A 54,652-nucleotide genomic window follows, 5' to 3' on the forward strand; every position below is an offset into this window, starting at 1 on the left:
GTGGTGTCAAGTCTGGTTTTGTTTCAGGGTCCTCCATTTTAATTCTCTTTGGATACTATTTTTTTCACATTACATATTTAAATTCAGTTTTGCTAAGTAATTTGATATATTAGGTGCAATAAATATAGAGTTTACATAAAGTATTGAGATTAGATCCCATAATTACCGATTAGTTCGCTTGGAAAAAAAGAGAAAGAAAAAAAAAAAAAAAAAAAAAAAAAAAAAAAAAAAAAAAAAAAAAAAAAAAAAAAAAAAAAAAAAAAAAAAAAAAAGGAAAAAAAAAAACGCAAAATAAAAAAATAAAAAAAAAAAAAAAAAAAAGGTTCCCCCTCCCCTCGCCCCCTTTCCCCCCCCCCTTTCCCCCCCCCCCCCCCCCCCCCCCCCCCCCCCCCCCCCCCCCCCCCCCCCCCTTTTACCCCCCCCCCCATTCGCACCCCCCCTGTCCTCCGCCCCCCCCCCGTGTGCCCCACTGGGTTACGGGAAAATATCAGGATTCGGATCAAGATTAGTAGAAATTCTAGTGTTTTTCGGATAATCTCGACCAACTTAGTAGAATCCAAGTGAAAACAGGTCGAGGTTTGAGTTATTAGTTGGCAGATGGAAATGCATGATTGATAACGAGTGGGAAAGTAGTAGTTGTCGGTGTCATAATTGAAATGTCGACAGAATATTGTGCAGAAGTCATACTTTCGATCCCATCCAATGTTATAACTAAGACAGGCCCAGTCCAAGGCCAAACATGAACAACTCCTTCAGATGAAAAATAAATAAATGTTTATTTTACATAATATCGGTTCAGTGTGAATGAAAATACAATTAATGATTATATATCTTTTTTTCATCTGATGTTTGCATCGAGTACTTAAAATTAGAGATATCTAATTATATATATCTATATATATTATCATCATCCTTAATCTTATATTCATATTTCTTCACATATCTCCCGATTCAACGTTTTCCTTTGAGTACGTGAAAAATAAATAAACCCATAATCCTTTGGGATTTTGTAGCGTATGTCTTTAGCAGGGACGAAGCCATCCGCGACTAGCAATTTTTTTTTAAAAAAATATTTTTATTTTTTTTGAGTATTTTTTTTATCCTCTCGACAATTAAGTAATATGACATGAATATGAATTTTAGTGAAATTATATCCACAAGATAATTTGAGGATGACCCCATAGTTTGGCAGAAGGACCAAAGGGTCGTCGAATTTTAGCTCAAATATCACTTTCAACTCCAGCTCGAACTTGTCCTTAGTCTTCAATAGTTCACGATTCCTATGTGCTGTCATCAAAACCCTATCCTTATTTGGGTACGTAATTGATGCAAAGTAATTATCATTATGTAGATATCATGAAAATGATTTCTGCATGGTGGCATGTGAATTATATTTGATCTAGACATATTTCACCTTCACGTTCTTGATAAGTCATTATATATATATATATATATATATATATATATATATATATATATAATATATATATATATATATATTATATATAATATATATATATATATATATATATATTATATTTTTTTTTTTTTTTTTCTGCATGGTGGCATGTGAATTAATATTTGATCTAGACATATTTCACCTTCACGTTCTTGATAAGTCATTATATATATATATTATATATATATATATATATATATATATATTATATATATAATATATATATATATATATATCATGAAGTTTAACTTGAAGATTCCACCACCATCCTTTCCATCAAACTTAACCGATTTGAGTGTTTTTTTTTTACCTAATCTCGGGTGCTTTAAAGTCTTTCAATGAAAGGGAATCTCTGGTTTTATCCAATCATTTTGGGCATAAAAGGAATTCTTGTAGCTTTTCTCCAAACTATCTTCTTGCCTTGTGGATTACTCCTCTCCCAGTGAAGTATAGTGAATGGGATTATCCAATGTTCTAAAAAGTAAGCTTGACCCTCGACGTAAACGCCTCACTTTGGATAAAGCGGGAAAAAATAGTCAAACTATAGTTGACCGAATTATCTGACAATGATTTGATAAATATTTAGTAATTTTTAATGTAATCTATCTGTAAAAACAAATAAAGAATGTAATTTTGAGATTTTTATGTTTTTATAAATATGAGAATTAATGTGTAAGACTTAAATTTATCATATTTATGTATTATTTTATCAATTTATTGGTTTGAGATAATTATAATTATACTAAAGAAAAAACGCTTTTTTACGTTTAATTTCGTGTTAATCTCACTTAAGTTTCAAAAATAGCTCGACATCTACGGCATTACGCTTTTAGAAACTTGTATTATCCAATCAAGTACTAATGATTTGTGATGTTTTTCGAGACTGCAGAAAAAATTATAATATTTTTTAAACCAAATATAAATATATAAAATAATATTTGATTATTGCATGGATCCATGACATTGCATCGTGAAATATAAATATATATTATCTCTGTCTTGGAAATTCAAGGAAGATAAGGGTGGTGCCCAAGTGGCAAGAAAGTTGGAGACGGTGGATGACGTGGGATGCGGACGACCAAGATTTTATGTGGTGGAGTAGTGAGGGAGTCTACACCACTTATTTTGAGTGGCTGAATCTGATCCACTCCCCACATTAACTTCGGGTCAAAACCATTGCTCCCATCACAAAGCTTGTTTATTTTCTTCCATTGTTTTCAAGACATTTCCTCGATTGTCTTGTAAAATTTAAGTAATTTCCATTTATATCCTCTGTTGATGTTGAAACATAGAAAATTTAAGCATCCGACAGCGAGTGATATACATCATTCTGTGTCAAAACTCTGTATATAATATGTTGTTCACTCATCGTATTTATCTGTGGAATCATCAATGAGATAACACTCATTTATTAGATTTACAATTTGGATATGTTTCGTCACATTCAATAGATGATATATATTTCATTGATAAACATGAAGATGAACACGATATATGTGTGTGCGCGTACGTATGTGTGTGTCTGTGATATAGATCACTTCAAGATCTAATTGTATTTTTCCCGACATAAAACACATACAACACTCTTAGGATGAAAATACTTTGAAGTTTGAACCAAGAGTGAGTATCATGTGAGACCGTCTCACGGATCATAATCTGTGAGACGGGTCAACCCTAGCTATGTTCACAATAAAAAGTAATATTCTTAACATAAAAAGTAATACTTCTCATGGGTGACCCAATTAAAATATCCGTCTCACAAATACGACCCGTAAGACCATCTCGCACAAGTTTTTGTCTCGAACCAAATGATACAAACGTATATCAAAGTCGGGCGCACATCAAATATGAATCCCGGATTGTTCACGTTGATTATGAGGATGAAGACAGATGGGTTTTTGGATCTTTTTATTTGCCGTGGAGATTTTTCAATAAATCCAAAATTTAAGGTAGCTTTACGTAATTATGCAAATAATTTAAATTTTTTTGATGAAATAATTTTCATACAAAATAATGACATGAACGATGAGTATGATTATAACAAGTTTAAGTGGTTCAATTATGTTGATATTTCGATTATCCAATCAAAAAATCAACTTATAATCTTTTTAAATGTTTTTTAATAATCTAGTCGATACTTTTTTCTTTTTTTTGACAGCTGATGTAGAACCCGATTTCAGTACACGTATAACCCATGCATTTATTTAATTATTAAGCATTTAATTAATTTTAAAGAAGTTTAGTCATGCATATTATTTAAATGCATTAATTTAATTTAATTACGTTTATGCAATGCACGTTAAAATATATTTTTCGAGTTTCATGTTTCAGGCGATTATTCGAGGCGGGATTGAGGAAAAGACCCGGGGACGATTTTTGGCAATTTTAAAAGTGGTATTTTATTTTTAGTTGAGTTTGGGGGTATTTTAAATAATTTAGTGAGTTTTAGTATTTTGAGCCTAAACATTTAATTAGTGATTTTTTTAAACTTTTAAAGTCTAGTATGGTGTGTGAAATTTTAACTAAAGAGCTTTATTTAAAAGTTAAGTGTGAGTTAGTGTTTTGGATTAGTAGACTATTATTTTAATTAAACAAAAGTTAGTCTCCTAATATTTTAAAACACACGCTACACACACAAATTACACACTTTTACACACACCTGTAGCGCACAAAACACACACACAAGTCTCAATTCAAGTTTCATTATTTTGAGAGAAAGAAAACCTAGGGTTCTTAGCCTAGAGCAGCCGCCCCCTTCCCCCTCAAATTCCAGCAGATTTCGGTCAATATTATTGCAAGAAAACGGTGCCACGTTCGTCCCGGATCAAGCCCCTCTCTATCTCCGCTTCGGTGACGCCGTTTCGGTAACGTTTGATATCATAAGGCACGTATATTCTGTTCTTGCTGTATCGATCAAGTCATATTATGTGTTGCGTTGATTTTTATGCGTAAAAGTTATGTATCATGTTAGTAGTTTGAGCGGATTATAGATCGGATCAATTTCGAGGGTAAAATTTTAGATCTAAAACTCGTTTTTGCTGTCTTTTCAAATACTGCGAATTTTCTGTTCATATTTTGGGAAAACTTTCAACGGCAAAAACGTAGAACTTTTCGATACCTTCGATTTGATATAAAGTACGAGATTTTTGGACGAAAAATGAGAGAGTTATGATATTTTTCGTGTGACTGCTCAAACTGTAATTTTAAGAAAAGTTTGGTATCATTGTATTTTTGAAGTTTTATGTTGCAGGCTTCGTTGGAAATCGACGGGCGATCGTTGCTGCGTATAAGTATGTTAGTATTGAGGTTTGTTGTATTTTTCATGGTTTTCGTTGGACGTCGTTAGGCGTTTGAATCGGTTTAAAGTCGTAGGAAATCGATTGATGTCAATTGCATAATTGGTGTTGCATTGTGTTGTATAGTGGGCGTCGTATTTTTGAGGTGTTTGTATAAGTTTGATGCAATGTTATAGTGTCCTAAGAAGGGTCTTAAAGTGTTGAACCATTATATTCAAGTGTCAACTTGGGTGTGTAGACAGTGTATAAGATTTCTCGCAGGTTTCGACGTACAGTGGCCACACGGACCCGGACACGGACCTGAGCACGGGGTCCGTGCCGTTACTTTTCACTTAGTGCGTCTAGGCAGTACGTACACGGACCCCCACCCGGACCCTCTCACGGGGTCCGTGTCTTCATGTTTCAGTCGATGCCTTCTTCCAGAGCCTACACGGACCCCCATCCGGACCCAAGCACGGGGTCCGTCCCCCTTCTTGTTCACGGCACGTATGATACAGTAGGTAGACGGACCAGTACACGGACCCGGGCTAGGGGTCCGTGTACACACTGTTTGGGGAGAATATTATTTTTGGTTCCAAGGTTTGATGTCATGGGTTAGTGCAAGGATTGTTAAGGTCATGTCATGGGAGATTATAGAAGGTCCTAAGATATGATGGAGCTCGAGAGTAAGCATCATTTCTCTACGTTTAAGTTATGCAAGTTAAGATTGAAATTCATGTTAGTATGTCGCAGCGACGGCCCCAGTCGAAGTCCAACGAATCCCACAGCGCCAAGTAAGTATGTATGACGTGCAAGAAAGTATTTTAAGCTTTGAGGTATGCTAATTGTCTTGTGACCAACGAAAGTTAAGGATTGGAAAGCGTTAAATCATGAACGGGGACCAATCCGCCCGTTAAATTATGAACGGGTTAGATCGTGGTTGTGAAGCGTTAAATTATGAACGTGGATCAACTGGCCTGTTAAATCATGAACAGGGATCTTATGTATGCGACAGTGGATACGTCCCTGTCAGCCCAGTACTGTGGTGAGTCTGATCAGGCGTTTATCATGTTAAGGGTCACTTGCTTTGAAACATCCTCCACGTAAAATTATGCAGTTAAGTATGTTGAAGTATGAAAGCATGTTTAAGAAAAGTTTATGTTCATGGCACGTCGTAGTATGTATGTTCAAGTTCAAGCTTATTTCAAGTTGAAGTTTATGCAAGTCCAATTTAAAGTTATGTATGTCCTATTTTAAAGAAGCATGCGATTTTATTATGTAGTACTCGTTACTTCCAGTTTATACGTGTTGAGTCTTTAGACTCACTAGACTTGATCGATGCAGGTGAGTACGATGCGCAGGAGACATGAGGTGGCGACCAAGGGGCAGGCTTGGGCTGAGTGGCAGGCTAAACCCGAGGACCGCGAGCTTATGTTTATGCAAACTTTTAAACTACTCTGATGTTTTGTTTTTTTTTTATGTGAGACGTTTTGAGACAGCATTCTTTTAGCAAACGTTTATTGGATGATGGAATATTTTAACGATATTTATGTGAATGTTGGGTGACGTCCGTACAAACGTTTTATTTGAATAAAATTTTTAATTTTCCGCAAATTCCAAGTAGTTAAGTACGGTTCGTTACAGCTGAAATCTTATAATTTATTAAGATGAAGATAGGTCCGCAATTACAAGTTTAATCAACCACAAGGAAAAGATCCATGCTCCCAAACAAAATGAGAGGAGAATGAAAAAGCAAAAGCAGCAACTGAGTGAGCCACCCGGTTAGCTGATCTCCTAACATGAATAAGACGAGGACTCTCGAGAGCTTCCATAAGAATGCTAATATCCGCAGCAATTGAGCCCGCATAACTAAGATCCTCTTCTGGCCTTGTGACTGCTTGCACTGCGAGAAGAGAGTCCGAGGTGATATAATGAATCTAGTCGATACTTTTTCGTTCGTGGATGTGATAAGTAAATAATATAATAAGAAAATAAAAAATAAGTATAACTAATAAAGTGTGATAAATTATATGATGTTTAAACAATCATATCAAAAATTATTGTGGATAATAACAACACACTCAAATCTTTTAAACCATAAGTCGAATATTTCAAATTCTCTTTTTTTTTCGTTATCGCCAATCATTTTCAGATTGTCCTTTATATTTAATGTACATTAAATTTACTTAGTGGTCATCCACAGCCAAACGAATTGATGATAGATTGCTTTACTGGTTGTCTGGATAATTTTATAATATAAACTTTTTTAGAAAAATAAAGTAATTTTTTTAAAACAAAAATATACGTAAAATCGCTTCTCCACCTGGTGGGCAGTTGGTTCTGCGTTCAACTCTCACCCACTATGATACAAAGTCGAAATTTATTTAATTATTATTTATATCATATGGTACCAATTTATTGAGGGAACCTACAAAAAAAAATAAAAAAATTGAAATATACATTCCAATTATTTTCATTTATTCATTACTTGTTTGTTTCTTGTAAGTAATCGATTAGTTCATTAAAAAACCAAATTAATCCTCGAAACTCTCATACGGGCAGTGGCGGCCACATGCTCATGTAAATCCGGGTGACCTAATTTTTTTTTAAATTTATGTGTAAATTTTGTATAATTTTGGAATAATATGATATTATATCGGGTAGATCAATTTAAAATAGTAAAAGATTCTAGAGTATAAAATTATAGCCCGAGCATAGCCATATTTCTGAATCCGTCAATGCACATGGGAATCGAAGAAAAATTTAAATAAAAACACATTTCAATGGGTCGAATTGATACTTATGACATCGTCGATAAACTTTCATAATTAATCTTTGGAGGGAAATTTTAGATGAATTTTCTTGTCCCCGATCAAGTTGGTCATACTCTTTCACTTTCATATATCTAATATTAATGAATTTAATCCACATAAATAAATAAATTTAACATTATTATATTAATAATTAAATAAAAATAAGTTAGAAGCTATAAAAAATATATTTTTTGTCATCGAATATAATTGTAAAATAAAAATATAAAAATTTAGTTTTATATTATATTTTCCTCGTCATCTATTTTATTGACTGCAAGTAGAATACAATTGATGTGCGTAGACTGATTTACCTCGGAACAGAGGACGTCATTTACCTTGAAGTTTATGCAAAGACTTTGGAAGATAAAAGAAAAACTCATATAAAATCGTTTTACATGTCAATTTTATGATACATATTTCTTATCGATTTAATACGACTCATAAAAATATATTGCTTTTATGTCAGAAACAATACTTTTGACTTCAAATATGAATTAGATCAATTCATAAACAGATATAAATATATAAGTAGGTCTCTTGTGAGACGGTCGCACGAATCTTTATTTATGTGACGGGTCAACCCTAAAGATATTCACAATAAAAAATAATACTCTTAGCATAAAAATTAATAATTTTCATTAATGACCCAAATAAGATATCTATTTCACAAAATACGACTCGTGAGACTGTCTCACACTTATATTACTCAAAAAAAGTTTTTCAAATAGGGGCTTATCTTATTTGCTCGATTTTTTTTATTTGAACAAGGATTTTGATTCTCTTCAACGAGAAGAAGAAATTTTTCTGCAAATTTGATAGATGATTGTTTGGACGATTGACGGAAATTTCAATTAAAAAATTCTTCACTCAAATATGTAAATTTAACAAATGTACGTTGATTGGATGGATACTACACTGCATGGCTATACGAAAATATGTCAAATTCACACCATATTGCAAAATAATAAAGCTATCAAATATATAAATCGAAATTTTAATATGATGATACGCAGAAAAAAAAACTCTACTTTAAAAATGCTTATATTTATAGAAAATATTTAAATCAAAATAAATTTTTTATTACATAATTGCGTGGAATTAATAATGTGAGGACATGGCATGCAACGAAATAGATGTTTGCAAAACTCGAAATCTGAAAATCCATCTAAATAAATAATTGGAAGATTATAAAATTTAAAATAAACTTTTTTGGAATAAAAGAAAACAAAGTTTATTGTGACAAAACATCAAAAATAAAGTTTATTAAAATCACGGAAAATAATTGAAAAAACACATCACAGAGGGCGAGCGAGGGTAGAACAGTGATTGGAATCTTTATCACTCGAAAACTACGTAAAAAGTTACGGATTCAAGCCTGTATATATTCACCAGCAAGGCCGCTACAATTATCAAAAGCTGTCCCCAAAGAAGCCAAAAAGCTTTATATATAAATGGCCAAATTGGTGTGTGATTGGAAAACGATACTTGAAGATAAAATTAAATTCTTTATATATAAACAGTAAGCTCTTTTCATCATCCGAAATTCTTGAATTTCCCTCACATGGCTACTCCCATCAAAAGCAATAATAGAGTTTCGCTTGCTATGGAGAGAACTGGGCAGTGGTAATCATACATACAAAGATTCCTTATTCGAAACTTTTAGGATTCTTTTGTGTAGTGTGTTCTTTTGGGTACTTTTGCTGTTGTTCTTATTTTTCTTTTCTGTTCTGAATAAAGGGTGTTATCTCAAGAAATCCCTACAGATGTTGTTGTTGAGGTTGGGGAAGCCAAACTTTCTCTTCACAAGGTACGAAAATTTCGTTATTTTTTACAAGTTTTTTTGTCATTTTATGATCTGTAATGGCTTCTGTTTCTTGGAAACTTTGTTTGTGTGAAAGATCTTCGATCTCATAGTTTAATATACAAGTTAAAGTTTTGCTTCTTTTAGTGTATGATATCGCATAAAAAGTTAAGCGGCGGATTTATTTGTATTTGCAATATCAATATGTTAGCTGAAGTGGTAGCTTTATGGAATCATTCAACGATCTTGAGACAACCCAGATTTTGTAATGAAATGGAAACTATCAGTTTCAGATCTTTAAGTCACTTTTCAAGAACAAGACTTTCTATGGATATTCTAGGCCGGATATCCATTCAAGATGAAAGTTTTAACAACGGTATCGAGTTCTTTTAAAATATGAAACAACTGTTCATCCCAACTCATACGAGCTCGATAGCGAAAATGGCTTTCAATTGTAAGTATGTTAGAGCAGATCAGGTCACGGGTTTATAATATGCATATGATATTCTATCAAGTTCGCTTGGAGATCATATATATGAATCTCTACGAATGTGATCCCATTAATGTATCAATAATTTTGTTTTGAGTAGTGTATAAATCTACTTCTGAGCCTATGCTTGGAAAAAAATGGTTTTTAACAAAATCTGGCTTCCAAATGTGACCATGATGAAATTAATATAGTTCTTCGGCTGTGGCAGTTCATGCTTGTAGCTAAGAGCAATCACATAAGGAAGATGATTATCGAATCTAAAGAAGCAGATCTAACAAGAATAAACCTCTCTGACATACCGGGGGGACCTGAAATATTCGAGAAAACAGCGAAATTTTGCTACGGTGTGAACTTTGAGATCACCGTGCACAACGTGGCAGCCTTGCGATGTGCAGCTGAATATCTTCAAATGACGGATAAGTATTGTGACGGTAATCTTGCTGGCCGGACTGAGGATTTCTTGTCCCAAGTGGCGCTAACGAGCTTGTCTGGTGCTCTTGTGGTGTTAAAATCCTGTCAAAATCTTCTACCCATGGCTGAGGACCTCAAAATTGTTCAAAGATGTGTTGAAATCGCCAGTGCCAAGGTATTTTATAGACAATTATGAGTGTTACAAATGTGATTTTATGACATGTATTATCAATAATAGGAGGTTGCTTGATCTGCTCGTGGAAAGTTTGTTTGTAAAGTTATTAGATCCGGTATGCTAGTTGACTAAAATGTGGTCTGATTTTTGTTTTATAGGCTTGCGTTGAGGCAAATTTTCCTAGCCGTTCGCCCCCAAACTGGTGGACCGAGGAGCTGACAATTCTAGACATAAGCTTCTTTCAAAAGATCATAGCATCAATGAAGTCTAGAGGAGCGAAGGGACTTACTTTAGCCAGTGCTATAATCACGTATGCTGAGAGATCACTCAGCGATCTTGTTCGCGACCACTCTGGCAATGGTGTGAAATCATCCGATCCTGGAGACTCTGATACTAAAACCCGCCAACGAGAACTCCTTGAATCTATAGTCGCCATCTTGCCCTCGGATAAATCTGCATTCCCCTTAAATTTCTTGTGCTGTCTCTTGAGAACTGCCATTTTCTTGAAAGCTGCTAATAGCTGCAAAAACGAGCTAGAAAAGAGGATATCGGCTATCTTAGAGCACGTGACGGTGGATGATCTTTTAATCGTGTCATTTACATATGATGGCGAGAGGCTTTTCGATCTTGAGAGCGTGAGGAAGATCATATCAGGATTCGTGGAGAAAGAGAAGAGTGTTGCGGTTTTTAATGCTGGCGATCTTCGAGAAGTTTGTTCAACAGCTATGCAGAGAGTTGCCAAGACTGTTGATGCTTATCTTGGGGAGATTGCTACGTATGGTGAACTGAGCATTTCCAAATTTAACGCGATAGCGAATTTAGTGCCTAAGTCAGCAAGAAAGGTGGATGATGATCTTTACCGGGCTGTTGATATTTACTTGAAGGTCGGTACAATTTGATGCTTAGATTGGCTTGTCCAACATTTTGAAAAACTCAAGGGTTTTATCCTATATTTTTTTCAGTGTAATTAACCAGTAGCATAATCCTAGGTAAGGATTTATCCATCTGCTCTTTGTTGATTGTTGCTAGTGGTGATTTTAGGCTCATCCAAATCTAGATGAAATCGAGCGCGAAAAAGTTTGCAGTGTGATGGATCCACTCAGACTATCCTATGAAGCGCGAGTCCACGCATCACAAAACAAACGCTTGCCCGTCCAGATAGTACTACATGCACTCTACTATGATCAACTCAAGTTAAGAAGTGGTGCAGATGATCATAAGATGCCTGATGCAGCAACCACGCGAAATCAAATACAAGCAGATGTATCACTTGCCAAAGAGAACGAAGCATTGAGAACCGAGTTGCTCAAGATGAAAATGTACATCGCGGATATGCAAAAACCATCTACAGGGACGACGTCATCTAAAGTGAGTGCCAAGAAGCCTACATTTTTCTCATCCGTGTCGAAGACGCTTGGAAAGTTGATCTCATTCAAGAATGGATCAAAGGATACTTTGAACATAGAAGATGGAACAGTTGATTTCACCAAGCCTAGAAGGAGGAGGTTCTCTATTTCTTAGGTCTGGGAATGCTACGGATTGTTGTGCTTGCGTGTTGAAATTATAATTTGAAGTGTTTGTTTGCTTATGTGCATGAGACATCAATGTAAAAACTATCTGTTCTTTCAAACTGGCCTTCCTTCTGGAATGTGGATCACCTCTTTTTATTCTTAAAATCTTTATATATTTTCTCTCTTTTCTTCATTTGGTGAATAAAATTTCATTTGAGAAAAGAGTGCCATGCATGCTTAAATTCTTGATCACATTATATGATAACGATCAGAAATCAAGAACTACTTGTTAACCAAAATATATGGAAGATACAGAAGGTATACTAAACCAGTGAGTTAGTATTGTGAACAAAACAGAAATAAAGCAAACCGAGGCTGTATGAAATACAGTGTTCTTAAAACAGATTCGTCCCTTCCGGAATGTGCTTCGAGGATGAACTTAGACGTCTGTTTCCCAGGATACAACGGAACAACCAGCAGTACCCTAGCACGAGGTACCACTACGGCGAACTGAAATGTACCTGAACTTTATCACGAGGACAGAGTAACGACAGAGGAACAGCAGCCGTTGGAAGAAGCAGCAGCAGCCGAGACAACGAAGCAGAGCAAAGTTTCGAAAAATATCAGAATATAGGAGAATGTGTTGGGTCTAATTTTTGAAGGACTATGTTGCCTCTATATATAGGCACAATCCGACTCCATATGAACAGCCACTGTTGGTCATCCGAAAGGCCAAAGGTCAGCTGATCAACCGAAAGGCCAAGCCAGCTGGAGCACCAACAGTTACGCAGGTCATATGAAGAGTCGGGTATACGGAAGGTCATTCATAACTGAAATTTCGAAAAAAAAATATAGCAAAAGCCTCATTCCCTTTGACATTTTCGCAACTAACTCTCTGTTTAACCCTTTGGTTAGCGGATCCACTATATTATTCTTTGACTTTACATAGTCAATAGAGATAATTCCGGTTGAGAGTAGTTGTCTAATGGTATCATGTCTACGACGTATATGCCTAGACTTACCATTATACATATATTTTGGTTAACACTACTGAACCTAAGAGACTCGAGTGAGTGCAAACTCCTAGAAATCAAAGAAAAACTAGGGGAGATTCAAGGAAAAGAGAGCCGAAGGAATAAAGGAAGCATCTAATTATGTACAATATTTATAGATATTGTGTTTTCAATGTTAGATATGCTATTAAAATGTAAGACAAGACTAATATTGAGTTTTATGTATAGTTTTATATAAATTTTAAACTTTGTTCGAAAAATGAAAACATCTAGCATGAGCTTTTCGTTTCATGTTATGTTTGATTTCAACGATGGATTCAATGCTACGTCGGTTGTATTTGTGAAAAAATCTCGTAAACTTGTAGATCCACACCCATAAAAGATAGATAACCTACAACATGAAATTCATTTGATGAAGCTTAATCCATCCATCAATTTGGTTTACCCTCATCAAAAGTGAAATTAAGCGATTTGATAAATGACTACAATAGTCTTGGTATGTGGAATGACTAGGCAGTTGTTAAATATTGGGCCACTGTGGGCCTGAACATTTGGGCCGATATTTTTAAAAAAAAACTGGGGTCATCACATATTCACATGTATGAACAGTGTTGTTTGGGTTTAGAAATATGATACTTATTATTCTTAGGTTGTAGCCCATTTACAGCTTTGCCTCACGTTTTGTCACAAAAAGAATAGAGAAAACAAACAAGCAGAAATTAACGTTGTCTGTTTAAATCAATAATTTGTTTTCTTATTAATGTCTATGGGACAAAAAATTAAATTACTCCAATTGGACTAAAATTTGATTTTTATAAATTAACAAAAAAAATAATGAAATTCAAATCAAATACATATGAATTCAAAAAATAGAAAATAGATCGTTCTTTGTTGGCCTCAAAATAATGCATAAATTAAATATCCGCAAGTATGTCAAAATATATATGTTAAGCTCGTCCGAGAGGATGCTATGTTTATGAGTTTTAAAATTAAAAAATAAAAAATCTTGCTCCCAAACCATAAGACATCAAAATCATACCCGAAAAATGAAAATGATTGTTTTAGTAGGGTTAGTTCAACCCATTCCACCATCCGGTAAGCGAGACTGTACCCTCGTATAATGCCCTGAGAGTACATCTAACGGTTGATATTTATCAATACTTGTTGGTCCAAACTTTTTATGTAAGGTTCAAAAAATACATCTAAGAGTTGATATTTATCAATATACGTGAGATTCAAACATTTTTATGTATACTTCACGCATAATATAATTGTTTACCTTCATATTCACTTTAGAGTAATATATGAGGTCAGGGTGAAATTTTCCCCATGATCCATGCATGCATTTTGTATTCCCATGAAATAGCACAATACAAGGAAAAATGTCTTTTTATAAATTAAAAAATTGAACAAAAAGGGGTCCATAAATGTCCCAATCCATCCCCAATGGGACAAGCTTACCTAATTTTATAGAGTATAAGTGTAACATTCTGTTTTTTTAGATGTGTTTGATGGATTAATTTCATTAAAATGCATTTGCTTATATGGAATTTATGTAAATACAATAAATTATACTTTAATTATTCGTGTTTTTTCAGTCAACGAAATCATGTCTTTCTTTCAATGACGTGAGAATCCACGACTAAAGCCATTCGTTGCATACTGAGTAAATCTTTAGACTAACACATTTTTCTTTTTGTCAATAAACAACGCCCGCCAGAGTAAATCAAGTCTTTATCATATTATAACACAATTTTATAAGAATTCAGGCAGGTATCCAGATGGGGATTGAAATATAAAATGCAAAAAGGAAAATGTTGAAATAGTCGAAATGTAGCAAGTAGTCAGAGATCAAATAATGGGGCCTTGAAAGATTCTGCTGACCATGTAATTACAAGAATTTATTAATATGTTATAAAAACATTAATTAATTCTATGAATTATTGCCACAGATCCAGGGTTTTATTACTATTAATTATGAATTGGGGTAAACCGTATTTAAATTTAAATTTTAACAAATTTTGTATATATAATTGTGCAAAACCTTTTTTTTTTTTTTACTATTGCTATGCAAATATTCACAATAAACACATACTTAAACTTGAGGAGATACATTGTCAATGATCAAGTTTGTTACGTCACAAACATGATACACGAAATATGATGACCATAACCAATATATAGATAATTTTTGCAATTTTCTTCTGATATTTCTGCTTTAACTTAATTGATCCTTTAAATTTTGGACTTAATCTTATTAGACAACTCACGATACATAATTATGCGCGTATAAACAAACTAACATAAAATTGATGTAACAAATGTAACTTAAATATTAGTTAACCAAGCAAGGGGGCATTTGGTAGGGCCTTTGTGAATTGTGCATGTATTTGTGTCCCTTTTCTTCTTCCAAAAATTGAGTCAAGAATAGAACAAAATATCCCTCAGATTATTCAAACTCAATATGATTGAAGCCAACAAGATTGTGACAAAATGTCGGTAAACTAGTTCTAACTTTTCCTTCGACAGCTAACAAAAATGTACTCTCATGATTTTTCTTCTTTTGTGGCGTGGTTTCTGCTGCCAACATAATACATTTTTTTATTTCATTTATTTTAATTTTTTAGTTTTTCATTAATTTTGAAATTTTTGGTTTGAATTGACATCACGAACATTAAACAGAAGAAAAACATTAATTTCAGACATTTTTATTTAAAAATATATATAAGAATCAGTTGAATCGAATATTCCATGTCTCAATAATAGAGCATGCATGTATTATAATATTTAAATAGTCCTTCACGTTTCTTTTTATTGCGTAAAATAAATTTGGTATCACATACTGAATTTTGATATTTTTTTAAATGCCATAAGAAAATGTAACTTTCAAATATGTACGTATGCATACATATATGTTGAGAAAATATTTCGAATATAAATAATTTGTGAATGAACTCTCAGGTACGTTTACAACGTTTTATTTTAAGAAATGTTTTATCACTCACTTTAGTAACAAAGATATGAAAAAATCTCTGTAATGATACAATTGAGATATTCTGTATTCGTAGGTGACTAAATAAAATCAAAATGAAAAAAACAATACAATTTCTTAATCTAATGATGTCATATATATAGAAACGAAAATTCGATTCAGAAAAAACTCGATTCTTCATCAAACATTGCATTATTTCATGAAAATCAATCATGAAAAAAGTACTGTTTCCAAATAGTTGTCTTAATCATTGCAAATGATTGCGTGTTTTCTGAAGAGTTTTTGGGGACAACCCACGAGGTGGCTCTGCCGCCTCGACCCTCGTAATCTGATCAGACATGTCGATCTCTGTAATTTCCAACAAACTAAATAATTATGAAAATTATTATAATAATATATACATAATTAGTTAAACATTCAATCGTGAAAATATCTTTGATGATTAAGGACCGTGAATGTTTTAAAAAGTTCATCAATACTCATGCATGTATATATATAAATATATGTGTGTGTGCGTGCGCGCGTATTCTTTATTTGTTCTCTTCAGACATGAGACGATGAAAGATGCATGATATTAGATATGATAAACTAATATGAATGAATTTGAGTCAAACCTACGATGAAATAAGAATATATAATCATCTACTTATGTCTTAAACGAGATAAAATATATTCATATTCATATTAAATTTTTATATATATCCTAAAATAAATCATTTGCATAGAATGTGTTTTTCTCCATGTAATAGAAACCAGAGATCAATTTAAAAAAAAAAAAAGATTTTAAAATATGTATTAATAATCGTCACAAGATTATGTAAATGACATGTGATTGCGCAGTGGAATCAAGGGATGATGAATCACGATTCTTTTATAAACTTTATTGGTTAGCATTTAAAATTCCGCGTGGTCGTCTACATTAATGAAACCCTAGCTACCCACTTGCTCACTTTGAATATCATGAAAATGATTTGACTTATTTTTAGATTGTCCAGACCTTCAAACTACAAGGATCTGACAATATATTTAAGTTTATACTTTTTTTAGTCGAATAATCGGATCTCGAACTCAAGATATATATTGTTCTGAATTTGGAAATTTGGTGTCAAATAAGCTACATGCTATCGGAAATTTAAATATATACTCTAAAAATATGAGGTGATAATCCAAGAGAAAATCATTCAAAAAATTTATTGTTGTGTGCAATAATTGTTCTTGCTTAGTAGAGCGATCGAACCGTTGTGCTTGAGCTGCTGTGCGGTTTAAAATATTTGAGTTGCACCATAACTACTAACTATAACTTTTGGTAGAGCGGAAATCACTCGGTCCTACAACTAGTATCAGAGCCAAGGTCACGGGTTCGATTCTCATTGATTGCGAAAAGTGCAATTATTGGGAGAGAGATTGTTGGGTGTAAAAATTGTCCTTGCTTGGTAGAGCGATCGAACCGTGGTGCTTGAGCTGCTGTGCGGTTTAAAAGATTTGAGTTGCACCATAACTACTAGCTATAGCTTTTGGTAAAGCGACAAGCACTCGGTCCTACATCTACTTTCATGCTTTTTATTTATTTTTTAAAAAAATCTGCAAAAATGAGTGTCATTCAAATTCATTAAATTGTCATATAGGTATGCAATATGTTTTATTTGTATCAGGATATAATTGTAATTGGAAAAATATACTGTTATTATAAAAAGTATTAATTTATTTTAAAATATTAGATTTAATTATTTGATTACAATATTTTCATTTATATATGTAGATCCAACTAAAATAGTTTTATCTAAATAACTAAAATATACACAAAATATCTCAACAAATTAAACTAACATTTTATAGTCAAAGCATTGACTTTTCAATATTTGCATTTATTTATTTTTACTTTACATGCTATAATAACAGGGAAACGAAAATGAAAGAAATTAATGGCACCAGCCTTGTCACCTCTTTCACAGCAGATTAATGCAGCCCATGTTCACTCTTCTGTAATATCAATGGGTTTTTTAATAGAAAAATAATTACAAATTTTCCCAAAAAAGAAAGACAATAAATATATATAAGCAAAAACTTGTGTAAGACGGTCTCGTGAGTCGTTTTTGTGAGACGAATATTTTATTTGGGTCGTCAATGAAAGAGTATTACTTTTTATGCTAAGAGTATTACTTTTTATTGTGAATATCGATGAGTTGACTCGTGCCACAGATAAAGATTCCTGAGATCGTCTCATAAAAGACCTACTCATATATATATGAAGGTCGTCCTGATATAGACCCGTGAACATGCATGATATCTATGAATCCCATTTATTTTCTAAACTAATACTTTTTATAATAACAGTATATTTTTCCAATTACAATTATATCCTGATACAAATAAAACATATTGCATACCTCTATATATATATATATATATATATATATATATATATATATATATATATATATATATATATATATATATATAATTATTTCAAATACATCATTCAAATACCAATTAAATCCAAATCTCTTAATCTGAATGCAACATCGGGTAGCAGTTAGATGGAAGGATTTGATTTGGAGTGATAGGTTTAAAAGATATATTTGAAATGGCGAATATTTTGGATGTATTTCAAATCCATCATAATCATAATTGTATTTTATATAATATAAGGATGATATGGATTTAATATTCATCAAATGTAAATTCATTTAAACAATCAAATAAATTCAATCAATCCAAACACAACATTTGACTTGCTGGAACCAACTTGTCTTTGTTGAAATATAGAAGTTGGATTCCGATGATTATGTAGATCTAAAAAAATATAGTATATACGATTATTAATGATTATGAAAAAACCAAAGTTTCGTTTGGGCAAGTATTTTAAAAACGTTTTTATTGTTTAATGATCGAAAAACTTAAAGTATGTGTGTTGGATAAATTTTTTCTAAAAAATGTTATCAACTGTAGTCTTAAAAACAATTGAAATGTGCTTTTTTATATTTTTTAGAATAACCAAACTTCTTATCAACTCTAAAAATATTTTATCGAATCGTTGTCCAATTAGATATTTAATTTTAAAATTAATTTTTAAAAAATTTTATAAATCCTTAATTTTTTTTAATAAAAACGTTTTATAAGTGTGTTAAAAAAGTTAAATTCAGATTATGTTTTAGTCTCATGTATCCTTATGTTCTTTAGAGGCTACGATGGTCCCAAAAATTGCCATGGCTCATCTATCGAGCAAATTTAGGCGATACTAGCGTCAGTAAAGGAGTCCGAAGCGGCATTCGCAGCATGACGTCTCAATTCTCCATCACATTATTTTCTCAAAGGCAGTCAGATTTTGTGATACTGATATCTTGTTTGGATAATACATAAAAAAATATTACTTTTTATGCTAAGAATATTATTTTTTATTGTGAATATCGGTAAGATTGATCCGTCTCACAGATAAATATTCGTGAGACCGTCTTACAATAGACTTGCTCTTTCTTAAGAAACTTATAATAATTGTAGAATCAGGTGAAATTTTTTTAAAAAAAAAATTGGCTGACAATACATTTGAATTGATAAGTTTTAAATATTAAATTATATTTTCTAAGTTTTAGAGAATCGAAACCGTAAACTTCAAATTCATCAGATATATATTTTATATAATATTTCATGTTAATTAAGATGATAAAAAATAAATTTAAAATTCATATATTTATTGTTAATTATAATCGAAATACATGAACTTAAATACATCTCCCCAAAGGAAATATTTTTGAATCGAAATTTATATAATTCCAATTACAATATTAATTATCTCCGACGTATATTTATTTCTTACATTTTGATTGATGGTACATAAAAAAAGAGACGTTTTTTTAGGTACAAACAAAGGAATCAACAGATTATTAATTGCAAATCACACCCTGGAAGTGGTTGAGTAGTGAGTTACTTCAGTCAGCGACTCTTCCCTTCCCTTCTCCCGCACTTCATCTTTTGTCCTTTCTTTTCCAGCTCAACTAAGACTTATCTCACTGCAGCTTCATTTTCATCTGCGAATTCCCATTTGTAGTGATTAGAAAGAAGAATGTGGCTACCAATGCTGCTGCATTCTCAAGATTTGAGCCGTGTAAAAATTCTTTCTTTGTTACTTGTGTTCAGTAAGCTTCAGCGTCAAGATGGGAAAGAAAAGCTCTGATTTCGAGTCTCGAACTCACCATTCCTGGTAAACCCCCTGTTAAAATCAAGAAATTGGCCGAGAAATTTCCGGGATTATCGGAATGCTGCTGCTTCGAGGTAATCTTTGCAAACCCTTTACTCTTTTGATCTCTTTGTCTCTTTTATGTGTGGTTTCTTTACTTGTTTTTTTCTATTTGGTGTAGATGAAGTGGGAAAATTTAAGTTTAACTGCAGATCTGGGTGTGCTTGAGTTAAACCAGTTGCAGAAAATATGTGTGCGTTTATGAACTGCATTTGTTGCCCCTGAGGACAATCTGAAATCGGTTTATAGAAAATTTTGTATGCCAATTTGTCATACTGTTTTAAGCTCAGGAATCTTGGTTATACGGTTGAAACAATCCACTTTTGGGATTCTTTTTTTATCTTCTCAACTACCCAAAGGCGCATTTTTGCTCTAGGATTCGCATGAAAAAGTAGCATAGAATTCCTTTTCATTCTCTCCCCTTTCTTTTAAGTTCTAATCGGGAAGAAAATTCCTGGTGAATTTCACCTAAAAAAGCGAAAATGAACCCTTCTCTGTGTTTTGTTTTCTCAGACGACGAGTCTTGAACATACGAGATGGTTGGTAGATAGGGACATAAAAAGAACTTTTATGTAGGGTTGGAGCTGAGCCTTTTCATGTGCAGTATTTAATCTAAATAGCTAAAAACTAATGGGGGCTAAGATATTTTTTTTTGAGTTAAGTTACTTGCTAAGAATTGATGTTATTTTGAGTATGCCCTCCCTCCTCTCTCTTTGATATGAATAAAATTTGTTGGATAATTTGGTTTGGAAATTCCTTCTTCCTCCAAAGCGTACTTGATGATTAAGTTTGCTTTAGTATTCTTCTCTACCATAAACTTTTAATCCACTTTCGAAACATTAAATTATATTAATCTACTTAGCTACAACGTTTTGGAAAAAGGTGGCATTATTTTGCCTTTTCCATTCCAAAATGCCTTTTTGCTTTTAATTTTGTTTTATTTTCATCTGTTCCATGACTTTCTGAAATAATGGATGATGAGGGTAAAAATGTGTTTACTTTTTTTTTATGTAAGAAGTGTTGTGTTGTGACTATCATTTTCTCGAACATTTGGTTCCAAATCTCAAAATTATAAGTTCGTTTTTTGTCAGATTATTCAAAATTGTGACTGGTTTGGCATATAAAAACAAATCATTTGTTTGATCTTGGCTATCATGAGAGAATCTATAGCTTGATTATCGGTTTCCTAGCGCCTTTTTTTGGCTATATCCAAATTCAATTTAAGTATAAGCTGACTTGGTTTGTGGATCCTTTCACTACAAATTTGTTTTACTTGGACCTGATTTTATTGTTCTGTAATCATGAACAGGTTGTATTTACATAGAGTCACTCTTTTTTGTCTAATGACTTCAAAGGCAGATTGTTTTAGTTTTGTTTTTGTTTTTTAATCTCTTCTGCTAATCTAATGTCAATTAATCATCTCTTTCTCACCTTCAGAAAAGCCGCATCATCTCCTCCCGAAACTCTGCACGGCCCGTGTATTGCTTTCTTTGCTTGTCATAGCCATCAAGTTTCTGCCTATAGCTCTTGGTGACTTGAAAACGGATGGACAAGCCCTCTTGGCATTTGCCACTGCCATACCACACGGCAGGAAGCTCAACTGGAATCTTACTTCTCCCTTGTGCACATCTTGGATTGGAATAAACTGTGCTAAAGATGGTAAAACTGTGATCGGTGTTCGCCTTCCTGGCATTGGTCTTACCGGTCCAATTCCCAACAACACTCTCGGAAAGCTGGACTCGTTAAGGGTTCTCAGCCTTCGATCAAATCTCCTCAGTGGAAATTTACCTTCGGACATTCTTTCGCTCCCTTCTCTTCGCTACCTATTCCTCCAACATAACAGGTTTTCAGGTGAAATCCCTACATTACTTCCCCCTCGATTAAATGTGTTGGACCTTTCATTTAATTCATTAACTGGAAGTATTCCCACAACCATTCAGAATTTGACTGAACTTAAAGCATTGAACCTTCAGAACAACTCTCTTTCTGGGTCTATTCCCGATCTGGGCCTACTACCTCTCAAACGTTTTAACCTGAGCTACAACCATCTCAGCGGCACCATTCCATCTTCTTTACAAACGTTTCCTAATTCATCATTCACTGGAAATTCTTTATGTGGTCCACCTTTAAATCCTTGTTTTCCCGTTCTTCCACCGTCCCCTACCCCGAGTCCTTCTCTACCACCCACGGGAGGCCCTCAGAAACAAAGCTCCAAGAAAAAACTTTCTTTAGGAGTTATAATCGCCATTGCAGCAGGAGGTGCTGTACATCTATTTCTTCTTGCTCTAGTTTTATTTTTGTGCTGCTATAAGAAAAAGAAGAATGACGGTGGTGCTGTGCCAAAAGTTAAGTCTACTAGTGCTGGGAGGGGTGAGAAGCCAAGAGAAGAGTTTGGAAGTGGGGTGCAAGAACCCGAGAAAAACAAGTTGGTTTTCTTTGAAGGTTGTTCTTACAACTTTGATCTCGAGGATTTGTTGAGGGCTTCGGCGGAAGTGCTTGGAAAGGGTAGTTTTGGAACGGCATACAAGGCAGTTTTGGAGGAGTCGACTACTGTGGTTGTGAAAAGGTTAAAAGAGGTCATTGTGGGGAAGAAGGATTTTGAACAGCAAATGGAAATAAGCGGCAGAGTTGGACAACATCCAAATGTTGTGCCTTTACGTGCATATTATTACTCCAAAGACGAAAAGCTCCTAGTTTATGATTACTATACAAATGGCAGTTTGGCGACTATTTTGCATGGTATTGACTCACTCTAAAAAAGGTTTTTTGCGTGATAAAAGTTGCCTAACTTTTTGATTCTGGACAAATTTTACTTGCTGAATGAGGTCATTTGAACTTTTAAAGATCTTTCAAGATCAAATGAATACTAAGACATCGTGCTGCTGTAAATCCATGATATGATTTTATGTTGGTCGCTTTTTTTCCCAGCATCTGATATTTTTTCTATCAAAGAAACAAGCTTCCGCTGATGGAAACTTTTTCATGCTTCTCGTTTGATTTTATTTCTCACTTACAACTGAGCAGGAAACAAGACCGCTGGAAGAACTGCACTAGACTGGGATTCAAGAGTCAAAATATCTCTCGGGGCAGCAAGAGGCATCGCTCATTTGCATTCAATAGGAGGCACAAAATTTGCTCATGGAAACTTAAAGTCGTCAAATGTCCTCCTAAATCAAGATCTGGAGGGGTGTGTCTCAGATTTCGGCTTATCCCCTCTAATGAATTATCCCGCAACATCATCTCGTCTTGCAGGATACCGTGCTCCAGAGGTAATCGAGACGCGGAAGCACTCTCACAAATCTGACGTCTATAGTTTTGGGGTCATATTACTAGAGATTCTTACCGGGAAACAACCCATTCAATCCCCAAGCCGTGAAGACACTGTTGATCTCCCAAGATGGGTACAATCTGTTGTTCGGGAAGAATGGACAGCTGAGGTTTTTGATGTCGAGCTAATGAGAATCCAAAACATTGAAGAAGAGATGGTGCAAATGTTGCAACTCGCCATGGCCTGTGTTTCAAAGGTGCCCGAAACGCGACCTAATATGGATGAGGTAGTTAGAATGATTGAAGAGGTTCGACTATCTGACTCGGAGAACCGGCCTTCTTCCGAAGAGAATAACTCCAGGACTTGAATGTGCAGACACTATATTCTTTAGAAATGAATGCTCACTCATTCTAAATTCTGAATTTTCTCATCTGTTTGTGTTGTGAAACATTCATCTGATTCTAAGAAGCCATTTGATATTTACATGATTATTTATTCTGGTTTGCCTTGTTTGTTTATCGACACCATTGAAATATATATTCAGAAGCTTTCTTGACATTTTAGTAGTTATGACGTCTCCTTTACCTCAACTGTGTTTATTCTAATTCTCCCATCAAAATTTATTGAATTCTGATAACCGATTCTGTGGGCATCTTATTATCTGAATGACAGGTTCAGAACGAAAGGAAGTTTCACACAATTTAAGGGCAGCCCCAGATTACAGTCTGCCACAATTGTACGGTCCTCCGGAGTTCGAGAATACATGAAACATATCCCATTGAATCATATGATCATACTCACTTTGCCCTCCTGAGATTTTAACGTGTTGAGACCCGTTTTCTTGCCATGGCGGCAGGCCAATTTTCGAACAATGGCCCGAAACCGCTGCAGAGGAACCTCAGCCGCCGTGTCTCCTTCAACGAGGCCACCCTGGCAAAATCCCAAGAGCCCCCAAAACCACCCTCGGAGCCTGAGTTGATAGACACCGAAACTCAAGTCAGCCGTCGCCCCCGATGCAGAGCATGCTGCAACTCGTGCTGTGCCTGGACCTCCCTAATCCTTGCTGTGGTGCTACTCTTAGCTATACTTGTAGGAGGGGTATATTTCGCCTTCCTCCAATCCAACCTACCCGAGGTCCGCCTCCATCGTCTCGATGTCTATTATCTCGGGGTCAACGACACGGACACGGACACTTTCGTGACCACGGATTTCGAAGTACGTCTAAATTTTACAAACAATAACTCGAAAATCAAGCTATCTTACAGCCAAATGTCCGTCTCTTTGTCTTCGGAAGGGGTCGACCTTGGGACGGTGAAAATCCCGGCGATAAGTCAAGAACCAAGCTCATCGGCAGACGTGAAGGCGAGGACGTGGATGAGGAAAACGACCGCTGAAGAGGCGGTGGCGGACGACTTGCGGGATAATTCATTGAGACACTTGATGGTCATCGATATAGTGCTTAAGGGACACATTGACTTCTTGGTGAATGGGAACAAGATGAATGGTTTCCCATTTAAGGTTTCTTGCCGGAGCATTGATCAGTCGGAGATTGACAATGGACATGCTCCTGGATGCGCTATCCAAATGACCCCTGTATAAGGTAAAACATGCACGTTGCTCATTATTTTCAACTCGAATTCTTTTAGGTTATGTTTGGAACGATGGATTTCAAATTCATTTATTTCAAATATATTTTTAGAGTTTTAGAGAAGTAAGACCAAAAATTTCAAATCAAACTTCTATATGTTTTATATTGTTTATGTTAATTATGATAGATTTGAATTCACACAATATCAGAGATATTTGAATTCTATTATATTTAGTTGTAACTTATGTGTAAATAAATATGAAATAAATTTAATTTTGTTCAATTGTTTCATAGATTTCAAATTCATTCATCCAAATACTAACTTAACTTTAAAAGTAAATTACTTTATGTTGCACATAGCCAGTGGTTGTCTAGCTTGTAAGGGTTATTGAGTCGAACTAATTATATGTAGGATAGGCCTTGAATTGTCGTTCTTTTTGGTCCAATTTTTTGTTTTTTTTTTTTTATCTTTATGGTAAAGTTATAAACAAACTTAATGGAATGGGTTTTGGTGATTTAAAGTTTTAGGATTGATGAAAGACAGAAACACACAGCTCATCACGCACGACTTATATGCATGTGTAAAATACAAAACAAACTATTATTTTAAAATTGTGTGAGATGGTCTTACGAGTCATATTTTGTGAGACGGATCTCTTATTTGGGTTATCCATAAATAATTATTATTTTTTACGCTCGTAGTATTACTTTTTACTGTGAATATCGATAGGGTTGACCCGTCTCACAGATAAAGATTCGTGATATCGTCTCACAAAAAACATACACAAGAAAAAAATGGAGCCAGATATTATAGACATTCCTTTATCTCATGAGCTAATACATGCAAAATATATGTAAAGTTTAAATTAGAGGATATCTAGGAGAAATACTCTTTATTAAATATATTGGTTGACGGGCTTTAAAAAAACTAATTTTCAAAAAGATAAATATACTTAAATTTTGCAATTTCTTCTAGTTTCTCTATCAAGAAAATTATGAAATGGAATGAGCTTTCGAGGCGATTGAGTAATACAAAATAAAGTATTTCTGATAGACAGATGGAGCTCTAAAATGTAAATGCATCTAGCTCCATAGGGGTGAATTTCTTGATAACATATATGGTCTAATTGGAAATTTTATGATACTATTACGTTGCGCTTGGAAAGAATGATTTGAAGCTATGATTCTAACGCAACCTAAAAACTTGTTTCATTTCAAATACGTGTTTTTAAATCTTTCTCCAAATCAAATCTTTTTTCGTGAATCAAAATTTTCCATTTAAGTAGAACTTTAAATATTCTCCTGAAAGATGGATATTCATCATTACACGTCGGATTTACACGTGATAACTGACAACTGTATTTTAATCTATGGATTTATTTATGACTTGCGTATTTTCTATACGGGAAATTGACCTTCAGTCCTCAGCCGTCGATTTTTTTGTGTTCAGTCCCTAGGTAATTTTTTAGTACCACATTTCCACATGAAGTATACCACATTTTGTATGACATAGTACCACAATTTTGTGGATATAAAGTGAACCCAAAAAAATGTTTTGATTGAAGATTTTCACCAACTTCCCCAATTCTATATAAGCGTTTACTTTATGATTTTTAACTAATGATTTGTGCCAAAACCTCCAGGGGCCGTCGTTTGCTGATTTTACACGTTATTGCGTGTAATTTATTATTATTATTATTATTATTAGAGTGGATATATTTATATTATTATATTATATTATATTATATATACAAATAATTGTTGTAAGCTGTTTTACACTCCGTAAACATATTAATAATTTTCGCTTAATTGACAAGCAATAGGTGAACAAAACATTTATTTACTCACCTGCTGGGCCAAGGGCCCAATGGGCCCTGAATCCCTTTGCTTCTACCTAAAGTGACGGTGAGCCTACCAATTCTTACTTTTCAAAACTCATTTTCAATAGATCGTAGAATTTTCTATTCATTAATTTCATGACTTATTTACTAACCCCACTTTGCATGTGCTTATTTTTTTTTAATATATAGAATATTTAGTTATTTTCATTCAAATGTATCTTTGATATTCCATACATCGCGTGGTTGATGTTTTCCTATTATCACTTGATGTAAATTAAATAACAATGCTAACATACATGTTTCATTTACACACAATTTTTTAAAAGATCGTCTCACAGTTCAAATATATGAGACGGATCTCCGACGTCGACATCACTTATGAAAAAACGTTAATATTTATTATAAAAGTATTACTTCTTGTGATAATTATGGATCAGATCAACATATCTCATATATCAGATGTGGATGAAACGTAAAGACTTATATTTCACGTTAAAATGCGTGGCTGCTATATTTATTTACTCCATGGAAATTTTGGTCGTGTCCCCCCTACATGGGTACGTGAGATTCTGAGAGAGGAGACTGAAACTCTAGCCTATAGTTTGGGGAATTTTCTTAAAGCTTTGATTTTCTTCCCCAATTTTCTTGTCACTTATTTATTTCTGATCTCGTTCCATCAGTTTTCAGTGATGTTGATATTTATCGAACTTTGGAATTATTCAATAGACAGGACTTGTTATCGAAACCGTTTCCAGAACATTTTATTATATTCAATAATATATATATATATATATATATTATTTTAAAAATATCTAAAAGCTATAATGTATGGGTTATTCTTCTATTTTTATTTAAAAACAAAAACAAAAACTTTTTTTCAACATTTATAAAAACGTCAAAATAATTTATATTTTTTTAATAAAAACAATTTAAAATGTTATAAATATTTAATTTTTTTAAAAAATATATATAACTTCAGCAGCCACACCGCCCTAGGTGATATGTAGACTAGTGGAGGAACAAATATTAATTTCACCAATATTAATTGTGGTGGGTAATTAGAGGTGAAGAAAAAAGGTAGTATCCATAATTAATAACCTCATCAATGCTATTTCCAACTAGCGCGAAATAAATAAGGTAAATCAAAATCTGACACGTACAACATTTGACACTGTTACCTTAAATTAACCAATCCACATAACCTGATCAACAAATGTTCCTCTCGCAAACATGTCCAAAACTCTTGTGAGATAGTTTTATTGATTTATTTTGTGGGGAAAAAAATTTTATTTGAGTTATTTATAAAAAAATATTATTTTTTATTGAATTATTTTTTAAATAAAAATTCATGAAATCATCTCACGAGAGATCCGCCTCACACATATTTTGTCACCTTCGGCGGTGGCTATGTATCGAGTGGGGAAACTCTGTTATTTTTCAAGATTTTGGAGAGTGGACTGTGTTTCGGCCATTTATTTTAATTTTTTTAAAAAAATTAAAATTTAATTAGATCTGTAGACATTATAGCATGGCTATCAGTTTCTTTGGATGACTTTTATATATCTATGTGAGTGTTTACAGAGCAATTAATTAATTATAAAAATATATTGAATTAATCATTCCACTAATTAATCGGGAAAGAGTAAGTTATTATATTGAAGAATTTACTATACAAATACATAACAATCTTATCACGTTGGGGAAAACAATTATTAACTGTTTATCTTAGGAAAAGATTGATAAATTCATCTGGTCAAAAGATTATATAATTTAACCACAATATATATTTTGAATAGAAACCACACAATTTAAATGTGAGTAGTTCTCTTGTGAGACAATCTCACGAATCTTTTTTTGTGAAACGGGTCAACCCTACCGATATTCACAATAAAAAAAATACTATTGGCATAAAAAATAATATTTTTTCATTGATTACCCAAATTAGATATACGTCTCACAAAATACGACAAATGAAACCGTCACACACAAATTTTTGCTTTTAAATATATTCATCATCGAAATATTTAATTAAAAACCTCATATATGTATTCTTAACTAATTTGAAGAAATCTTGTTTGAATTTTCAAAAACTCATCGTCTCATGTATCAATTTTAATGAAAACGAATATCTTTCTCGGTCTGATTTTTAAAAAAAATTTATTTCTTATGTCAAAACTCAAAAGTTTTTACATTTTATTACATTTATGAACATAATCGACCCAACTCTTTTAAATATCATATATGCATAATAAATACCCTTCAAATGCATCAAATTGGTTGGATTTTAAATATCGGCATATGGTCAAATGACAAAATTTTACGGAACCGTTGTCTTTGCATAAAGTAATTTGGCTGAAAATTATGGATGACAATTTCGTCCGAACTCGTTGGAGGATCTGATACTTGACCCGAATAGAAGAGGTATTGAGATATTTTTAGACCCGATTAAATAATAGGGTAATTGGATATGGGGATTTTCGGGTTCGAATATGGAGGCGGGTTTAATATAATCCGGCTCACACTCGACCCGAATACCCGTTTAAATTAATTAATATATATAAATATATATATATATATAGTAAATTATATTTATTTATATTAAAGATTCATATTCTTAAAATCCAAATAAATCGATACATTTTCTTTTCTTTTCTCTTCCCTTTCACTTTTATTTTTACGTTTCAAGGTTTTACCACTCTTTTATTTTTTTATTCAATTTTTCTCATCTTCTCCATTGGAAAGTTTATTCCATGTATGATTTTAAAAATTGAAAAATACTTTATTTTTGTTGAATTACGTATTTTTGTTCAACTAATATAAACTATTTTTAATATTTTGTTATTTTTTTTATAAAGTTTATTTTGTAAATTTTTATCATCAATAATTTTTCTTATTGTTCATTTAAATAATTTTTTAAATATCCATAAAATCATTGAAACCATTTAAATTTGAAAAAATTCAATTGTATATGATAATAGGGTATTTAGGTAGGGTATGTGTATCCGATAATCCGATTGGTATGGGGATGAGGATGAAATTCAATACCCGATGGGTATGAGGATGAATTTAATAAACGGGTATGAAGATAGATGTATGAAATCCGACCCATACCCTACCCATTGTCGTACCTACTGAAAATTTACATTTTCCCCCTTTGTAAACTTTAAATAAATCGGGTTTAAAATTTTCTTAAATGTTTACTTATAGCCTAGAAATTAGTTTTCATCCTATCGTTTCTCTCAGTATATTTAAACATAAAATGACAGAGACAGCTCTTACAAATTACAAATGATCCTCTAGAACACATGTTTTCTTTTAATGATTATGTCTTAAGGAAAAAAATCCATATTAAAACTATAAATAGTTATTTTTTGTTAAAAAAATAAATAAATAAAAGCAAGCTCCATCGAAAGATGGCATGAATTTGAGTAACCTACGACTCTAGCCCGCGACCATATAATTTTCCACCATATTATTGTTATTGGCCTTTCGTTGTTATGTGTTCAATGAGTGGAATAGCAAAGGCTCCACTTGTATACCCTTCCTTTCTTCTCACAATTTCATACTATTCCATAAACCAACAATTAATTGTTCACCATAAATTAAATTTAAATAATTTAGAAGTGGAGCCATGTTTTCTTCCCTCCCCACTGCTTTATTATTGCCCACACTAAATCAACTTTTAGATTTTATGGATAAGACAAAAACTTGTGTGAGACGATCTCACGAGTCATATTTTGTGAGACAAATATCTTATTGGGTCATCCATGAAAAAATATTACTTTTTATATTAAGATTATTATTTTTTATTGTGAATATCGGTAGAGTTAACCCGTCTAACAAATAAAGATTCGTGATACCGTCTCACAAAAGACATATTCTTACATTAAACTTGACTTTAAACTTACTCCCTTACCCAATTCGATCATAAATTTTTTTCTAAAGTAGTATTCCTTGTCATGAAGATGTGTAATTTTTTCGCTTTTATGTGGTTTGTTTAATAAAACGATGTTTATATCGCTTTACCCAAACGAACTCTGCAGATTTATTAGGAAAATTATGTATTGAAAACCATCACAGTGAATGTAATCACTAATCCGTGGACCTGTAGTTCCTTTTTTTTTTTCTTTCGGTTTGTTTTTTAACTATTTATGTTGATGTTAACATGTGGACTTGGGGTAGTATAAAATACAGACAAAGCTCGCTGCTGCGGACACAAAGAGACGGCGGGGTGGAGGGAGGGAATGAGATATTGTGGTAGCAGCAAGGATCCTGCGTCCATCCATTCTTTCCACTCCACACACCACTCTGTTGTCTCGTCTTTGCTTGTTTCCCGCCAAAACAAAGGAAAAAAGGCGCGTTTAATTACAGCTGCTGCTGCTTTGCTGCCTGAATCACACCCCCTTTTCCCTCTCTTTCTTGAAACCTGTGCGACCCTACACCCACTTCTTCTTCTCTCTTTGTATGTTCTATAAAACACATATATACACAGCTACAAAGATTCAGTATTGGTGCATGCCTACATAAAACTGAGGCAGTTGTCTAATTGCTTTAATGCTCTCTGTTTTTGTTCTTCTTTTGTAAACTGTTGTGAGCTTCTTTCGTCTCTTCCGTCTTCACCCCTTTCACTTGAGTACTGCTACTGCTGATATTTTGCTCAACTCCTTTGGTCTAAAGATTCTTGATTTGGCTTTTGATTTTGAGCTTATGGGAGGTAGTAGAGCGGCTCCACTACTTACGGGTTTCTTGTTGTGTTTATGATTTAGTCTATTTGGATACGAAACCAATGGAAGTCCAGCGACGATTCAAGTTTACGGAACACGTTGTCTCTACTTCCAAGCTTGTAAATCACCGGAGATCCACCGCTGATCCAAAGAGAACCCGGAAAGTGGTTAGAATCATTCTTACAGACGGCGACGCTACGGACTCATCCGGCGATGAATCCGACTCTGCCGCCGGACTCTGCTTGCGAAGAGTCAAGAGGCACGTGGAAGAGATAAGCTTCCGTACATCGTCCACGCAACAGCTACGTGGACGATATCAAGATCGTTTCAACAAGAAGAGGCGTTGGAGACCGACTGGTAATGACGTCACCAGCCGGAAAAAGTTCCGCGGTGTGCGTCAGCGGCCTTGGGGGAGATGGGCGGCCGAGATCCGGGACCCGACCATCGGAAAACGAGTCTGGCTGGGAACCTACGACACCCCGGAAGAAGCTGCCACCGTTTACGACAGCGCAGCCGTGAAATTGAAAGGCCACGCCGCTGTAACCAACTTCCCTGTTGCCTCCCCCGTCATAGACTCCACGACAGAGAGCGAGCCCGTCTCCTCCGGAAACGATGCCGCTCTTTCTCCGACATCAGTCCTTCGGTTCGAGGATTTCCCGGCTTTCGACAGCCTCGGTTACGGCGTCGACGATTTGGGGTTTGACTTTGATTTGCAGTTAGGCCTGCCGGGCATAAGGATGTCGAGGGATCACCTGGCCGACGAATTCGGCGAGTTTGACTTTGATGACTTTATCAACAACACCATGACAGCAGCTGATCTTGACGTGGCGCTATAGTATTGGCCAAAAATGATGTGGGAACTTTATTTATTATAATTATAATGCTCGGATTTGTCATTAGTTGTCTTAAGAGCGTGTATTTAGTAATCCTACATATATATAATATTTATATATATAATTATATACCGCCGCAAAGTTTTTGATAGGAGATTTTGTGTGTATATTTCTAGTTAGAATCAAGCTATGAGATAACTTTAATGTACTGTAAAAATTAATTTCCAAAAGAAATCATAGAATATTTCTTGTTATTACATTATTTATACAAAGCGATTGTTCGTAAAGAACATCGCAATCGGTGATATTTTGACAATAATCAATTCCTAATCAAGGTAATTTTAATTTAAATGATATATTGACGAATCTACATGATAAAGACAGTATTGAATAGTAAATTAAGTTGTAATTTCTAGTATTCGTTGAAATATCCTAGTCCATTTAGACAAAGAATGTGTGGTTTGTGTTGGGTTTCCAGGTTCAATAAATTCATGCCTGGGGTGGCCCGGCGCATTTTCTACACTTGGTTTGACGGCCAATGCTACGATCATTGGGTGTATTTCACACTGTGGAACCATTCACTCATCCCAGTCGATGCTACACCTAATGGAAATAAACATTGGGTGTATTTCACACTTGGTTTTTGTTTATTTAAACAATAAAATTATATTTAAATAGTTTTAAAATTAAATAATTTGAAATTCATCGATCTAAACGCGACTCGATGAATCTTGTATATGTTTCTTAAAATTGTTGTGAATATTTGCCATCCAAGTGCGATTAACGTAACATGAATATTTTTCAACGCAGAAAGAAAAGGATGACTGGAAATTGCGTGGAAAAAAGAGGGATAAGAATAAAGAATTGGATGGGTCCAATGGTTGGTGACCAAATGTGACCAAACTCTCTACGTGGCCATTCAATTAGCCGCCGCCTCCCACTATTCTCCCCAAAAATCTTTGCCAAATATATATTTCAAATTTCATTTATTTATTTATTTTAGCAAAATATTGTTATATTTTGTAAATGTAATTTCTCTTGTTATTTTTTTTTGGCAGGGACACATGTTAAATTCTATATATTCGATATGTTTTTTTTTAAAATATTTACTTTTAAATTTTGATTTTATTGTATTTTACATTGTAGTTAATAAAACAATCAAATCTAATCATATATTAAAGGAGTAATCATGAATAACACTCGTTCGTATACAGAGGATGCGATAGGAGATTATTAAGAAAGATAAAATCCACACTTTTTTGGATACTTATTTGGGGCTAAACGAAAAACATGAAAATTAACAAATTTATAGGGCTTTTGTTTCACGCATCTTTACTTGTGAGACGAATTAATTATATCCGTAGACGAGTTAATAATGTCCATTTTTGTAATTATAAGTGGTCAAAAACTTGTGTGAAACGGTCTCACAGGTCTTATTTTGTGAGAAAAATATCTTATTTGGGTTATCCATAAAAAAAATATTATTTTTATGTTAAAAATATTATTTTTTATTGTGAATATCGGTGAGTTAACCCGTCTCACAGATAAAGATTCGTGAGACCGTCTCAATAAAGACCTACTTTTGTAAGTAACACTTTTGAGATAAAAAAAATAATATATTTTCATTGATAATCCAAATACTAGATCCGTCTCACAAAATTGATTTGTGAGACATAATTTTTTGTGACAACTAAAATACTTGTTAAAATAAAAGATAAATATAATTATCAAAATCCTTTATTCAATATCCAAAAAAGAAAAAAAGAAAAAAAAAACCCACAAAAATGTGTTCCTTAATACTCGATCAACAAATTGCTTGGAAACTGGAGTGAAATCGCACTGCTGATTAATTTAATTATTAATTTATTTGATTGGCTTGGAATAAAGCGTGGTTCAACTTCAACTAGCAACTTCTTTCCTTTAATAAATATATTTCATTTAATAATCCTCGAGGGGGACTTAGACTCATTCCCGTCGATTATTATATTTTGACTACTTATCAGTAATATTTTTTTTTGTAATTAAATTTCCAATAGGCTAAATGTCACATACTAAAAAACATAAAATATATCAATCAAAACAAACTTATTATACGCATGATATTTATCTATTTCAATGACGTACATCTCAGATATTTAGTGTACTTATTCAAGACTATAAAATTCGAGAGACACGAAATAAGTGCAGATGACATGAAAATACAACCATACAAATAAAGATGACAACGAGTCGTATTTATATAAGAATTATACATCTTCCGTCTATGTTTTCATTTATTACATTAAATTTCATCCTTATCTTTATCGGGTATTCAATTTAATCTTTATACTTGTATCCATCGGAAGATTGAAAATCCATATCTTACCCAAATTTTTATGGCAAAAACTTGTATGAGACGGTCTCACGGATAATATTCGTGAGACGGATCTCTTATTTGGGTCACCCATGAAAAAGTATTATTTTTTATGCTAAGAGTATTATTTTTTATTGTGAATATGAGTAGGGTTGACCCGTCTCACGGATTATGACCCATCCGTGAGACGGTCTCACATGAGACTAACTCAATTTTTATTATCACCTATGATTGGATTTTTTCAAATTTGAATTTTTTTTAATAAGCTATGAATATTTACTAAATTACTGAGATAATAATAAAAAAAATATAAAAATTAGCAAATTAAACATTATAGAAAAATAGTAAAATATTAGAAATAATTTATCTTAACTTAATAATCCAATCGGGTAAAAAATCTTTTGGTATCCGTCGAGAATCAGATTCTTCATCGAGTTCAGAAAAAAGTTGTCATCCCAAATAGAAATAACACATGGAAAATATGTTGCTCATAACATAAGCATATTTAGTCTAATAGGAATAAAAGTTATTTTGGTTCTCTAGTTTTCTTTGAGTTTTGCAAAGAGTCAAATTTGGATATTAATCCGCTAATTTTTAATTTTTGGTTATTTTTGTTCGATTTTTTCCACGAGTTTCTAATTTTAGCCGAAAATCGATGTTGTGAAATCCGATGACATGACAACAAATTTGGAGACCAATATCCAAGTTTAATTAATTACATGACTAAAAGAGAAAAACGGTATAATAGAAAACAAAAATATATATTTTTTCCCAAATAAGTATGTCTTAAGAGTGCCTCGATGATTTATCTCGTTGCCATCTTTTTTTATTTTTAAAAGCACTTCATATAATATAATATAATATAATAAATAAAACACTAAATGTTACAAATTTTATTTTTATTAAATAAAATACTTAAATACTAATAGGCTTGATTGATTAAAATTATTTTAACAATAAAAATATTTGAATTTTTGGTGGCTTAAGTTTTAAGATCGTTTGTTTATCATTTTGGGGTAAGTGGGTTTGGGCTGTGAAAAATATCTTCTTCTGCCAAATGCCCGTTGGTTGAAACCCATTTACGAAAAGCCCAATACCTGATAAGCCCATATCCACTGAACTACAGAAGTTAAAACTTAAAAACCCTCGAGTCCGTAACCCGGCCGCCAGGTTCCACAATCGCAAGCACACCAGCAGCATTCTCTAGATTTCATGTTTTCTGGAGAATCCCACAGCTGAAATGGTGGAATAAATAAATCTCAGAAATCAACGTTTGCTTTACTAAATTTGGGAGGTAAAATCTGTGTGTCGGGTTCTGATTTTCTGAAAATTTGATTTTATCTTGTTTCGGATCCGTGTATCGGGTCTAATCTGGCATGAGGCGGCGGAGATGTAAGCGTAAACAGCTTGTTTGCTGCTTGCAGAGTCGTGAATGTTCAGAAGCATTTCCCTTTTCCATTCGTTTTTTGTTTAAAATTTACTTCGGGGGCCTATGATGATCGAAACTATTGCCTACATTGTCTGATTTTTTTAGGTGAAGAATGTTATCGACTACTTCTGAGGCCCCCTTTGAAGATTATGAAATTTTTTTTTAATGGATTTTGATTTGAAATCCAATTGATTACTTGGATTAATATGTATATTCTTCTAATATAGCAATCACTAAATCTATGTAGATGTAATAGAAATTACGATGAATTTAAAATTAACTCATGATATCTTTCATTTCAAATTCATCTTTCACATATACGTAGCCACGTTGTGTTCCTTGTTTTCTAAGATTCGGATTCAACATGGAGGCAGATGAAAACTACATATCAACATTCCCAATATCGACTTTTAAGAGAAACCACTGTAGTTTTCTCAATGTGTTTTGTGAAGCTTTTTGTGCAGTTTGATTCAACAGTTATTCCTGGTTTTATTCTACCTTTATGCAACAACAAGGTCATCAACACCAGGACTACAACGGATAAAGTAGCAAAAACCGGGGTGGAGCTAAATCTGTATCCTTCATATTTGTATAAACTAGTTCCTGTGAAACCTGGGAGATCTCTATTGAAAAAAAATAAAGAAATTTACCTTGAAAATTACATGTTATTTGTTGAATGTTCAAATGCAAGCAGCTTCGGTTTTAGTAAGAGGGGGAAGAGTTGAGGATTTATGCGATGTAAGATCACATTGTTCGAGGAACTTTAGAAGCTGTTGGAGCAAAGGTTTGTCAACAAGAGTATTCTAGTGCGTTGTAGATTCTTATCCAAAATTTAGATAATTTGATGATGTCGTGTAAATCGCTAGAAACATGTGAAAGTGTGTGATAACCCAATAACAAAAGTTTTGTAAGGGGACTTAGATTCAATTCACAACTGTTATATGTGGTTCAATGTTGAAATAATTGCAGATGTTTTCTCCGATTTTGTCCATTTCAACAAATAATTTGAACAACAAACAACTCATTATCAGAAAAATTGACACCAAAATTCCAGAATGAAATTGGTAACTTAATTTTTTTTAGTGGACATCATTTCAATTCGATAATATAAATTTTTTAAATAACGTTTACATGTACAAACTCTGTGAAAATATACTCACTCAACATGTACAAAACGACTTCGAACAAATACCAGATAGGTACATGTAAAGATAAGGTTACGTTTGACTTAAAAGATATATAACGGAAGTATACGCTGGATGTACTTTTCCTCGTAGCCTCTCTTTCCGATCTGTCTCGCTGAAGCTAGATCCATTGGATTTCTTTCATTAAGAAATAATCAAAAAGGTGAGCCATTTTTCTGGCCATTCTTTTGCTTTCTTTTTGCACGACTTTTATTCGATTATTTTTCGCATAATTATTTTATTTTTCTGGTAACTTGTCTATTGATTTCATGAAAATCCCTCTTCTTCCACTGATTTCTTTATCTCGTTTTTTTTTTCCTTCTAGTTTTTGCTGCTGGGGATTATGATTTAGTACTGGAAATAGCTTGCTTCCTGATCTTGAAATTTGAACCTTTGCCGAGAAGCTTCTGTTGGGTGATTGTTTGTTGAATGAACTTGAAACTTTTCCCATCTTCACAAGTTTCTCCATTTTAACACGAGAATCATATCTAATAACAATAATATTCATAATAATTCTTTCATTTTTCTGATTTGTATTTGTTGATAGCTGTGATACTACAGTGAAGTAGCTGTCATTATCGCGATGAACTTGCTGAATTTAGCTCCTTTCTTGGAAAGTAGACTGGCTTTTTGTGTACATAAATAATATAATTAAGTTAGTAGTAATCTCTGTTATCCATTTTTTTTCTGTTTTATCAAAGAAAATGTTGTTATTATTATTATTATTAATATTATTATCTTTACTGTTTTATAAATGATTGGAGCCTTGGATAAACTGCTCCGGTACCTTATATGACACCATAATTTTTGTTCTCTTTCTATCCACCATCTTTTGCCGGTGTTACTTTTTATTACTTTGATTTTATAGGTTTTTTTAATTTCATTTTTCGGATTTTTATTTGTTGATAGCTTTGATTGTTTACATGCAAAAGTTATCAAGTACATCACATAGAGATGAAACAAAGGTAATCGAAACTAAAATTTTTGGTTTATTAGTGTACAAACAGATTCGAAATTGCAAAATCTTGATCAAACATCAAATTTTCTCTGGTTGAACATACTCTGTCCACTGGTAGAAGTATTACTCCGAATGCCTGTGAACCGAACTTTTAGATCAAAGTAGCAGCGTTCAAGTCTTAGATACTTTTCAAAAGTCACCTTAGTGTTTACTAAAAGGGAATTTATATATCTCGACATAACGACGTGTATCAGACGCTAGTTGAGAGAATTTATGAAAATGTAATATGATAAGATGTGAGTTTGTAAAACGGACTTCAAGGTGCAACTCATACTTATTGAATGAGTTATCGGAAATGATATATTTTGTTAGACTTTAATTGTTAGACAAATTAGTAGCAGAGCTTCAAGATTTCTTTTTGTTTAAATGTGAAATATTGGCCCTGCTCCCTCCTGCTAGGTCTGTCCCTACAGACTAATTTGCGGATGATTCTTAACAGTAAATTAGTGCGGCGAACTTAAGAGAGTCGATAGTAAAAGTTTAATGTAATGCAATGGATGCATACATACATATTAACACTATTATAGATTAGTTTGTTTATTTTGCCGCTATCCATTTGCTTGTTTCTCACGAGATCTTAAACTCCTTTGCTATAGGCCAGGCCAAATAGAATGAAGAGATTGAAATCAAAGAAGTCTCACTCTTGGTGGTGGGATAGCCACATTAGTCCTACAAACTCCAAGTGGTTACAAGAAAATCTTGAAGGTTAGATATTTGGAATTGAACATACATTTAACATTGTATAATTGCTTGGCTACATTTGGTTGAATATAAGGTTTCCATTACATTGATTTCGTAACGTATTCGATGACTTAAAAAAGCTGTTTGGGTACACAATAAGCGTACTGAGGCACATACGAACATTCAGTTGATGAAACAGTAGTAGTAACAGAAAATTATTTGAACCGCTCATCTTAAAAAGGATTACGTGTCACAGAATGTCATTTACTATACTCTTGCATATTGTGGACTTTGGTTTCTGTTGAAGTTGTGCTTGGAGCGATCGGAAGATTCATGTTTCTATTGAGAATATGCAAAACTAACTTGGGTTACAATGCTAACACTATTCAAAAGCTTATTTCTAGAAGGGTAAAAAACTAAGAGGCGCTAATACGCTTTCTGATTCTGATATGCTCAACATCCCCCCTTCAAGGTTGCAACTCAAACAACACAGCAACCTTGAGAGAGAAAAAAAACAGACAACACATTAACTTCCGTTGCAAGGTTGATGGAGGTAACGAACTTTGGATACCAAATAAGAATGTTGAGGGCTTCCCAACATTTTAGTAAAGATATCACCCAGTTGCTCGGTGGTGGGAATATGTGCGGTAAATATCGTACCATCTTTAACTCGTTCACGAACCAAATGACAATCAATTTTTCAATATGCTTTGTACATTCATGATACTTGGGATTTGCCGCAACGTGTATAGCAGCAGTGTTGTCACAAAAATGAGTGGTTTGAGCTGACACATTTAGACCAATATCTATTAACAATACAGAAATCCAGTCAACCTCACAAGTTGTGGAAGCCATCGCACGATACTCGGCTTCTGCCGAGGATCTGGAGACGGTGCGTTGCTTATTGGTCTTTCAAAACAATAGAGAGTCTCCTAATTTAACTCAATATCATGTGAGAGAACGACGTGTCATCATGAAGCCCAATCTGAATCACATTAAGCAGAAAGAGGAGAGAATGCATTCACTGACAACATGACACTCAAACCAGGCGATTTCTTCAGGTATCTGACTATACGAATGGCTGCACCCAAATGCAACTGCTTTGGTGAGTGAGTAAATTGATTTAAATGTTGCATCTCATAGCATATATCCGGTCTTGTAATTGTCAAATATAACTATTGGCCTACTAATCGTTTATATACACTTGCATCCTTCAACAAGACATCTTCAGAACCGTCATGACTAGACTTATGCATGATAACATCCGATTCATGACTTGTGAATTTCTTACTCTGTTCCATCGGGGTATCAAATGGCCGAGCACCTGCTACACATGTCTCTGCAATTAGTTCCAACTCATATTTGTGTTGATTTAAGTAAATTCCTTCTTTGGATTTGCAACTTCAATCCTTAAAAAATATTTTAGGTTTCCAAGATCCTTAATCTGCGATTTGGAATGTGAAAAATTCTGAAGTGTTTGAATTGCCTTCGAACTACTCCCTTTGATAACAATATCATCTACATAGACAATAAGAAGAGTGATACAATGTGGTTCATGTTTGACAAATAATGAGTATTCATGCTGAGATTGACGAAAGCATGTTTCAAACATAACCGCTGCAAACTTAGTGTTCCATTGTCAAGAGGCTCGTCGTAATCCATACAAGGACTTTCTTAACTTGCAGACCTTGCGCGCTCCCCTTGCTCTTTATAGCCTTCCGGGAGAGTCATATATATATCTTGAGCCAAATCCCTTTGTAAATGCATTTGTGACATCCATCTGCAATAGTGACCAACGATTGACAGCCGCTACTTTCAAGAAACATCTAATAGTCACATTCTTTGCCGTTGGTGAAAATGTATTATGAAAATCAATCCCTGACTGCTGCATATAACCCTTAGCCATAAGTCTCGCCTTAAATCGATCCATTGTCCCATCAGATTTAAGTTTAACCTTGTAAACCCATCTAGCTACCTCCAATAAGCTTGACAGCCAATGATAAATCAACCGCATCCCAAGTATGATTCTTCTCCAATGCTGCCAATTCTAAGTTCATAGTATCTCGCCATCTAGAATCTGTGATAGCCTCATGGTAAGAATTTGGCTCTATAACTGAAGACATAGAAGCAAGATAATCTTGTTATGAAGGAGAAAAATTCGAATATGTCGTGTACTTAGACATGGGGTAAGAACAAATGGCGAATTGGTTTTGGTTAGCTGAGAACAAGCAAAATCCTTCAACCAAATAGGAGGAATAATGGTTCTAGAAGACCTTCCTAATGGTGGATCGGTAGAAACTCCAGAATGAGTGACAGGAGCTGAGGCAACAGCTTGAGTGTTAACTGATGGAGATCCATCTTCCACGAAAGGAGTAGTACATGGAAAAACAGGAGCCTGAGAATGTTCAGCCATAAAGGGAAAAAAATTCTCATGGAAAGTTACATCTCTAGAAACAAACACTCGTTTGGTATGCAAGTCTAGGACCTTATGCCCTTTTTGTACAGTTGATCGAAAAAGGTAAAGCAACGAATTACATAAGAGGCATAGAGGTCGGAAGGGATAAGATTGAGATATCACATATTCAATTCGCGGATGACACTCTTTTTTGGGCAAACAGATGACCACATTAGATTTATGGTACAAGTGGTGAGTTCTTTTGTGGTATGTCTGGGCTAAAAATCAATTGGGAAAAGAGTGCTTTGTTGGGAATTAACCAAGAACAAGGAGAAGTTCAGAGATTAGCACTGGAATTGGGTTGTGGTATGGAGCAGTGGCCTATCTTATACTTGGGAGTTCCGTTGGGGGGCAATCCATTATCAACTTATTTCTGGCAGCCCTTACTGGATAGAATGTCGAAAAAATTGGCCTCATGGAAGAAATCTTTCCTGTCGAAAGGGGGAAGATTAACATTGATCTTTATCGGTTTTGAATTCTATTCCGATATATTATATGTCCTTATTCAAAGTCCCAAAAAGTATAACAGCTTCAATGGACAAGATTTCAAGGAATTTCTTTTGGGATGGGGCGGACGGAGATCGACACATTCACTTGGTCGCATGGGATAATGTTTGCAAGCCGAAGGATAAAAGGGGGTTGGGAGTTGGTAATCTGATAGTTCGAAATAAAGCATTGCTTGGAAAGTGGTGGTGGAGATATTTCAATGAAGAAGGATCTTTATGGAAGAAGATTATTGTTAGCAAGTATGGGTTTCAAGATAATGGATGGGAGGCGGGATTGGCAAAAAATACCACGTTCAGATGCCCTTGGAAGTACATTTCTCGTATTTACCCGACTTTTAAATCGAGAATTACCACTGTTCTGAGAGGAGGGGATAAGATTAGATTTTGGGAGGACAGATGGTGGGGGGATTCCTCGTTTCAAGACTCCTTTCCAGCTTTGTTTCGTTTATCATCACTTCACAATATGCCTATATCTTCTTTTGCGGTTTTTAATAGTGTCTCATCCGATCTTTCCTGGGATCTTCATTTCAGAAGAGAGGTTAGGGATATGAGTTTAGTCAGTTGTCAGAGTTACTAGTCGTTTTAGAGTCGGTCAGGTTAGTCGAAGGGGTAGATGACTGCATTAAGTGGAGTGAGGATTCTTCAGGTATTTTTTCGGTTGTTTCGTTCTATGCATCTTTCTTCCCAGATGATCTATTTCCTCCTTTTCTCTTATTCCCCTTCATTTGGAAAGTTCCAGTCCCAAATAAAATCAAGATTTTCTCATGGTCAGCTGTTCTGGTTAAAATACCTACCTCGGAGATGATTCAACAAAGAAACCCAAGTACTACTTTGAGCCCCAACTGGTGTGTGTTATGCAGAAATGAAACAGAGACGCAAGACCATTTGCTTATTCACTGCACATTTTCCATAAATCTGTGGGCTTCAGCGTTGCAAGAGCTAGGACTGATTTGGGTAACACCTAAAACAACACAACAGCTGTACAATCTGGATTTGGGTCAGCAGAAGGGAACTAGAGGCAGAATTTTTTGGCAAACTGTCGTTCACTGCATTTGTTGGATGGTTTGGTTAGAAAGAAATAGGAGAATCTTCCAAGACATTGAGACAAATTCAGCGGATTGTTGGGAATCCATCAAGCTCAACATGGCATTGTGGATTGGAAACAGCAAAGACTTCACGAATGTCTCCTTTTTGGATTTGATGAGAAATTGGGATTTTGTATATTGCTAGACATTAGTGTTTAAACGCTTTCGAAAAACTAAGCTAGTGGACGACTAGTCCACTCTTGTAATCATTTTAACCAAAATTATTAATAAAATTGTGTTTCTTATAAAAAAAAAATGATGGGGACTTGTGGAAAAGAATCTCAAAAGGTGTCTTATTGCTTAAAATAGGGGAAGGAGTTCTATTAATAAAATAAACCGTTGTCAACACATAATCCCCTCAGTATTTTAATGGGACAGAAGGCTGAAATTTCAACGATCTAGCCACATTAAGAATGTGTCTATCTCCGTTTTGCTGAGGAGTATATGGACAAGAGCTTTGATATATTATCCCAAGGGATTGAAAAACACTATTGCAACCAGAATTGAAGAAATTTGTTGGATTGTCAGTCCTAATTATTTAAAATTTGGTCGAAAATCGATTATCAACCATGGCAAGAAAAACTCGAATCATCCCAAGTGTATCTAGTTTGGAATGCATAAGGAACATTGTGCCTCGAGAAAATTCATCTAGAATGGTCAAGAAATATTTTTCTCCATTTTATGTAGGAGTGTTGAATGGACCCCATATATCCATGTGCACTAATTCAAACACCCGAGAAGTTTTAGTGTGACTTTCAGAGGGTAAACTCAACCTAGATTGTTTTGACATAGGACATATAGAACAATGTGGCAATGCATAAATATTGGACATAAATGACAGTAATTTCATTCTACGAAAAGACATATGACCCAAACATTTATGCCAATCATAAAAGCTGACAGAAGATTGAGAAACAAAAGGCTTGTCTAGTGTCAAAGTATTACATCTTGTTTCAAAAGGGAAGAGATCTAGTTTTTGTGTTGATAAGCAACTTGGGGTAAAGTGATTGAGTCCACCCTCTTATCTACCAATACCCATTATCCTCCCAGTCTTGAGGTCCTGAAATAAACAGAAAAATGGATAAAAACTGACAAAGCAATGGTGATGCTTGGTGAATTTGGAAATGGACAAGAGATTGAATCTGAAATTGGGGATATATAGCACATTTTCCAGGGTAAGGGCATTGGTAATAGGTACAGTCCTTATCTTGCTTATGCATGTTTGACTACCATTTGGCATTCTCACAGATTTAGTGGAATCTGCTGTAGACTTCGAATTTTTCACCAAGGAGATATCTCCAACCATGTGCTCATTTGCTCCAGTATCCACTATCCAAGCATGTGAGGCATGATGTGAATGTGAATTGTTACTTGCCATATTCACCATTGGCTGTGTTGTTGATTGAAGACTCGAATTTCGAAGTAGCATCAGAATTTTTGCATATTGTGCAGCTGTAAAAATTTGAGCACCATTTGATGTGTCTGATTGTGGTGTTTCAGCAGATCTATCTTCCACTAAATCGACTTCTCGCTGCACCTTTTTGTTTTTTTGAAACTCTTTGCCAAACTTCTTAGTGTAAGATTTTCCTTGTTGGGGTTTATACAATTTATGAATTATGCCTAGGTGGATAACCATTGAGGTGAAAACAGTAATCTATTGTATGTCCAGTCCAGTGATAATAAAAAGTATGACGCAAGATATGATAATTTTATTGATTTTTCAGAAATGGAGGAGCTTGTCAAACGAATAATAAAAATCGTCGAAGCGGACACAGATTCATTTGCCAGAAGGGCTGAACTGTATTATAAGAGGAGACCAGAACTGCTCAATCTGGTTGAGGAGATTTATCGAACACATCGATCATTGGCTGAGCGATATGATGTTGTCGCCGGAGAACTCCGAAAAAGCATACCCTCCGATCTTGTATCTCAAGGTTCTGGAGTTTCTGATGTTGGTTCAGAACAGAGTATCCATTCTTCTGATCGGAAGAAAATTCATGGTAAGTCCCATTCTCGTGCAGCGGGATTTGATGTTTTTCTCGGTAGTGGTGGAAGTGGCTCGGAATTAAATAATAAAGGAGATGGACCATCTAGTTCTGAATCGGAAACCGATGACTCCTCCATTGATAATTACAATATCACCCCGAGCAATGGTGGTGAGACACAAGAACTGCGTCAGAAGAATATTGAGTTAGAGAACCAGCTTGGGGAGGTTAAAGAGAAGGTGAAGATGCTCCAAGAAAATATTTCTGAAGATCATAAGAAATCCCTCGACAAGAATGCTGAATTTTTCTCCAAGATAGCTGTTTATGAAGAGGAACTGCGAGTTGCTAAAGAAAAGATACAGCATTCTGAAGAAGAAATTACTCACTTGACAACCGAGCTTCAAAAGTATCATCAGCCTTTGGAAGATTCAAACAATTTTGTTACTGATCCTACAGTCTTGGATTCTAGTTCATTACAGGAGCTAAGTCCAGCCCAAGAGCTTGGGGAAAACAGCGATCGTTCACAGGCTGAGGATTCTGACTCTGTCCACAACATTCAGATGCTTGAAGAAGAGCTGAGAATCGCGCAAGAGAAGCTTCATGATTCAGTGGAGGAAATCGAAAAATTCAGGCAGGAACTTATGATCAAGGGCTCCTTGATTAAGAACATGCAGAATCAGCTCGAATCAGCTCGAACAGAGGCATCGGACACAAAAAACGAACTCAAGAAAGAGAAAAGAGAGATTTTGGAGATGCAAGACGAAATAATCAGGTACAAAACCTGCCTTTCAGATAGCGATCGAGTTATCCGGGAATTAAAAGAAATGTTATCTAATGCCAACATGAGCTTATCTGAAGAAAACGAGCAACTTCAATCACAGATATCAAGAATGACGACAGAAAAAACTCACTTGGAGTACAACATAAAAGAATTGGATTTACGTCGTCAGTCCTTAGAAGACGAACTGAGACAGGCCAAGGCTGGAAAAGACGAAAATGAAGGTGAATTCCGAGTTCAAATAGATCAGTTAAATGCTGATATTACTGAGAGGAATGGTCGCTTGGAAGAACTAAACAAAACCTTTGATTCATTAAAGCTCAAACACGAAGGTCAGATGTCCAAGAAAGATGATCAGATCGATCAAATGAGCAAACATCTGCACCAACTGCATATTGAGCACGTTAAACTGATTGCTGGAGCCGAGAGGGCGCACAAATAGTCAGAGGAGCTGGGATCGAGGGTTAAAGAACTGGAAAGGGAAGTAGAGAGGAAACAAGAGACCATTCTCGAAGGAGCAGAAGAGAAACGAGAGGCAATCAGGCAGCTTTGCTTCTCGCTCGAGCATTACCGTGATGGGTATCATCAGCTTCGCCAGGTCATTTTGGGCCACAAGCGATTGCCTGTAATGGCATCCTGAGTTTTAATAATCATTTTATTTAATTTTGAATACAGTTTTTGAATACGATTTTGAGTGTTGTGTTACTTTCATAAATTAAGTAATCATTACTTTTTAAAATATTAAATAAAATATGCATTTTTTATATATAATATTATGTTTTCCAATTTTTTAGTGAACAATGTCATCGTGAATTTTTGGTATATTGAATGTTCGTAAATTGATATTATTATTCAGAACTTTTTATAATTTTTTTTGTAACATATTTTAAAAAATAATTAAAAAAATTTAATCAACATTTACTCATCTAATAAATGACAAAAAAATTTGAAAAATATTTATTTAATCTTTAAAATTTTGATAGGCAGAATAATATATAAGTTTTTAGATATTTTTTTTATTAATAACAGTTTCACTGAGTTAATATACCGATTGTAATGGTAAAGAAGTCAATTTGACGACAAAGGTTTTTTTATCATCATATTGACTGTTGTCTCAAATGATTTTAACATTTGTGTATAATAATTTTTATAAGAATATTTAAATTTTATTATATTCATTATATGATATCAATAATTTTAAGTGATTATTTAAATACTCATATTTCATTAATTATAACAATTAGTTACACACAATGATAATATGTCGCATGAGTAATATACTATATTAGGATCAAGTGACTATTTAGAAGACGAGTTGGATATGCAATCACAATAGTTTGTCTGAAATTCGGTTGGTTTAACAACTTTGAATTTTGCAATTCTCGATAAGCCAATGTCATTTGGCTATTCAAACAAGTTATATGCGGAAGCATGCTAGACTGAGAGATTGAAAACTCAAAAATTGCTAAGTAAGAAAAATAGTTGGTTTATCAAGAGTAGATCGACTGAAATATAAATAATACAAAGATATTTTTGGATGTTCGGATGTTTAAACAACTCCTTATGTCATTCTCTTTTTCCTTGTGGGAACAATGTTCACTAAAAAAACTTTAGAAATCACAACTTTTGTATCAATCCGATTCAGTCAAATTTTATCATTATCTAACTGAAACTTCTAGTTTAGCTTACTTAACCAATTTAAATATGCTTCATGCTCACATCTACTAATAGTAATAAAAAATGTTAAAAAAACTTATGTATTAAATAATAAAAATATATTATTTATACCTGCATGATATATAAATGTCAAACTATTGTAGATTTTTCTATACGTGTTGTATTGCACTGATCGCGGTATAAGAATGCTAAAACTGCACTCTCCCAACAATAAGATATTACACGATCAATATCATACAGCAGTTGCAAAAACATGATTTTAGCTGACCCTCCTTGATAATCCGAGAATAATATTCCTTCAATAACATCAATGCTACAAAAGGATGTATTTCACGACCTCTAGTTCCTAACTATTATCATCAATAAGGGTAGAAACACAGTGATCATATAGTAAAGTCATAGACAATTGACCACCTTTAAAATGCGATGATGATAGCGTAAATCCCAACAAGTCAAGACATATATATTGTCATTGACCAACTGTATGTGAAACATCTATGATCTATTCCAGTCACCGGGTCACTGTCAATTGTTAGACCTCAAATTATCAAAACATCTTTTAACACGACAGTTGCTTCACAACATCTAAAATGAAAAGTGTGTATCGTGTTGCGATCACTCAACAAGAGTAGTAATCAAATGATTGTCAAACACTAAAAAATAACATTATAAAACCCCATATTTAAGTATGCAAGGACACGATTGTGTAAATAATTTCCATTATATAATATCCAAACCAGATTGTATGATTGCTTAACTCTTACAATATCATCAACAATTTTGGAAGAAACTGTTGATGACATGTGTGTTGCTTGTAAGTAGAGAACACCGAGATCTTCTGGCCTCGATTTTCTGTCATTATAAAATAAATTGTCAAAACAATAAGTTAGTACAAAATATTATAATAAAAAATAAAATAATACATGTAAAATTAAAATTTAAAAATTTATTAATCATAAATTAAAAATAATAATATAATATTTGTATAAAATAAAAAATTTAATCTTCACTTTTCATATAAACAAATACTTGTTCTTCTTTTTTCATTTGATTTTTTTCTCTTAATTGGCTTTATTTGTAGTAAAGATTTGAGCTAATTTTGGTAAAATTCTCGAACATGCATCGTCCAGTTACACCTAAAAGAGACGTTAAAGTGTGCTGAAAAATCTGTAGCTGGACCTGAAAATATCGCATGGTCCTCCACGTACAAATGGTGGTACTGCAAAACTCTATCAAACATACTATTTTAAAAATGAATTTTTTTAAAAAATTAATAAAATAAACCCATATTACATATACGATATTTAAAAAATCATTAATATCATGGATGAAATAATTCGTTTATATATATATATATATATATTAAAATCTATTACTTTACTTTATGTAATCAAAAAAAATTCTAGGGGCCTGCCGAATCCACTGCCCCTCCTTTTGGCTCAGTTTATGTACCCGAATAATATCAGGTATCAAATAATGACGGGTAAATTATAAACTCGTTATTTTAATATTTTAATATATTATTTTATAGCAAAAGGTTATAAATAAGAAAGTTAATTTTATATTAAAAAGTTTGATTATATTTAAATTTGGTTCCCAAATTGAGTTGTTAATAGAACTCGAGAAATGATATATAAGTAATTTATATCACTTTAAAAAATAATTTATATAGCTTGTCTTTATATATATATATATATATATATATATATATATATATACATATATATATATGCTACGCTACACAATCATGGTGTACATGGTGTTTACCATGATGGGCGCCACCTCATTTTCCTTCTTTTTAAAAAAAAAAAAGAAATTAAAAATACAAAAAACATAAGATTATAACTCATAGGCAAACAAGATATTTACAAAAAGCTTAAGATTCAATAATCATTGACAGACAAGATATTCTTTCTCTTTTCACGCATCATCGATCGATATATAGTTTCGGAACTCCCTTTCCACCTCATTGTCCGATATCCGCTGTCTGTCGTCCAAGCTTCGATGAAACTTTTACTAAGATATGTTTTGATTAATTCTCTATCTTTCTTGATTTGTTGAAGTTTTTTTTTCGATTTAGATTTCTAATAGATCTACAATTTCATATTTAGCGTAAGTATTATTTTCTTTGTTTCATTTTTTGCTATTTCGTATCTCGTGGATTTTACAATGGGGTTTTTTGATTATGGCTTCTAACCTTACATTTACAGAACTACAATTCCATATTTGCATAAGAATGGAGTTCAAGATTTGTGTTGCAATTATAGAAGAACATAGCTTAAAAAGTTGTGTTCTAATTACAAAAAAACAAAACTTACGGCATTTCATTTGTGCGTACACGATATATACGTTAATTTCCATTATTTTTCTCCTATCTTTCTTGATGTTCTCATTTTCTATCAATAGGTGAGCTAATAACAGCAAGAAAGATTTGGAGAAAAATAATTGAAATTAACGTATATGTCTTATACGCACAAATGAAATGTCGTAAGCTTTGTTCTTCTGTAATTAGAACACAATTTTTAAGATATATTCTTATGTAACTGCAACACAAATTTTGAACCTCTTTCTTCTGTAAATATGAAATTGCAGATCCCGTAAATATAAGGTTAGAAGCTCTAATCTAAAAAATTCATTGTAAAATCCACGAGATACGAAATAAAAAAAAAATGAAACAAAGAAGATAATATTTACGCTGAATATTAAATGTAGATCAATTAGTGATCTGAATCGAAAAAAAACTTCAACAAATCAAGAAAGATTGACAATTAATCAAAGCATACTTTGATAAAACTTTCACCGGCAGCTTGGACGGCAGGCAACGGAGATTGGTGATGGGATGGAAGGTGAGTTCCGGGACTATTGATCGATGATGCGGGAGAAGGGAAAGAATATCTCATTTGCGATGAAGTCTGAATTTTAATTTTTTTGTATATATTTTGTTTGACGATGAATTGTGAATCTTATGTATTTTTAATTTTTAAAAAACAAAAAAAAAAAGGAAAAATGTGGTTGGCGCCAGATGGTACACATCATGATTGTGTAGCGTAGCATTATATATTATACTTTTATTAAAAAATATGGAATATTATTTAATATGCAAGCTAAAAAAATATAACTTTTAATATTTATACTAATATACTTAAAATATATGTATTAGTAATTGCGAACTTATAAGAAATTTGATAATATAATTTATTAAGAACTATACATTCATATATTTTTATCCAAAAATTAAAAATAATATTTTTAATAAAATTAAAGAAGTTTGGATTTCGGCCTTGTTTAAATATCGTGGTTTGAAAATTTGGATAATTGAATTGACAGCACTACTATAATTTCATTATTTTTGTATAATATTAGTTTGATTCTTTTGTAACACAATTTTGTAATAGACAATAGTGTTTATTTAATTTGTTTATAGTTATTGTAAAAATATTTTTAAATGGCTTTAAAAAAAAATTAAACTTATGCGGGTAGGAAAAATCCAATCCCACCCGACATTTACATAAGCTGGGTCCGGGTAATTCCTGATCCCATACCCGAACGCAAGTTAAATTAATCCAACCCGATTAGGAGGGTCAATTACCCGATCATAGAGTCAGCCTGCTTTAACGGAGTCAACTCTCTGTTAATCGATATATACATATATATATATATCTATATGTTCTTTATTGTAAAATGTAGATTTTGTGACTTTTTGGGCTTTTCATTTATCGGTTATTTTCTTGGTTTCATTGTATTTTTCGAATTTTTTTTATAAAAAAATATATTATTTTTTATTATATATATAAAAACCCGTGTTATCGTGAGTCAAATTAATAATTAATTTAAAAGTTTTTTAATATTAGTGGAATTTACTACCTTACGTAACGCTGTAATAGAAATAAAATATTATGTCATCAGCCCAATTGCAAGAATTAATTTCGGGGTTAGGTTTGATATAAAATACGGTCCCTATCCATTGTGGTAGGTTTGTAAAAAAATATATAACATGACGTGGATAAAATAAAGAAGATTATTTAATATTAAATTTAGAATTGAAAAAAGAATTACAATCCATTCAGAAAGATCAATTGCCCACATTTACAAAATCCTACTTTATCTTTGAGAAATTAGAATTATCTTTCAATTTTAACTTGATATTATTACATGACATCCTTTCACAAGTTTTTAATAGGCAAACTGTGATTATTTTATTAAAACTAGTATTTCGATACATGTGTTGCTTGTTTGTATTGTTCGTTTTTTTAAAGAAAAATAATCATAAAATTAAAAAATATAACGTTTTCATAAACAAATAGTCATTATAACTCATTAGATCATCAATTTTATTATATTATAAAGACGAATTATATTTTCGTAAATAAAGAAAACATCAAATGACACAATGAGAGCAAGCATTGTGTGTGTATATATATATATAAATGCTTATATAATCTATTAATTTTTTAAAAAAAAAACAAAGAATTTATAATTTTGTAATTTTATGAAAGTGGTTGGATTTCAAAAGAATAGTTGACGATCAGTGTGATCATACCAAACCCTACCCATATTCACAATATTCACAATATTATTTTTTAGACATGAGACCGTGTTACGGATCTTAATCAATGAGACAGGTCAACCCTACTTATAATCACAATAAAAAGTAATACTCTTAGGGTGTTTTTGGTTGAGTGGATTAAATAAGAGTAGATTAATAGTCAAATATTTATTTATAAAATTTTAAGATGTTTTAATAATCATTTTGACTCGATTTAAGATCCAATTTTATTAATCAAATAGTTATCCATAAAATTGGATCTTAAACCGGGTCAAAATGATTATTAAAACAACTTAAAATTTTAACGATAAATATTTGACTATTAATCTATCCTTATTTAAATAACTCAACCAAACACACCCTTAACATAAAAAGTAATACTTTTTCATGGATGACTCAAATAAGAGATCCGTCTCACAAATACGACCCGTGAGACAGTCTCACACAAGTTTTTGCCTATTTTTTATGCTAATAATATTATTTTTTATTGTGAATATCAGTATGATAGACCCATCTCATATATAAAGATTCGTGAGACTATCTCACAAGAAACACTCTTAGTTAATTATGAACATGGGAGAAGTTAATTTATTACATTAAATGCTTATAATAACAAAAGTTTAGAAATCTATTTGGAAAATTATAATTTTTGGTGATGTACTTCTAATAGAAAAATTCTAAAAATCAGGAAACAAATAAAATTCAGTATAAACATTCTTCGAAAGTCCACTTGCAATTATCTCAGAACACATCTCTACAGGTGTCAGGTCTATTGATTTTAGCATAGGAAGCCCACAATTTATTTTGCATATTAAAAGTTTCGGTAAGATAGTTAAGTCCGACTGAAATAGTTTGTTGAAATATTTGTAATTATGAAAACTTCATACAATTATTTTTCTGTATTTCATTTGTTTTATTGTTTGCTGATTTATCATTAATATCATTAAATAAAAGTTTATTAAAAAATTAGTCTTTATGATTTGTTTTCTCAATAATATTTTTAATTTATGTGAAAATACAATATATTATATAATTGATAGGAGATGTTCTTACACATCAAAATAAAATATTTTAATTCTTCAAAATTGAAATTCAACATCGATAGATGAATCAATAAATCTAGATATTTATAATAATTAAGGGGAAATTGTCAAAAACTCCCTATTTTCATTCTCAACCTCCTCTTTACTCCCTACCCCATTAAAACTTTGTTTCAACTCCCCATATCCCTCAAATTTCCAAGTTTGCCCTTATATATTTATTTTAAACAATTGATTTCTTTTTTGTGGCAAAAGGCCCATCATGCTTCCGAAAAATAAATTGAATCTTTTACCTTTTTGACTAGAGTACCACCGGGTTATATCCACCGTTTTTTAGGAACTGCTCCTCACAGTCCAACCACACGATCGCAACCGATGGTTACTAAGCAGATTCCTTCAGCAATACTTAGCACAGCTCTAATTCGTTTCCTACCTTAGAGCGTACAGCAAAAGATCAATTTTTTGAAAATAATACATGATAGGGGCTGAGAGCAAAGATCTCTTTTATTCAAACACAAACATTTATTTATTACATAGTAACCTCCTGTAGAGGAGGAGAAACTTGTTTAGCTACTTATCGTAGCTGAACTCTTAACACTCATAAAACTTGTAAAAATATTACAACCTTGTATGAAAGAAATGGAGAAAATATTTGATGATCTTCACTTCCTTCTTCCTGCCTTATTTATAGAAGGCTCCTTCGGATTTGAACTTCGGATTTCAAATCTTCATAAGCCTTTACAGCTTGCATTGGGGACCATTTGGTGGTTGAGGGGTCCCTGTCTAGATTATTAATCTTGACATCAACTTCTCATCCTCTTTTATCTCTTTTAGATACCACTGACGATGAGTTTCCAGGATATCGGCAGTAATCTCATCTTTTTTATACTCTTTGAAATGATTTACTAACCATTTAAGAGCTTCTGCCTCTTTCCTCTTGTATGTTATCCTTCTTTTCAAAACTTTTAAATATACTCGATACATTTTTAAGTTTTGATTTTGGTGTGTTTAACTGGTTTCCTTTCTGTCCTTATTTATGGATGAATTTTCTGGACCAGTTAATTTACTTTTATTCATTGGATTCCTTTTAGATTGGTATCCAATGCTTGCTGAGTCATCCACCATTTGTTATTAGTGGTTTCTTTGTCCTTTTCCACTAATTAGTGGTTGTCTTGTTTCTACCACTCACATGGTAGTGGTCCTGCTTTTGTAATGGAGGGTCACATGTCCCTTTTAATTCTGTCGAGGAATCTTTGGCTTTCGGCTTCCTCGAGGAAATCGTGAATGTGGTCCATCCCCACTTGTACTGGTATCGGTAAAGTGTTTCCGATCAGATCTCGGCTTGAATCCTTTACCAAATTCCGGTTCCTTCTGGTTTTGGCATTCTGGACAGATGTTTTCGGACCATCTTCCTACATGTGCCATATTACAGAATTTCCGACGAGTTTCTTTACTTGCCGGCAGCTTGCTATTCCACAAAAGATTTC

The 54,652-nt window shown here is 33.3% G+C and overlaps 4 protein-coding genes, 1 non-coding gene and 1 pseudogene across 5 annotated transcripts; all 6 read left to right on the forward strand.

The window, feature by feature from the left end:
• Positions 1-8,966: 8,966 nt before the first annotated feature.
• Positions 8,967-12,010, forward strand: LOC140810929 (root phototropism protein 2-like). Its single transcript, XM_073168851.1, has 5 exons — positions 8,967-9,170; positions 9,285-9,354; positions 10,047-10,424; positions 10,583-11,308; positions 11,466-12,010. Exons 1-5 carry the CDS (start codon positions 9,109-9,111, stop codon positions 11,943-11,945), a joined length of 1,716 nt encoding a protein of 571 aa, XP_073024952.1. The 5' UTR covers positions 8,967-9,108; the 3' UTR covers positions 11,946-12,010.
• Positions 12,011-19,824: 7,814 nt separating this feature from the next.
• LOC140810928 (probable inactive receptor kinase At5g58300) lies at positions 19,825-24,003 on the forward strand (annotated as a pseudogene).
• Positions 24,004-24,288: 285 nt separating this feature from the next.
• LOC140810457 (uncharacterized) lies at positions 24,289-25,041 on the forward strand. Its single transcript, XM_073168310.1, has one exon. The coding sequence runs from the start codon at positions 24,289-24,291 to the stop codon at positions 25,039-25,041; it is 753 nt and encodes a 250-aa protein (XP_073024411.1).
• Positions 25,042-31,042: 6,001 nt separating this feature from the next.
• Positions 31,043-32,557, forward strand: LOC140809828 (pathogenesis-related genes transcriptional activator PTI6-like). The gene is made up of 2 exons (XM_073167572.1): positions 31,043-31,299; positions 31,638-32,557. Exons 1-2 carry the CDS (start codon positions 31,116-31,118, stop codon positions 32,429-32,431), a joined length of 978 nt encoding a protein of 325 aa, XP_073023673.1. The 5' UTR covers positions 31,043-31,115; the 3' UTR covers positions 32,432-32,557.
• A 3,708-nt stretch (positions 32,558-36,265) lies between these two features.
• Positions 36,266-36,349, forward strand: LOC140811016 (small nucleolar RNA SNORD34). Its single transcript, XR_012113409.1, has one exon. It is a non-coding gene; the product is annotated as a small nucleolar RNA SNORD34 (small nucleolar RNA).
• Positions 36,350-37,572: 1,223 nt separating this feature from the next.
• On the forward strand, positions 37,573-46,578 carry LOC140809017 (protein NETWORKED 4A-like). The gene is made up of 3 exons (XM_073166470.1): positions 37,573-38,359; positions 39,009-39,117; positions 44,864-46,578. The coding sequence occupies exons 1-3, from the start codon at positions 38,318-38,320 to the stop codon at positions 46,342-46,344; spliced, it is 1,632 nt and encodes a 543-aa protein (XP_073022571.1). The 5' UTR covers positions 37,573-38,317; the 3' UTR covers positions 46,345-46,578.
• Positions 46,579-54,652: the final 8,074 nt, after the last annotated feature.

The sequence above is a fragment of the Primulina eburnea genome, chromosome 13, assembly GCF_022965805.1.
Source record: "Primulina eburnea isolate SZY01 chromosome 13, ASM2296580v1, whole genome shotgun sequence".
Lineage (NCBI taxonomy): Eukaryota > Viridiplantae > Streptophyta > Magnoliopsida > Lamiales > Gesneriaceae > Primulina > Primulina eburnea.

Excerpts from the sequence above, each read along its gene's own strand:
- LOC140810929 (XM_073168851.1), top strand. The coding sequence starts at position 9,109 with ATGGCTACTCCCATCAAAAGCAATAATAGAGTTTCGCTTGCTATGGAG. Across the intron at positions 9,171-9,284 it reads ATGGAGAGAACTGGGCAGTG|GGTGTTATCTCAAGAAATCC; the intron begins GTAATCATACAT and ends TTCTGAATAAAG. Across the intron at positions 10,425-10,582 it reads TTGAAATCGCCAGTGCCAAG|GCTTGCGTTGAGGCAAATTT; the intron begins GTATTTTATAGA and ends TTTGTTTTATAG.
- LOC140810457 (XM_073168310.1), top strand. The coding sequence starts at position 24,289 with ATGGCGGCAGGCCAATTTTCGAACAATGGCCCGAAACCGCTGCAGAGG.
- LOC140809828 (XM_073167572.1), top strand. The coding sequence starts at position 31,116 with ATGAGATATTGTGGTAGCAGCAAGGATCCTGCGTCCATCCATTCTTTC. Across the intron at positions 31,300-31,637 it reads CCCTCTCTTTCTTGAAACCT|TCTATTTGGATACGAAACCA; the intron begins GTGCGACCCTAC and ends TTTATGATTTAG.
- LOC140809017 (XM_073166470.1), top strand. The coding sequence starts at position 38,318 with ATGCAAAAGTTATCAAGTACATCACATAGAGATGAAACAAAG. Across the intron at positions 38,360-39,008 it reads CACATAGAGATGAAACAAAG|GCCAGGCCAAATAGAATGAA; the intron begins GTAATCGAAACT and ends CCTTTGCTATAG. Across the intron at positions 39,118-44,863 it reads GTTACAAGAAAATCTTGAAG|AAATGGAGGAGCTTGTCAAA; the intron begins GTTAGATATTTG and ends TTGATTTTTCAG.